The sequence below is a fragment of the Acanthaster planci genome, linkage group LG10 (genome assembly GCF_054643075.1).
Source record: "Acanthaster planci isolate LZ-2023a linkage group LG10, COTS_SCS, whole genome shotgun sequence".
In the NCBI taxonomy this organism is placed as follows: domain Eukaryota; kingdom Metazoa; phylum Echinodermata; class Asteroidea; order Valvatida; family Acanthasteridae; genus Acanthaster; species Acanthaster planci.
In genome coordinates, this window is record NC_141786.1 from 5,895,175 (window position 1) to 5,967,263 (window position 72,089).

Consider the following 72,089-nt stretch of genomic DNA (forward strand, 5'->3'; position numbering starts at 1 on the left):
TAATGGCGACATAAAGAAAGATATCGAACAGCGTAGATAAGGACTTAGTTAGCTAGTGATAAGGGATAAGCGATCGATCACGCCAGAGTACAGCACTAATGAATTCACTCAGAATTAGTGTCCCAGCTAGGCTTTGCATATGCACATAGGGGGCAGAGAGCCCTTTGGTAAAGGACTTGCAACTTGAACGAGTACAACTATAAATAAACAAATTCCATCATCAAAACTCGTGGAAGTACAGCAATACATGTTTCAAGAGACTTGGTCATTTAAATGACCCAGTAGTGCGCCAATCGGTATATAAAGAAATCCATTAAAAAAGACCAACCCGATTTCATAAAATAAAATATAATAAATTCCAATTTGCTTTGAATGAAACATGTTTTATTTGTTAAGAATTATAAATACATTTGCGGTTTGACGTTTGCTCAATAAGACTGTTTTAATTTCAATGTATTTTGTCGAGGGTTTCAATTCTTTTTTTTTTGTCTGCTTTTTCTTACTATAAATCACCGACTTTCTGTTCCATTTCAAGGTGGAAAATAAAAGTGTTGATAGATTAATACGGTTTCCTTGATTCAAGCATTGTATATAGGTGGTAACATATAACTTCGTTATACAGTTTTCATCCAATCGTCGAAAGCAGCACAGAATTTGAACGCCAATTTGGTGGTTTTTTAAGAGCATATTCGTTTCAAATTAATTAAAAACTAAATTGGAAATTTTATCTACACCCCCAAAATTCGGGTGTCAAAGAGTCAGAGAGATATACAATAACCGGCAGTTCTGTTAGGAAACGTGAAATCCAATTTTGATTAATTGAAACACAAATAAAAAATAAAAGATTATCTTCCGCTATGAGTTTCCATTCCGGGGATACAGCATATAGGCCTATAGGAAACTGTGACATCTTTTAATTAATTGGAGACTTTCAGTTCTTTGGGGGTTTGATTTGACTCTATTCTTCTCTATTTTTATTTGCATTTGAATACTGAAAAGTTGACAGTCTCTTGGTCTTTGATATGCTGTGATCTGATAATATTCGTAGAGGTGTAAGTTCATTTGGATACATTGCTCTGTCGATATTTAAGACTGAGGGACACAGCAATACGAGTTGATACCGTCCACGCAGACACGACCAAGCTTGCATGTTATCAGTGCGCAGTCGTCCGTATCTAAAAATTATTAATTGAAATAAAAATTCTTATTGACAGGATATAAGCACTGTTAACATTTCTATTTTCACTTGATGCGATTTTTCTGCCTTTTTGGCGTCGGTGTAATTTTTCTTATAGTTCCCAACGAAAGCCGCAAAAGAACAGAAAAGGGCTTGCACACGATTTTTTAATATATAAAATAGCCATTTGGCAACGGTCCAGTAATGAGGAAATTCCTGATGTGATCGGAAAGGCATGTGGCATCATGTATACTTACTGATCTCACAGTCTTTTCCTTCGTAGCCATTCATACAGTCACATCGGTAATCATTGACCAGGTCGACGCAAACCCCTCCGTTTAAGCATGGCTTCACGGCACAATCATCAATGTCTGACAAACAGAAATGTTAAAAACGTATATATTAGCTCGCTACTGCTGGGTTCTAAATATTAATATTTTGTAACGCTGTGGTTTTTGTATGTGGGATATTGTGCTTTGTGAGCGCAGTTTTTAATATCTCTTATCTGAATTGTGGGGCTAACACAAGGAAGCGCACTTTTTCATTAAGTTCCTCCCTCCATAGACGAGTCAATGGGCAACACTACGTGTGCTTATATCAAGATCTCCCTCCATAGACGAGTCAATGGGCAACACTGCGTGTGCTTATATCAAGATTTACTTGGGTTGAAATTGAAATTATGTTCAATTGCTAGACATGGGTTTTATAATTGTATCATTTGGAGAGGGGGTCCTAACACAATGTGTACAGGTGTGCATCAGGCAGCAGCTTCAGTGCTAGCATTGGTAGCAGGTAACAGGTAGCCATCTGAAAATAAACCTGAAAAGAGTGGATGCAGTTAATTCGGCCCCTTTTTGAATAAATGGAATATGAATTGAAATTAAGTTAAACGGTTATTTGTAAGACTGGCAACTTACTGGTCTCGCAGTCTTTTCCTTCGAAGCCGTCAGGACAGATACACTGGTAGTCATTGACCAAGTCAATGCAAGTAGCCCCATTCTGACACGTCTTTGTTTGACACACTTTGAGAGATATTTCGAAGAAAACCTTAAAATTCCAAGCAACTGCTATTTAATCGGTGCACGTGCACGTAAACATAATATAGAAATCTAATTTGTGTGAACAATGTTTTATGTGTTAAGCTATTTTACATGAAATTCTTGGATAATTTTACTATCTTTTAGATTCTCTAGTAGTATTTTTTTTAACAGAGCTGATGCTTCATGGTCGAATGTCCGCGAAAGGATAATTTTTGTCCTGTGTTGGGTGTATTTAACATTTATAGCTTGTTGCTGAGCTTGAAACGCAAGTTTATTAATCAAGGTAGACAATGTATCAGCTTTTTTACGACCTCTAATTTGAACTTCCGAGAGCGATGCTACCCACTAATTTCTTCCTACCCTCGTGGGGCCTGTCTGTCTAGTCTGTCCAACGAGGAGATGCGTTCTTACATGTTGCAGGCTTCTTGCACACGTAACCGTACTCCTTCCCGCAAGGAACTTCACACCATTTTGCACTAAAGAATACGGGTTCGATGCGGACGCAGTCCTCGTTCAAAGCTTTGACAGGCAGCCGGGGGCACCAGATGGAAAAATCTGCCTGCAAAACACGAATACTTCACTGGTCCTTGATGTTGCATCCTGCGTGCATAGTTTAGAGGGTCATTGCTCTTATGGAATACAAGGGTAAATGAAAACGGGGGTTTGATTGTAGCGAGATCGGCCTCATGCCTTTCCCCAAGCGTGTATTCATGTCAGGAAACAGTGTTTGTGACGCCCGATGTATTGCTGGATAGTTAAAAGGAGGACCCTTGAAAGCCAGCACAACTCTGTCTCACAATATCATGCAATGTATTGGAATTTGATATTATTTTTAATGAACATCTGAGAAAAAATCCCCTCTGCTCTGAATTATGAAAGAAGTTTGTTTGACATTAAAGACAAATGCCTTGCAACAAATTGACCTCTTCTGTCAGATAAATTACACAACGTCCGTTACAGCTTGTAAGCAAGTGATCAAAAACAAAAGCATTGCAACAAATGACTTCTTCCCGATAAATTACATGACTGAGGTTGGGGTATAGAGGAAATCCAACTAACTTTATCAGTTTACAGTGAAAATTTAAAAAAAAAAATCGATGAGGCATATGAGTGATATTGATGGAGATGGAATCTTCATAATTTGTTTTTTTACTCATCTTTTGTAAATGATTTTCAAAATTGTATGCACGAGTGTTTTTTGGGGTGGGTGGTGAAAAAATCATGATCTCAGACAGTTTCCCTATTCAACAACGTGCAACTTGACTGTGTGTTAACATTTGATAATGCCCGCTGAGAAGTGATAATGCCTGCTGCGTAAATCACGGGCTGGCACCTAGTACCTGGATATGAGACGGTTTAAACGATTCTGATTGGTCAAGATTTGTTGGTCAAGAGTCCGTGTGCACGCTCCCGCCAAGTCCATATAAAGAGATTCTTTTGGACGACACACACAAGGAAGATATCAAAAATTGAACGGGGATGTTAGGAAAGCCATCACTAGATAGACTTCTTTTGACTCTCCAACTAAAAGGTATTGATGAATGGGAATAAATTTCCCTGTCAGGAGACTGAGCGCTAATAATGCCCTTGCCTGCGGCTCGGGTGTTAGTGGCGTCCATTCTACTGAGCCGGTCTTAAACACACGTTTGATACCGGCCAATCACACACTTTTATTCCCTTGTTAATGCACAGTTCCCCGAAGTCGGCTGGGCGAGGGTTTCCAAAGCGAACCACATGACCTTTTAATTTTAGGTTTGGTTTCTGCATCGTATTATCATCTCTTAGCTTCCCAGCGTCATTCATGGGAAACACAATTTATAAAGAAAAAATGAGATGTGTTATTCACAAAAATAGCTAAACGTGGATTACCGAATACACAGGAATGACGTTATTACCATTTGGATTCCGTAGAACTGTTTCAAATTTGGTTTTTTAAAAAAAGTCACTTGATTTTTAGTGTCTGATTTCAGAATTGAGTTTCTTGAAATCGTCTTAGAAAGAGAATTCTACCAAAAAATAACTCTACGGTGTACTTCCATTTTGCAAAGTTCGAGCAAGATTTCAATCACAATATAGGAGATTCACCATACAGTGCGCCATCAAGAGGTTGTAATGGATAGACCTTTCGCAGTGCGTTATGGGACAAATAGTAGATAAAATCACATTCGCTCACTGCACTGTGCGCGGAAACCAATTTTTCCCGAATATTTATCTTGGTTGAAAATTCCAAATTGCTCATCTCGAAGGGGTGTTAGGTATTTAAGATGATGGTTTTACGTGGTACAAAGAAAGCAAGCAATCAAATATCCCCGAGATACATGCTAAGTAAGCTTAATTGCAGCGGCGTGCCGACCGTAAACTTGCAAAATGGCCTGTCTGTGGCAAACTCTTGGTGGCGCGCTGCATCGTGAATCGCCGATGTTGTGGAAAAAAGGTAAATCAAAAATACAACCTGGAAATCTGGAAAGAAAAATCAAGTTGACATGCTACAATGGAATAAATGCTGATTTCAAAATAGGGTCCTGTGAACGTTCTGATCAACGCTTGCTGTTTTTGACGTTTTGACGTCAGATATAGGTCTCTATTACCGTCAATGATAGCAATAATTTCGCACAGACGACAGCTTAAAGTCTGAAAAACCCCCTTCCTCTCAACTAATGGATTTGTTGGCTTTCCCTGCGTTCAGCACCAAATTCTTTTGTCCGTACTAAAACGAAAACTGGTTTAGCTCAACGGGGTTGTGACGTATGTATGAACGTGAAAAATATTGTTTTGTAAATTAGGACGCAAGTATCATTTCAGACCATCCTCTGTTTCAGCAAGGAGCGTTTACCCACTGGTGAGATTTTCCAGAATTTTCCTACCTTTGTCCCGTCGCTCCATTCGAATGTGCCTTCTGTTACTCTGTCCGTGAAACCAATCCAAACTCCACCACCACTGTAGCCTATATGATCTGTATAAAAATATATATATACTTTGTGGAATTGGCGGAAACAGTGGGAAAAACACTGTTCTCTTTCAACATTCAATTTCATTGCAGACCTTATTAGTATTTGTGTTCACAGTTGCAGCATCGATGCAGACTCGACTGAATGCATCTTAAGGCCGTGTAGGCCTATTTCGTGATAGGTAGAAAAAGGGATATATCAAATAATGATACTTTTTGCAACATACTAAGATGTCCGACACTTAATACTGCAAATTGGCAAGCTTGTCTTTCAGGTCATCAGATCAACTAACATCCCCAGCAATGAAATTGTTACTTTCATTTATGTTATGCCCAGTGATCAGACAAGAAAGAAGCACAAACCTTGTGGGTCGTCAAAAGCAAATTTGATTATTAGGTACAACAAAAATCACGCCAAAATGTCCTCTTTAAAAACCATTTGTGTAATTAATACCACCAGTTGACAGCTTTTTTAAGGGACATCATTCGCTTCCTTCCTTTTTGGCACACGCAGTTTATTTGTGAATTACCAAAGATGAAGTCGTTTTCCTCCTTGCTGTGGATGCTGACAAGATTTCCTCCGTAGGACTGACACTTAGCTTCAGCTCCGTCCCACTTTTGCCGATCGCTATAATATTTGAATTCAGGCCTGAAAAAATAGCAGAAGTCTCCCCAGTGATACCAATCTGACTCGCAGTATTTATCTGCAAAATAATAATAAAAGTAAATTAAACCTTCATATCACCCAGCTGTAATGGATACAAGCCCATGGATGTCCGGTATTTACAACTTTATCTGTAGTTTGGGCAGAATGGCATATTGCAATGTTTTATGATGAGTGATTCAATGTTGCAGTGAAGGGAACGTGTTTCTCTCTGTGTACTCACAGATACCATATTTGTAAGCACTGAGTTCTTGACAGATTCAAGATTTAACTTTGGAGGAAAAGTTATAATAATAATAACATACATCATTCTCCCGACTAGTTAGTGGTCGAAAAGCACCAACAGCTTGAGTGTGGCCTTTTGAAACTTTCCAATAAAACACCAAGGTTTTAACAACGTGAATATTGGAAGGGTTGCAGGGTTGATGTTGTAAGTTGTGTTGTATTCTTGACTGAATTTTAACATTCAAAAAGGACGCAATTTTATTTATTTACCATTCTGAACCTGTCCTTCTAAACATAATCACGGTATATGCATAGCAAATAGAAAATTACTTTATTAAAAATACCTCACACCCATTCGGGCTGAACATACCTAGCTGGCAATTCTTGCCCGAGTATCCAACTTTACATTTACACTGGTAGCCACCATTTGAGACGCTTTCACAAACTCCCCCATTTTGACAAGGTTTGTCATCACAGCTTGACGCTTTGGAAACCAAAAGAAACAGAAAGAAAAGTCTCCAAAGTAACACATCGATAAATAACAAAATAGAAAAAAATCGATCATTGTACACTAACTCATCAATTAAAAAAAAATATTTACAAGGTGCCCTGTACGTTTGAAGTCTTTCGAGAAAAAATGTAGTCGGTAACTCTAACTCTTCTAACGCAATCTAATCCCACACATAGATGCCTTATTCACCGTGCAAGATCACGATTATAGTCTGCTAATCACGAACTGCGCAAGGATTTTCTTAGACACCCAAAGAACACAATTATTGGAGATTTTAGAGCAAAATGAGTGTTAGACAATGGTGCCTTCATCACAGAGTTAGGCCAACCACGTGTGTTTCCACTTCCGTTGGCTCAAAGATAACTTGCTTATTCAGCTTTGACTCCACTTTGATTCTCTGTCCTTCATTGTTTCAAGATATTTTTACAGAGACACTAATTTTCGTCTTCCTGAAAAGCCAGTTTATCCTACAGGCAAATGTGAAGAGCTAACTGAATTTGACGTCCAGAAAATTTCCTCAGCAAACCTTCGTTCGAGTTGAAGTAAGTTGAACTTTTGCGAATTCGAAGAGCGCGAATATTTGATCTGACGTCACATATTCGCGTCTGTGTTCGCTTTCGTGCAGCGTATGACCGGTCTTACGAGCGGTTTGGGGATAATGAACTGCTGATCCTTTGCAACCAGTGAACACTGTCGTTGGAGTTACCACATAGGATGAAAGGTCTAGAACAACGGTCTCTGTCATCCACTGCCTTAGGATCTCTGGATCGTAACCAAACCCCCCAAACATGCCCCCAACTACGATCCCAACGTATACATGTACACAGAAATGCCCCGTTTGTGTTCCCTTTATCATTTTTAAGGACACGTAAAGTGCAGACATGATTTCTTCCCCAGGTTTCATGTACGTCGGATGTCCTTTCATGCGTGCAAGTAGTCTTTGCAGCGGTAATTTTATTGACAATAATAAAGCGCCGGCTCTTTCCTGTTGCCATTCTGTCGACGTTTAAACAATTTTATATTGATACTTGCAAACTGTAATTAATAGACAAAGCACACCCTAGTTTCATCCCGCGCCTTCAACTATGCGCTAAATGCCGGCCTGTCCTTAAATCGCATATAATACCGATACATTTGCAATGTACCAAGCCAACCCCTGTCAAACTCCTTCACCAATGACAACCAAACAGGCTAAATTGCCACCGAAGGGGGCGCACGTATGTGCTGCCGGATAACCGAGGACGTTGCGCCAACGTGCAGAGTTATCCGGTGCATTCTGCTGGACATCTGAGCTCAGCGGATGTCTGAGTCCTTATATTTGGAACAGAGTAGTGCCTCCCATAAATACATGTAATAATGCGTCCACGTTTAATTAAAGTGTCAATGCGAATGAAATACCCTCCCAAGCGCACCTTTTCTTGAATCTTTGCTTCAATGGCAGTGCTTGAAATCCTCATCGATTTCACAAAGAGAAAAATTGTCTCTAAATCATGAGGTTTCATTTTTCTGTTTGGTTTGTTTGAAAGTCAACTAGGATATGTGATGCATGCAAAGTTTCATTTTTTTAAAATTAGCCAAATTGCAAGGATTTTCTTGCCGCAAAGTTCAATTAAACTACATTGCTTGTTTCCTGCAGAAGCAAAGTTGTCTTCTGTAGGTGTGGTATAAAAAATAAAAGGCAAGACCAGGGGAAAAACTCGTTCTGTCGTTTTCACGAAGAGCCAAATATAGCAGTTTTGCACCCAGCAAGCTTAGTGCAATGGCAAAAACGCGCATGTTATCGACAATATGTAAGCCGTTTTCCAGAAGAGTTAAAAGGCAGAGAAAATATTATTTTGTAGTTTTGCGTTAACATCCCTTCTTTCGTGAAGTAGCATTGGTTAAGCTAGCGAACACTTAGAACTGGGGAAAAACGCTTTCAAGAGACCAGGTTCAATTTTGAATTTTTCGCAACCTGGTTTTACACCATGGCGAGACGTTTGACTTTTTGTGAAATGGGAACATTATAACCCCGATTTCAAGCTTTAGGTAATTGGTGCAACCTCTTCTGAAGAGGCCACATTTTGCTAATTGGTTAACTAAAAAAAAAACCTACGTCCGAATGGAATCACAACCCATTATATCCTACCTCTGTTCATGCAAATAAAAACTGGTTTAGTCGCTTCAAAGACGAGTTCCCCCGGCCTGCCGGCCGCGCGTGGTAAGGCTGTTGTGCCCCCCCCCCAAAAAATCCAGACAGCCTGGGAAACAGGGCCCCTGGCGGTACTGTGATATACTTTCTGCTGGTTTTACTAGCTGTAGAGGCTAGAGGATACCCTATACCAGGCAAGATATCGGACGGAGGGGTACCCCCCTTACCTGTCCAATCTCTATACACACTGTAGACTATTGTTACCTAACACATCCCCCCAAGTCTGTAAAGAATTCCTGAGATTCTGATCAAACAATGACCAACACAAAGGCAGGGGGGTTCTCTCCGTCCCATATCTTGCTTCAAATTGGATACCCATTGAAGTATTTAAATGCTAATTTAATCTGGGCCCTGAAACGGCAAGAAATGATGCAGCCTCGGCTGCCGAGCAGTCCGTGAGACCTAAGTTACGTAACATTAAAGCGCATGCCAACATGCGTACGAGCAATTCTTTTTTTGCAGATGAAATGGCTATGCCCATAGCACCAGCCGTCATTCCAGTTTCCTCTGGGTCCGTAGAAACCTGGGTCCATGTAGACGCAATCATCACCGCCATTGTCATGTGGCTCACCAGGAGACCAGTTGGTGTAATTACTCTATCAAACAATGGGAAAAAAATGGGTAAGCAAATTGGCGGATCTAGAAATGTTTAAATGTTTAAATGTTTAAATGTGGCATTAGCTCGTCGGACCTTTTCGTCCAATTGTTTGGAGAAGGTAATGCAATGCATTGATATTGAGGTAAGAGAAAATGATATACACTTACAGTACATCTATTTTTCATCTATATTTCCGTAATTGCTATTTCTTTCATTTATTCCTTTATTTTTTGGCGGTGCCAACTTACCCACTTGACCAATAAGCCCTTTTGTGCACAGCATATAGAGTTTGCAATCAATATTGGACAGAGGACTGTGATTGGCTAAGGCCTGATGTTTCAATCCCAGCAGAATCTTCTCAAAGGCAAAATTACAAGTAGAGAGGACAATTAAGTAAACAGGGAATCGACCAAGCATGGACGAATGCAGGAGGACAAAAGGAAAGGTCAAGAAAACTGCAGGCTGGATAAAGGGGCAAGAGGTAAGGGGACTGCATGAAAGGCATGGTTGAGTGACAAAAGGATGTCAGGCGGGAACAGAACAAAGAAACAATTGCAATGGAACAAACTGGACCCCAAGTTGGAGGTGGGGGTTATAATCTGCAAACAAAGAGAGGGAAAGAAAAGAGTTACTTAGAAGTTTCCCACTTGGATGTTCAGGCCATGGGGTTCTATTATCAAGATGTATTTTTTGCGTTGGGGAGATGTTAATTATATATAACGGGTTTGCCCTTACCCAACGTACGTTGGGTAAGGGCAAACCCGTTATATATAATTAACATCTCCCCAACGCAAAAATACATCTTGATAATAGTTCGCGGTACCCGCTGCTTCATTTGACTCGGACCGGCCAGCCGACCCCGGCAAGCTCGGTGGTCGAGTGGTTAAGACATCTGCACTAGTAAGCAGGAGGTCGTGGGTTCGAGTCCCACCCGAGTAAGCTTGTGAGGTTTTTTTCGCAAGCTCTCGGACAAGCACTGAGCATACAGTGCTTATAAATATACGTTGGGTAAGGGCAAACCCGTTATATATAATTACCATGGGGTTCTATGGTGGGGAGGCTTTTGATCCAAAGCTTCTCCCTGTTGAAGCGAAAGGCATCTTTACGGTGCCATGCCTAGTGATTATAATTATGCCCTTTAAGGTCATTTCATACATATAATGGTTAGGAAGATTGGTGCTGACCGTAGATCTGTGGCCATAGTAACGCTTCTTGAGCGTGTTCGTGGTCTCTCCGACATACTGGACACTGCACACTCAGCAAGAGATAAGATATACTGGGTGTCCCTGAAAAAAAGCAATCTCTGAGGAAAGGGGTTAATGTGCCCAAACCATGAGATATGATTGTAAGGGGGAATCAGTAGCAGGAGAAATGGGCTTGGACTGTCCCATTTTTCGTTTAACTGCATAACGCAGCTAGACCTGCAGTTCCATCCAAACCGAAAGCACATCCACCACCAACCTGTGCGTGGAGACCTCAGGAGGAGACGGGAGTTTGCTCAATGGCTCCTGGAACGCATCCAAAGTGTTACAACTGAGTTCGGATGCCCCATTTTCAAGACAATGTGTTCAGTCATGCATGGCAGGAAGGATACCATCAAGGTATCATTGGAAAAAAACTGCTTCTACTTTTCGGAGATCCTTATACATTACAATCATGTCTCATGGTTCGGGCATATTAACCCCTTTCCTCAGGGTTTGGTTTTTTTCTGGGACAACGTGTATTACAGTACAAGAACTGCAAGTGATAATGCCTTTGATTTTTGTGGGTGGTATCAGAGGAGTGTTTTCCTTTCCACGGAAACGTATAAAGATGCAGTACAGTTGTTGCATGCATGAAAAATCATTTAGAATCAGGCTGATCAAGTTGTTAGGTGGGCATGGTGGGGTCGCAGGCCGACAAGCGCCGAAACCCGGTAATACTAAACAGCCCACGCCCTCGATTTTAGCCAATATACGTGATCACCAATCATTAAATCTTAAGTGCTAAAATTTAAAAAAAAGAAAAAATACCTCTGTGCCGTCAGTCCAGGAGAAATGACCTTCACTGGCTAAATCGGTGTATCCCACCCAGTACTGACGATCCAGATGGAGGTTATCTACGATATAAGCAAGGGCAGGAATTTATCATGAATGAAAACCTTGTGGACATACCTTCTAGCTCATCTTTATGAGGTCTACATGTATATTCAGAGGCATTGTTTCTGTTTTGGATACAAATCGTTTTCACATAATTTTTTTGGACGGAGTTTGTTTGTTTACAATATGTCTTTTCCGGATTAATATTTATACCATTCCTGGTGTCAGGTTTGAGTTTTTATCTCACAAAAAGAAAGCATGACTCATAAAACCAAGCTCGGAAAAATCTCCTTGAAACGAATTTTGAAAAAAAGGTTGGTAAAAATCAAGGTGTTTCCTAAAATAGAAGCAATCTTTCTATAGGGCCTATTTAGATCTCAGAAGAACGAATTTGAAAGTTCTCTTTTTCCAGTAAACAAACTTTGGAAAAATATCTCTCTTAAAAACAAGCAAGCTAACAATGAATGACTTTCGAAAAATACACTTCATGAAACGAACTTGGAAAATATATACTTAACTCTTTGAAAGCATATCCTTGATGGCACAACAGGGATTTCTTGGAAATGCTCATTTCCTTGCGTTTTTTTTGTATCTCCTGGAGCAATGGTTACTGTATGGGGAGCCTGTTCACTAAAAGACTATGGTTAAGCTTATTGGCTCTACAAGAATGACAGATAACGAGAAAACAGGCTTAGCCTTGGCTGCTCTGTCACAAGACTGTGACTAAAATTGGGACAATTGGGGATGTTATAAACAACATAACAGTCCAGTCTAAAAGAGAAAATGAAAAACTTGTCTTCTTCGAGCAAACAAAGTTGGGCGAGGGTTAATATGCTGTTCACGTTTAGGTTTACCCTTCAAGATAAAAACAACATAATTTGGCCTCTGCAAAGCGTTTGAAAATTAATTTGCACAATATTTTAATTTTTTCTCAATACTGCTAATACCCTTTTATTGTTAATTCGCGCAAGACGACTGTTAATTTCGGAATAGCATGGGACAATCGAACTGGCTCTACACTTGTAATCGCATCTTGGAATGCTATATAGCATGTATGTTATAGTTTTTTTTTTCAGCGACTGCAGTGGCATATCCAGTGGTGGAGCCAGGAGGGCAACATACCCACCATCGTATTTGTTTTCTTTTAGATTACTTCACAGGTGAGTAGGAAAGGAAGTAATCGGGACATTTGTTTACCAAATATTAACCCTAAAACCCTAAGAAAACAACACTAGTAAATAAAGGCGACGAAGTTAGGACCGTGAGTAAGGCTTTTGACTTTCAATCATGCCTCCCGAACATACTGATGAATGAGCCCCAAGCCGCAATCGTTTTTGAATTACCTCTCCCCCCACACACACCAAAAGCTGGATGAGCCGCTGTTTGCAATCATTAGTTTACAGAACTCTGTCCAAAATCAATACTTACCATATAAGAACATTTGTTCCTCTTGACTATGGATGCTTACCAAGTCAGCGTCTTTTTCCTTACAATAACCTCTAGCGTCCACAAAACATGCCACGTCCGTAGGGGAAAGGTAGCAGTAGTCACCGAAGCGAAGCCAGCCTTGGTCACAGACTGTTTTGTGTAGTAACAACCCACAATCAGTATTAAGAATTGTATGAAAAGTGCGATGAGAACTGCATTTGTTATTTATTGCTACTTTGTTTAATATATCAAAACCTGGCTCCTGCTGTTGAGTGTGCCTTGTATATGAAAACTGTTTTAAAAATCTAATACACCGACAAAAAATTAAGTTCTTAAAATACAGGATCAAACGCTTGTGCGCAAATCTCGAGGCACAGTTTCGTGAACAGACTGCAAAAGATGTCGCATTAATTCACTATACTCATATACCACTATTTTTTTGTATCAACGTCCTTTTTTGTTCATGCACGAATTACCCAAGAAAAGTATCGTGCTGTGTAACACGGTATATCCACGCGCAGTTATGTCTCATCAGTCATCACGAGACAAGCTTGCAACTAGTGGAAATTGGGGTTTCCTTTTTCCACGTGCATGTCCCCTCGATAAAGGGAAAGCTTAACATCGTTAACACACGTACAGTGTACACCCATTAACGGTATTGGTGATTTGCTCTACGAAAACACGTATACCTTTCGCCTCTAAGCTACAGAAACGTATGTTTCACTTCAATGGGAGACTTCGAGACGCATGGTGGCGGCAGACACAAAGGTCCTTTTGGTTGAAGTGGGCATGCGCGTGCAGTTTTAGGCATGCGTGTTAGTTGTGAGTACGCGCACAACTGCGGAAAAGGACCGGTTTCTCTGCCGCCTCCATACGTCTCTAAGCCTCCCATTGGACATGCTGTGTTGAAAAATCTAACAAAAAACTGTCAACAAATGTTAAATCTTCACCCCTTTCTACTTCAAAGCTGAATTCTGAAAATATCCAGAGAACTTTAAATTCTGTTTTTTAGGGAGGGGGGGGGCATTATAAATCGTATCAAAAGTATACATACTGCTAGTCACAAAACTAAATTTGGACAAAAGATCTCAAATCCCTAAAGTAGAACTGGCCGAGTCCTCCATGAAAATATCGTTTTTGGATTGTGATTTTTTTATTGAAAAAAATCATAAAACAACTGCTTGCACGGCATGAATTCTCTTAAGCCCTCACTACGTAGGCAAAATAACCTCAAACTTGAAAACACCCAGTTCATAATTTCCCACTGAAACACGTGCAGAGCGCGCACTTGAGAGTGTCTTCGAGCCTAGACGCAGTAACATTGTACACATAAGGGTATTTCAAGCAGGCACGTTTTAAGGCAACTCTATGCTTATGGCACAAAGGGTAAACAGCCATGCTTCCAGCCAGCGAGACTTTAGATATTTCAATCAAAACTGAAAAAAAGAGTTAGAAATAAATTCGTACAAATGTTAACTATCAGTAGGCCTAGACTAAAGACAGATACGTGTTTCTGTCAGTTGAGCACTGTTGACCATGCCCTTTCCGTTGGTTGTTTAATGAGAAACAGAAAGCAAAATAGCCTTACCACCAGACAAAATGCTTCCGTGTGCCGTACCAAGGATGAATATTAAGACGATTCCTAGGAAAAGGGAAGTTAAGACATCAACAAGGCACTGGTAGGGCTATTCATGTCCTACACGAGTGGTGAAACTACAACTCCTTTCTAGCAGGAATGGAAACATAACAAACCGACATGTTTGTCATGCATTAATTTCCAAACACTAAATTAGGCTTTTTTTTTCGGTCAGGGGTCATTGGTCCCCTTTAAGCCCCCTTCCCTAATCTGTACTTGGGCTCTGATCGTCGTCGCCACATTGGCACCTCTTAATTTGCTGGTCTGATAACAGACTGTATTTAAGCAGTCTTGTTGACCACGGGGTCCGGGATTGTGTGGGAGAAGCAACTGTGCACCAGTAAATCGAAGAATCAATTACAAGAAAAAATAATCGATTTTCGTAGGAGTCTACCTGTGAAATGACTCAAGCGCCCTTAACACTTTTTTGTAACACCATTGTGCCAATGACTTTCTGTTGTACACAGTGGCAACGTCAAACACTGTCAAAAGCACTGAAAGCAGAGGGTATCCGTAGCCTGTCAGCAGGCAGAGGACTGTTACTTGTCAGCATGTACACAGTGTTATACAGACATCACCACATAATAGGCAGATGCCAAAAGCTGAAAACCAGCTGTGCGTTGACGTATACGTGAAACGCGTGCGGATGAACCATGACACAGAGCAGCTCGACAAAAGAAAAGAGCTTAAAACAATTTCAATGAAACTATATTAAATGTCAACCATAAAAAAGACTATTAAGATGACCATCACTGTCAATCATACTATGCCATCAAATTAATAATTCTTTCAATTGGGGAAAGCGTAGACGAGGTCACATGCCTGCAACAATTTCGCGTCGCATATGTAGCTTTGTGAAAGAATCCAACAATGTTGCCAAAATTGCTGGAGCAACCTCACTTTCACACATGCCATGTCAAAAATTACGTGGAATTTGCCGACTGAACTGAATCAAAGAAGCTCTAAGGTAGTTTAATTAATACAGAAGGGAGTTACATGGCATTCTTTTACAAGTATATCGGCCTTCCGTTAATTGTCTTTAAACGTTAATTTTTTTTCCAGCACTGATCGCCACTTTCGGTATGGTGATCGTGGAACTTTGATACAATTAAACCTATAACCACCACTTCTGTGTTACAAGTCTGTCACGGAGTCGTGCTCGTACTCTGTGACTAAATTGTGCTGAACTTACCAAGCAACAGAACCCTGGGGAGCCTGTTGAGAGCGAAGCTAGAGCCTTGCATGATGAAACTTGGGAACGGTCTGGTCTGTTGCAATCCTCCCGGCCATCCTGTTATTTATTAGATCTTTCAGCCATTTATCACACAGGAATCTAGACACACTGCAAAAGTGAAAAATTAAGAGCATTTATTTGACGTCTTGGGAAAAATATTGTCGAGATTTTTGACGGAGTCTGGTTATTTGACAGTTTATGATGAGTTAAAATGCTTGCGTTTTTAAGAGGCCGTGTGCCATAGCCGGCATGAAGCAGGTGGTTGATATAGATTTGTGTCCGATAGAACCTTGATAACGGTCGTCTCAAATGGTGTGTCTAGGTTTTGACTTCGGGAGGCGGTTGTCAAAAGATTTTCGACGAGTGTATGGTACTGTCATCTGTTAAAGTTCAAGTTTTCCCAATATATTCAAAAGTGAGTTTGATAATCAGTGGTTGAATTTCAGAGCACGCTAATGCCTTAAAATTTGTGTAACCGGAAAGCCACATTCACCGAGAAAGGAGTTCATGATCTTGATGAGGTTTCTTGTTTTCCATTCTTTTCCATTCAGCAAGACCTAGTTTCTTTCTTTTCTAGCGAAGTCTTTCCCATTGCATATTCTGGATAATTGATAAGCTTGATAGGAAACAAGCAACACTTAATTTTAGCTAATCCTAACGTCAAAATCTTCAAATATAATTCACTTTTGTACCTGTATAATTTGATAAAAAATATCTGCCCTTGTCTTTCAAACTGTTTGCTTACTAATAAGTCAGCTGTCACGCAAAGGCAGCGTACCTATCAGTAAGTCTTGCCTCATTTTCTGACAGCAAATTGCAGAATGGGTACTCAACAATTACTAAAATGTCAATCACACAGTTGAAATTGACAGCAAAGCATCAAAAGAGGTTATCAATGGAGACTGTAATGAGGGCTTGGTTTGTTGCCTATTGCTTTTTTGTAGTTGTCATGTTTTGTCCCAAAGAGCCATGGAAGTAGTTTTAAGTTGAACGCAAGAATCGCCTATTTTCCATTTACTTTTATTTTGGACATGTATGTTACCCGTTTTAAAGCCTCATTTGGATATCTGGGCTCAGTTGCAAATTTCCAGGAACAAAAATAAGTAATAAGTATAAGTACCTTTAACACACCATAAACACTTCTAAAACACGTTCAAAATTAAATAAATAAAGAAGAAATTATTAAGGATTTGGTATTTGACTGCAAAGTATTTATCAAAAGGACACTTTGGCAAAACCGTTAGAGGTTTGACTCTTACAAATTGCCCTTTAGTAGTTCAGTAAAATTGCCTCCTCCTCAGTCCGAACCTAAGAGCTACCAAAATCAGTATCCATGTTTCCTTGTTGGCAGCTTGGGACCATACCTTTATGTAAAGGGTTGGCGACATCATAAACCAACAGGCCTGGGTCGAGAATTTACCGCTTTCACCCAAAATTTCTTTTGATTTTTTTGCTTATCCCCATGATCATTTTATCCATGGCTTTAACATTTAATATTTGAAATATGTTCAAAGCTTTATTTCTGGAGCTTATATCTCTGTGATAACTGTATTTCTATTTCTTGCACACCCATACCTAAAGGGCACAGTCCAAGCTAGATTAGAAAGCAAACTGATGGGCAATAGCCAAGCTGCTGAGAGATTTGTGTGGGTGTGGGTGAGTCTGCGTTTGTTTCTGCATTCAATTTGGGACCTTGAACAATAGAGGACAATAAGGTCCCCGATTGACAGAGGGTCCTCGATTGACAACTGTGTACAAAACATATGGGTGGTCTTCTAAAAAAGTACAAACGAAAGAGGAACAATGGGGGTCCCCAGTTGCAGGCAAATACACACCTGTGTGTTTCTGCATTCAACAATAGGGGGTCCCCAGTTGCAGGCAAATATATACATACTTGTGGAAGGTGCAGACGGAGCTCTTCTATGTATAAACAGAGCCACGAATCAAGGTAGGATTTTAAATCAAGGACGTCCACAGTTCGCAATAAGGTGAAATTTCAGAAGTTATGATGGTTAATGAAATTTCAAGGCGTTTGGAAGCCGTCCTTGGTGTACGTATTTAACACGCCGGGTGTTTAAAACACCCGCTCTACAGTTTCGGCGCATCAGTGGATGGAATAGCGCCCTATCTATCTCTCTTGCTACGCTGGCAAAGGTGTCCAGCCGGCCACCAGGCCGGTCTGGATCGCTGAGCACAATAAACTTTGCCAAGTGCTGGGGACCCATAACCCCAACAGATATAAAAGCCCCCAAACTGTCCAGAAGCACCATAGCGTCACTTTGCCATCACACCTGTGGACTTCTGTAGCCAGCCGTTCTGAGATGTAGTTTTCTTCAAGTGGAAAATATGGTGAGTAAAAACGATTTCATTTGAAGTAGAATGTTGAGCATGACCAGACCCTCGGTACGGTTTACCACATCATTACACACATGGCCCTAGGCTAGTACTACTACTACTAGATAACGCGTGGTTAAAGTATGGCTACTACCACCCCTCCCAGTTGTCGATAGGCTAGCATAGATCTTATACCGCTGCTAGAGTGAATGTGCCAGTGGAATACGTACACGTATGCAGTCCAAAAGCTCAATCACATGACCCAGCTTCACAGATTTTTGCAGCACATTTTTCCAGCCTGAAGTGAAGACTTTTCTTTTGTCAGTATCTGGTGGTTCTAATTGCGTTTAAAATGTTTTTTTTTCCGCCGGATGTGGCTCTTTGGAGCCAGATGCCTGTTCCCCCTACCCGTCCACACCAAATTAAAAGAAGACAGGCAGTGTAATGAAATCTATTGATCAGACAAAAAGGGAAGGGTTGCATAGCACCGCGATCAGAATATTGACAAGAATATAATATAAAATCAGTGCTCTGAAACATGTAATTGCCGAGCTTTCGGTAACTGAGTACGTTCTGCAGGGCAAGCAGATTCAATTTCAATATAATGTAATGAAATTATTGTTTGAATCGATTTCTTGCCAGCTGACCCATCCACCGTAAGCAGGGAAATTTGAACAGTATGGCTGAGCCGTCCACCGGTTCCAGCAGTAGGCCTACTAGATCTGTTGCTCCAAGTGATGACACGTCTGACGTCCAGGAGAACTGTGATGTGACCTTAATGCAAACCCGTAATGAGGTTGGCTGCAGCAAATGGGACAAGAAACACTTCCACTTTTACTGCGATGTTACCCCAGGCCAAGCTCCCCCGTCATCTCCAGTCATGTCACAAGGAAGAAAGAGAAGTCATCGAGATCGCCTGTGAGCCCAACGCTAGTGTGCGTAAGAAACTTCTACTGAAAATTCGCAATGTGGGTAATCACAGGCACAATTGCCAGGTTCTGCGTGGAGGTCGTGGTGTGCTCGTGTTCGGGTACAGGCCAAATCGCAAGGTATCTCCCCAGGCACATGGACCGTACATTATTACGGCTATTGTGCGTACCGATTTGTGGCAACACGTGTGCCCTTAAAAGCCAGCACCCCCTCTGCAGACTGACAGCACCGGTAAGGGGGCTCGAGTGGGTGGACGAACAGCTCACAGGAGTGATTTGTTGAAACCTCCTCCTGTTGGCGTGTCGTTCCAGTTGCACCAGGTTCTTAGTCCAATGAAGAAAGATGATGACGTGTGCCTTTGGTAGTCAAGAATGACACGTTGATTGTTAAATTAGCCAAGCGTGAATACATGAAACTCGGGCATGATGTAGATCAGCATGGCTACAAGGTACATGAATTGGGTCGACTCGTCATATCACTCCTAGAGAACACCCAGCAACCAAATGCATCACTTGAATCATTTGTCCATCTGCACCATCTTTCTGATATTGTCAGGGCCGTGTACGATATTTCCGGCTTCAGGGAAGACAAACAGTTGTACGATGTTCCGTCACTAGCGCTGAAGATTGGTTATTCCGTCAAGAAGTGTGCACTCGTCTTGAAAGGAAGCGCCTTAGAGTCCGGCCAAAAACACAAAGCGGAACGTGCGGAAGAGTTTCTGCAGTTGTGTGAGTTGACTGGCGAGACCTTGTGTCCACACACGCACACAGAACGCTGTACCAAGGAAAACGCAACCAAGTCACCATTCTCCTGACAAATGCTGATGTAGTCCAAAAGTCGTCGTTCCTTCATGAAGCTGGCAACCGGGAGCTTCAACTCCTCCAGGGTGGATCGGGGCAGAAAAATCACACCAGCCTGGCAGAAATTGAATGAGGTCAGTCTGTGCCACCTTATCATGTTCAACCGAGGAAGGCAGGGGGAGATTTCAAAGATGAAACTTGAAGATTTCCACAAGCACAGCATAGCCAAACTGGAGGGGGAATGCCTGTTGAGTGATTTAGAATGCCAGCTGAGCAAGATGTTCCGTGTTGTCGAAATAGTCGGCAAGAGAGGCAGAACTGTTCCCGTGCTTCTAAGCAATGAGGCAGTAGCATGGTTGAATGCCCTTGTCCCCAAGAGACATGAAGCTGGAGTAGCCCAAGAAAACACCTTTTTGTTTGCACGGTGTTGTTATGGCAGGAGAGCCACATTTGAGGGAGTGACTGTTTAAGGGCATATGCAGATAAGGCTGCCCTTGACAATGCATCCAGCATCCGGTCCACCAAACTCCCTCATGTAAACATGTAACAACTGCATCTCAAATTCTTGCATTAAAGGAACATCAACTTGAAACACTAACCAACTTCATGGGCCATGATCTGCGGGTACAGCGCCAATACTGCCAGTTGCCAGATACTGTACAGCGGGTCACCAAACTGTCCAGACTTTTCCTGAGTTTGGAGAGGGGCAACCTGCCTTCCCAGCAGGGCAAATCCTTTGACGACATGCATGAAACTGGAGGTAAAGGCAGCCTATACTCAAACCATGTTTCCTGTGTTCCATCTACCCAACGCTTGACTTCAAACCAAGTCAACCAAACCCAGACTCACATTTTGTAGGGCATCATACCCTGCCAGAAACATTATCTTTCTTCCTAATCACCCCCCCCCCAGGAAGAGCAGACTAGTAAAAACAAAGACGGGGCAAAACATCACCCTAATAAATGTGTCTTACCCAACGAACTCCAAAAATAATGTTCCATTTTGCCGTCACCACCCCCCTCATTCCCCACCCCAACGCCAAGCAGAAACTGGCAGATCCCACTACGTGTGTGTGTAGTTTAACTGATTGATAGTTTTCGTTTACTCGCAGAAGGCTTCACCAGTGAAGAGGACAGCAGTGACAGCGGGGACAGCAGTAACAGCAGTGAAAACGGCAAGATTTGGCAAGTCTGTCTGTCTGTCGGGCGGGCGGGCTGTCTGTCTGTCTCTGTCTGTCACACGGGCGGGCTGTCTGCTGAGCTGTCACCTACATTTCTAATGCCCTTTTCTTGCCTCTGTATTAATAGGACAACTTCCTGGTGTTGCTGCATCACGAACAAGGGAGCTCTCTCCGCCATCGAGACGACTGAATCGCCATCCCTGGACTACAGCGGAGAAGACAGACGTCCAAGAAGGCCTGCGTAGATTCTTTCAGTTGAGGAAAGTTCCTGGCAAGCAGGACATCGAAGCAGCTTGCACCGAGGCACTGCAGACCCCAACTTGGAGGAACATCAAAGACTTTTGTCGTAACACCATGAAGCTGTTTTCAAGTTAAGCAATAATATATGCCGCACCAGCCATTCTCTTGAGACTTTATACCATATTGATGATGAACCCTATATCAATACTGCAACCTAATTTTACCGGCCCAAACAACCAAGAACTGGTGTGTGATGTCCTCGCGTGTTTTAGGCTGCACTCACATGGACAGAGCGTCCTCGGTCTGATAGTTTGGGAAGTATGCCCTCCATCCGCAGTGTCTACATGGATGGCTGTGTGTGTGTGAAAAAAAATCCATTTTCGAACTTGAAATATAACTTCAAACCACTGGAAAATCGCCGTTTGCACAAAAATTACAGTTTTATGTCTCGGTAATTGTTTTAAAATGGATGTGTTGACGTAACTGTCGAGAGTTGACTATGAAAAGTTAGACCCATAAAAAGTGTATTGTTGTTATAGAGATACTTCTGGTAGCATTAGGCTGATTAAACATAATATTGTTTGCAAAGTTTGGTGTTCATTTCTCTGTGTTCATTGGTGTTTGTTGCTTTGATGAATAATTTTCCTTCAGAACGTTTACCAACACAGCACTACGGTATATCTAAACATTTCAACAGGTAAAGGTTTGGAGTGTGCATTTAGAGTGACAGGCATCAAAGGAAGAAAAAAACAAGACGAAAAAAATTATTTTCTAACTGTTTTGTTTTCTTTATGTTGTGACTTATAAGGCCGGGGTAATTATCAACCAAATGTGTTATCAAGCAAATTCTGTGACTCAGCACTTTTGAGTCATGCACATGTTGTTTTTCACACATCTTTCAAACCTGCCATTGAAAACACAAGAAGGTCCTATTTTCCATACAATGGGATATAATTTCCAATGGCAATCGATAACGACATATACAGGATTTGCATGTGTTTTGCGTTATAAAGGAGTACAACTGACGTGTTTTAAGTGTTTGGCTTGGATTATCCAGCAACGCTCTTTACCTATGTCATTTTCTGTATTTTCCCGGTAGTTTGCTTAAAGTTCACTGCAGGCCACTACATTACCCGTTCACAAAAAGTACTGGCTACGAAAAATGAACACAGCTGTGGATGAATATGTTACAGGGTGTAAAGCCAGAAGAAATTAGGGAAAATACAGGACATTTTTCAGATATTAAAAACGAATCATGCAGACGACAGTAAATGACGTGCTTTTTTGCTGAACATGAAGATTATTAGCGATCCAGCTGTCAAAAAACAACATGACGCTGTTGGGCCAACTGTCTAAATAATTACCAACGAGTTCAGCGTATTGTTTTTATGATTTTTTTTGTTGTTTAAGTGCATAGGCCTATTCAACCTTCTTTTAACAATCTATTTCCCATTGGAAAACATTTACAATCGTGGGAAGCAATTTTTTTCTATTAAACTGCAGAAGAACAAATAGATTACAGCTACGCTAACGGGAAGCCCTGGCAGTCTACCATGCCAGCAGACTGTTGTGTGCTTGGGTGTTCATGCAGACAAAGCCAACATCTTTCTCTTGGTTTTTACCGCATTCCAGCAAATTCATTACGGCGACATTTATGACTTCAAAAACTGGAAGAGACGGATGGAACCCCAAATTTCGCAGTGCCAGAATCTGCGGTGCATACTTAATTTCGGAAATGTAAACTTTATGTATGTCGTACTGCCCTCCTTAAGATGTTTCTAATCAAAACGTGCCAGCCAGCCAAACTCCAATCACCGACGAAATGGGAGTCAGGAAATAGCTCTGCATTGACGAATCAGGTGGGTTATATGTCAACTCAGAAGAACACGCACGTGGCGTTGTCCTCTCTTTTCAACGTGTCAAACCACTGAACAGGAAGATAAACCGGTACACTCTTTCACTCTGGTTTCGGCGCCGACTTGAAATCAAGTCGTTAGTCGGTCGTGTTTGTCGTCCATATGAGCTAGCATGCTCCATCGTTTTAAAATTAGTGCTGAGCCTGTTATTCACCGTTGCCCGCGATCCATCAAAAGTGCCACGCTGATTCGGCCAAAAAGGTAGAGGACGCGTGGTCATGGGCTGTTCAATACCGGGTTGCGGCTCACCTCGGCCAGCGACTGTGCCCGCCTAATCGGAGAGATATTCATGTCGCAACAATGTGCTGCATATTCATATTTTCCACGGATAGCGCCGATAGATCACGCTACTCGACAGACTCATCCATTTTATCTATAGGGATGCACACTTATTTTATTAGTGCCAGTTTCTTTCACATCTTGCTTTAATTTTCTTTTTAAAACGATGCTCAAATTATGTACAAATATTCAACAAAAAAATCTAATTTTGTTAAAAGAAACGGTGCTTTTGTGGTAAATCAACTTTTTTAGAATAATGTAAAAACCCTCTTCAATGAACGAGACTGTGGCTGTTCTGATAGACGTTCAACTGACCAATCGAATTTCCCCTGAAATAAATATTCATATAATCAGGATTCTTAGACAATGAGAGTGCTCCGTCCAATTTCGGTAGCAATCCCCATATGTTGTGCAGAAAAGGCTTGCAGATTGTTCAAGTCGGTAATTGGGCACCGCTGATCACGCATATTGGGGAAGGAGGTTGCAGTGACCGTTCCCACGTATCAGTGAACCACGCCGAACCGCATCGCGATTGCGAGGAAGATGGACTACCCCCGACCAATTACCGACTTTTGGGGGGTAAGTCGTGTTCAAATTAGCCATGAGGTGACATTGTAAGACACGTAGGAAATGTTAGTTGGTGTCACTGTTGTATAATTGATCAGTGTTAATAGTTTTTGGCGTGCACAAAAGCTTTTCAAAGTTAAATGAACGTGTTGTGTACACAAGCGGTAGACATATACAGTACGTGCGCCGTGTCTTTTGTACTGTACGAGGGCATGTTATTGTACATGTGTTAACAAAGGAAACAATACTTATAGCGTTTTCGAAACGAGTGGATTCGTTGAGACTTTTGTTTCGCTGGTTCCCGCAGTCAGAGCTTGAACATGTAGTTTCGAACGCTACTTCAAAATGGCTGGAACCAGCGAAACCGAAGTCTAAGCCGAATCCACTCGTTTTGAAAACGCTCTTCTTCATGCGCACAATACAACTTTACTTTGTGCTGCATAAGTGGACGCGCTGTGTTGACTGTTGGGCAGTATTTTGTATCAGTTGTCAGAGTATTCTTTTCATATTCATTCTGTAGTCCATAGCTGACTTACATGCCCCGACAGCTATTTGGAAAAAGACAATTAGCTAGAGTTACAACCAGGGTAAGATAGGCTTTTCTCTATTTTCGTCACGGCTGGTAGTGACACGAGCAGTGTATTGGGCTTGATATTTATTTAATCAAATTAATCTATGTACAAGTTAAAAAATTATTTTGAATGGAATGTATTGCGTTGACAGGGTTATTTTGATATTTTGGACTGGGCCATCCTTCTTCACCAAAGACTGAAAAAAATCAGCTGAGTGAGTGTTATCAAATGTCACTTCTCTTAATGAGTGTTGACTATCGGCGAAGGCATCAGCACACAAGCAATAAATAAACATGTGTATTGTGATATTATATTGCCCTTCTAGATTGGGTTTGTTTGTTGTTTATTTTTTGAACAAAAAGAGTTTCCTCTTGAAAATGACCTGTTTTTTAAAAAAAAAGTAAGACTACCATTTTGCTGTCATCTTCCATATTTTATTTGTTAAAAACCGTGAATACCCATTTAATGTGCCATTTGATTAATTACAAATTCCAATTATAATGTTCAACAGCGCGGTTAAGCAGATTGATTGGACTCAAAAGAGTGAATTAATTTGCTTCAACCCATTATTCTTGTCTACTAACAACAATTACTTTAATTTACAGTTCAAGGTGAAAGTCAGCGTTTTCATAATAATGTAAATCAAGACATTCTTGTGAGTTGTTGAAAGCAGATGACTCTATGAAACAGTTTCCAGTACATCATTACAAGTAGCAAATGTTTTGAAGGCTGAATTGGTATTTTGTTTCACCTAAATTCCCAGGAAAAGAATATAGCCGTTTCAAAATCTGACCATCTCCTCTCAAGCTGGACTCCATGTCTGGTTCAGAAAAGTATGGTCTAACATTAGTTAATTGATAGACCCCAAAACCATTTCAAGGGCTGCTTTCCTGTGATATGTCATTTTCTACCTTCAGGATACACATGTATTAGACACTGAAAAGAAATGTCCTTTCATTTAACTGGAGGCTTTAAGACAATTTACTTCGGATTCGTTTCACCTGACTTCATTTATTTCTAATTGTTTTTTTTTTTCATTTGGGAAATTGGCTTTTTTGGATTAAACGATTTAACCCTTCATTCTCCTTTAAGCTGTGATCCGTTAGAGGTGCTAAAGTGTCGGGTTAGTTTGGACACATTGATGGCTCCCTCTTTAAGGCTGAGGGACACAACAGTACGAATTGATACCGTCAACGCAGACAAGACTTCCTATGCAAGTGGTCAATGCGCACTCGTCAATGTCTGAAATAATTAAATGAAATGACAAATTATAAGTAATTTAAACGTACAAATTTGTCGATGTTTCTTGTTTGTTAATTAAGAGCCGTTTTTCATCTGTTTTAAGTTGTTTTTTTACAACTCTCAAAGAATGGTACCCGTGTTCACACGCAGACGGTCCTGCATGAGAGTAAGTTTTTGGAAACAGTGCAAGACGGAGGAGCCTAACGATAGTGCTCAGAGAAATGATTTGGCATCGGGTATACTTACTGATCTCACAGTCTTTTCCTTTGTAACCATCCACACAGTCACATCGGTAATCATTAACCAGATCGACGCAAACCCCTCCATTTAAGCAGGGCTTCACGGCACACTCATCGATGTCTGGAAAGAGATGTTAAAACATATACATGGAATCAGGTCAACAGTCAACTTGGTTTTTGACTCCTTGGACCAGTTTAACTCCGGTGCCCCCACAAAGTCTAAGCAACAATATATATACTGGGTATTAGCTATTTACTCCCTGCTCCAAAGCAAGGATTCATACTTGATTATCTTTGATGAGACTGATTGTATGGTATGCAATACATTAATCTGACTTTTAAAACCCAAATCCTTTTGGAACACTTCATTCAAAAATCAGCCTAAAAGTAATTTTAAATATTGTTATGTACAAAGCGTCTGGGCTTTATTTCAAAACCAAAAATATGTGGGAACCAATCGAAATAAGATAACTAATCACCGATTGGAAAAACAAAAGAAGACTGCGAAATTTCTAAACGTTCTACCAGTTTTGCACGCCTACGACTTCGATCTTTGGTAGGTCCTAAGGCCGTAACATTAAATATTCCTCGTTTGGAAAAAAGCCACCCTAGCCTTTCTCGTAGTTCAAAATAAAGGTTAGTGGAAACACTGCCTCGAAATGCGTTTACATGCAGGATTTGTTTTTTTAGAGAAAGGCTCAATCTTTCATTTGATTCCCGTAACACGTCGGAGACTTTAACATATTATGTTGCCAACACATTTGTTCATGGAAATATTATCACAGTTCCAATCAAAAAATTGCTAAAACAACATCTCGGTAGATACTTGCATTGGATTCTCAACTACCCCAAAAAAAGCTTTAGTTGCTTTCGTTCGGTGTTGTTTAGAGTAAAAAAAAAATAAAGCAAATATTGGTTGTTGTCAGCGAGCTGTACATAGTGGCTCTTTTATTTGGACAAAAAATTTGAGCAGCAATGTGTGACAGGTAATAATTTGTGTCTTCATTTGATGGCTTGTAGTTTATTTGCCGCCAGCACAATCAACAGGATTCATATATTTGGTTTTTCGTTTTACAAATATTTATAGCATAAACATTAGGAAATGCTGCTTACAGCGAAATCACCTTCTATAGAGATGTAAAGATAATGAAACGAGGAAATTCCCATAAGATATGAGAAAGAGGGATCTGTTTCAGCAGTTACTCATTGATTTCACAGCTCTTTCCTTTGAAGCCAACTACGCATTTGCATTTGTAGTCGTTAACCAGATCTGAGCAACTACCTCCATTTTGGCATGGCTGAGATGCACAGTCATCAATATCTGCATAAAACATGTTACTGGCATGAGTTTCAGATCTTAAACTTTACTATGGATTTCCCATACAAATTTGATGGTAGAAATATATGATAGGGATCTGCCAATCTACTACGTCATGATTTGCTCTTCTAAAATTCCAAAGTATTGATTCTGTATCAAAATGGGGCAAACAGAAAAGTATAAATTTTTGGAAAAAGAAAAAAGAAATTCAGATATACAATCTAAGAAAGACGTACGAAATTTTCAGGTGCTGTAGGGAATTAATAAACAAGAAAATTGTCGTTACTTACTGTTACCACAGTCTTTTCCGTCGAAGCCAACTACGCATTTGCATTTGTAGTCGTTAACCAGATCTGAGCAACTACCTCCATTTTGGCATGGCTGAGATGCACAGTCGTCGATATCTGCATAAAACATGTTACAGGCATGAGTTTCAGATCTTAAACTTTATTATAGATTTCCCATACAAATTTGATGGTAGAAATATGAGATAGGGATCTGCCAACAGACTACGTCATGATTTGCTCTTCTAAAATTCCAAAGTATTGATTCCGTATCAAAATGGGGCAAACAGAAAAGTATAATTTTTTTGGAAAGGAAAATAAGAATTCAGATATAAAAGCTAGGAAAGACTTAAAAAACTTTTCAGGTGCTGTAGGGAATTAAGAAATAGGAAAATTGTCGTTACTTACTGTTACCACAGTCTTTTCCGTCGAAGCCAACTACGCATTTGCATTTGTAGTCGTTGACCAGATCTGAGCAACTACCTCCATTTTTGCATGGCTGAGATGCACAGTCGTCAATATCTGCATAAAACAAGTTAGGCATGACGTTGGGATCTTAAACTTTACTATAGATTTCCCATACAAATTTGATGGTAGAAATACGAGATAGGGATCTGCTAATAGACTACGTTATGATTTGCTCTTCTACATTTCTAAAGTCTTGATTCCTTATCATAATGGGGCAAACAGAAAAGTATCAATATCTTGGAAAGGAAAATAAGAATTCAGATTTAAAATCTAAGAAAGACTAACGAATCCTTTTAGGTGCTGTAGGGAATTAAAAAATAGGAAAATTGTCGTTACTTACTGTTACCACAGTCTTTTCCGTCGAAGCCGACTACGCATTTACATTTGTAGTCGTTAACCAGATCTGAGCAACTACCTCCATTTTGGCATGGCTGAGATGCACAGTCGTCAATATCTGCATAAAACATGTTACAGGCATGCGTTTCGGATCTTAAATTTTACTATAGATTTCCCATACAAATTTGATGGTAGAAATACGAGATAGGGATCTGCTAATAGACTACGTTATAATTTGCTCTTCTACATTTCTAAAGTCTTGATTCCTTATCATAATGGGGCAAACAGAAAAGTATCAATATCTTGGAAAGGAAAATAAGAATTCAGATTTAAAATCTAAGAAAGACTAACGAATCCTTTTAGGTGCTGTAGGGAATTAAAAAATAGGAAAATTGTCGTTACTTACTGTTGCCACAGTCTTTTCCGTCGAAGCCAACCACGCATTTGCATTTGTAGTCGTTAACCAGATCTGAGCAACTACCTCCATTTTGGCATGGCTGAGATGCACAGTCGTCAATATCTGCATAAAACAAGTTAGGCATGACGTTCCGATCTTAAACTTTGCTATAGATTTCCCATACAAATTTGATGGTAGAAATACGAATTGGGGATCTGCCAATAGACTACGTTATGATTTGCTCTTCTACATTTCTAAAGTCTTGATTCCTTATCATAATGGGGCAAACAGAAAAGTATCAATATTTTGGAAAGGAAAATAAGAATTCAGATTTAAAATCTAAAAAAGAATAACGAATCTTTTTAGGTGCTGCAGGTAATTCAGAAATTAGAAAATTGCCGATACTTACTGTTACCACAGTCTTTTCCGTCGAAGCCGACTACGCATTTACATTTGTAGTCGTTAACCAGATCTGAGCAACTACCTCCATTTTGGCATGGCTGAGATGCACAGTCGTCAATATCTGCATAAAACATGTTACAGGCATGCGTTTCGGATCTTAAATTTTACTATAGATTTCCCATACAAATTTGATGGTAGAAATACGAGATAGGGATCTGCTAATAGACTACGTTATGATTTGCTCTTCTACATTTCTAAAGTCTTGATTCCTTATCATAATGGGGCAAACAGAAAAGTATCAATATATTGGAAAGGAAAATAAGAATTCAGATTTAAAATCTAAGAAAGACTAACGAATCTTTTTAGGTGCTGCAGGTAATTCAGAAATTAGAAAATTGCCGATACTTACTGTTACCACAGTCTTTTCCGTCGAAGCCGACTACGCATTTACATTTGTAGTCGTTAACCAGATCTGAGCAACTACCTCCATTTTGGCATGGCTGAGATGCACAGTCGTCAATATCTGCATAAAACATGTTACAGGCATGCGTTTTGGATCTTAAATTTTACTAAAGATTTCCCCTACAAATTTGATGGTAGAAATATGAGATAGGGATCTGCCAATAGACTACGTCATGATTTGCTCTTCTAAAATTCCAAAGTATTGATTCCATATCATAATGGGGCAAACAGAAAAGTATCAATATATTGGAAAGGAAAATATGAATTCAGATTTAAAATCTAAGAAAGACTAACGAATCCTTTTAGGTGCTGTAGGGAATTAAAAAATAGGAAAATTGTCGTTACTTACTGTTGCCACAGTCTTTTCCGTCGAAGCCAACCACGCATTTGCATTTGTAGTCGTTAACCAGATCTGAGCAACTACCTCCATTTTTGCATGGCTGAGATGCACAGTCGTCAATATCTGCATAAAACAAGTTAGGCATGACGTTCCGATCTTAAACTTTACTATAGATTTCCCATACAAATTTGATGGTAGAAATACGAATTGGGGATCTGCCAATAGACTACGTTATGATTTGCTCTTCTACATTTCTAAAGTCTTGATTCCTTATCATAATGGGGCAAACAGAAAAATATCAATATTTTGGAAAGGAAAATAAGAATTCAGATTTAAAATCTAAGAAAGAATAACGAATCTTTTCAGGTGCTGCAGGTAATTCAGAAATTAGAAAATTGCCGATACTTACTGTTACCACAGTCTTTTCCGTCGAAGCCGACTACGCATTTACATTTGTAGTCGTTAACCAGATCTGAGCAACTACCTCCATTTTGGCATGGCTGAGATGTACAGTCGTCAATATCTGCATAAAACATGTTACAGGCATGCGTTTCGGATCTTAAATTTTACAATAGATTTCCCATACAAATTTGATGGTAGAAATACGAGATAGGGATCTGCTAATAGACTACGTTATGATTTGCTCTTCTACATTTCTAAAGTCTTGATTCCTTATCATAATGGGGCAAACAGAAAAGTATCAATATATTGGAAAGGAAAATAAGAATTCAGATTTAAAATCTAAGAAAGACTAACGAATCTTTTTAGGTGCTGCAGGTAATTCAGAAATTAGAAAATTGCCGATACTTACTGTTACCACAGTCTTTTCCGTCGAAACCGACTACGCATTTACATTTGTAGTCGTTAACCAGATCTGAGCAACTACCTCCATTTTGGCATGGCTGAGATGCACAGTCGTCAATATCTGCATAAAACATGTTACAGGCATGCGTTTTGGATCTTAAATTTTACTAAAGATTTCCCCTACAAATTTGATGGTAGAAATATGAGATAGGGATCTGCCAATAGACTACGTCATGATTTGCTCTTCTAAAATTCCAAAGTATTGATTCCATATCAAAATGGGGCAAACAGAAAAGTATACTTTTTTGGAAAGGAAAATAAGAATTCAGATATAAAAGCTAGGAAAGACTTAAAAAACTTTTCAGGTGCTGTAGTCAATTAAGAAATTAGAAAATTGTCGTTACTTACTGTTATCACAGTCTTTTCCGTCGAAGCCAACTACGCATTTGCATTTGTAGTCGTTAACCAGATCTGAGCAACTACCTCCATTTTGGCATGGCTGAGATGCACAGTCGTCAATATCTGCATAAAAGGTATAAGTAATTAAGTCTTGAAACTCTAGTCTCGATTTTGTTTTTGTAAATGCAGCAAACGGGATAGCATTTCGGGTTTTTTTCATGTATTAGAATATGAAAATTAAAAAGTCCTCAAAAAACAAACCAACAAAGACCGAAACGCCTGGTGGGAAGAAAAATATAAGTTTTTAATATTTAGAAATTGCTAGCATTGCAGGCAGGCGTTCTCATCAACAAGAATACGAAAATTAAAAAGTGCTACGAAAAAAAAGAAAATGTGAGAAGATGTTATTTTATTACATATTGAATTATCAAAATAAGAAAATTCCACGACACCAATTGAAAGACAAAAAGGATATGAAAAATTAGAAATTCTTGTAAGAAATGAGCTATCTCTTGGATACAGATAATTCGCAGGGATCTGTTGACATAAATTACTCACTGATTTCACAGTTTTTTCCGTCGAAGCCTTGTACACATTTACATTTGTAGTCATTAACCAAATCAGAACATTCTCCTCCATTCTTGCAGGGCTGAGAAGCACAGTCGTCAATATCTGCATGAAGCATGTTTTTGATAAGATTTATCCATTTTTAAAGTCTTTTCCCATTTCCCTGTAAAAAGGCAGTGAATGGAATAATGCGGAAATTGTTTCATAAATTGGAATACAAAAATTGGAAACGCTACCGAGAACCAAATCATCTAACGGTAGAAATAAAACTTAGGATCTGCTAACATATATTACTCACTGATTTCACAATTCTTTCCGTCGAAGCCTACTACGCAGTTACACTGGTAGTCGTTAACCAAATCCAAACACAAACCTCCATTCTTGCACGGAGAAGATTCGCATTCGTCGATATCTGCATAAAACATACATTATTTTCACTTCCTAAAGTCTATGGTCTTTATTCTGTCTTAAACTGGATTGAACATTAATTGTTTGATATTTGGATGGATAAACAATTTAGATACGAAAATTGCTGCCTTAGGGAATTAATCAATGGGGAATCGCAAGATATTTTACTCACTGGTGTCACAATCTTTTCCGTCAAAGCCGACTACGCATTTACACTGGTAGTCGTTCACCAAATCAGAACATTCACCTCCATTTTTGCACGGCGAAGACGCGCAGTCATCGATATCTGCGTAAAACATGTCATAAACATGAATTTCAGTTGTTAAACTTCAGATTTACCATATAAACGCAATGGTAAAAGTAACAAGAACCTCTGCGAATATCAATTACTCACTGATTTCACAGTCTTTTCCTTCGAAGCCTTCTACGCATTTACACTGGTAGTCGTTAACCAGATCTGAGCAACTACCTCCATTTTGGCATGGCTGAGATGCACAGTCATCAATATCTGCATGAAACATGTTACTGGCATGAGTTTCAGATCTTAAACTTTACTATGGATTTCCCATACAAATTTGATGGTAGAAATACGTGATAGGGATCTGCTAATAGACTACGTTATGATTTGCTCTTCTACATTTCTAAAGTCTTGATTCCTTATCATAATGGGGCAAACAGAAAAGTATCAATATTTTGGAAAGGAAAAAGAGAATTCAGATATAGAATCTAAGAAAGACTAACGAAACTTTTCAGGTACTGTAGGGAATTAAGAAATTAGAAAATTGCCGTTACTTACTGTTACCACAGTCTTTCCCGTCGAAGCCAACTACGCATTTGCAGTTGTAGTCGTTAACCAGATCTGAGCAACTACCTCCATTTTGGCATGGCTGAGATGCACAGTCGTCAATATCTGCATAAAACATGTTACAGGCATGAGTTTCAGATCTTAAACTTTATTATAGGTTTTCCATACAAATTTGATAGTAGAAATATGAGATAGGGATCTGCCAAAAGACTACGTTATGATTTGCTATTCTAAAATTCTTAAGTCTTGATTCTGTATCAAAATGGGGCAAACCTAAAAGTATAATTTTTGGAAAGGAAAAAGAGAATTCAGATATAGAATCTAAGAAAGACTAACGAAACTTTTCAGGTACTGTAGGGAATTAAGAAATTAGAAAATTGCCGTTACTTACTGTTACCACAGTTTTTTCCGTCGAAGCCAACTACGCATTTGCAGTTGTAGTCGTTAACCAGATCTGAGCAACTACCTCCATTTTGGCATGGCTGAGATGCACAGTCGTCAATATCTGCATAAAACATGTTACAGGCATGAGTTTCAGATCTTAAACTTTATTATAGGTTTTCCATACAAATTTGATAGTAGAAATATGAGATAGGGATCTGCCAAAAGACTACGTTATGATTTGCTATTCTAAAATTCTTAAGTCTTGATTCCGTATCAAAATGGGGCAAACCTAAAAGTATAATTTTTTTGGAAAGGAAAAAGAGAATTCAGATATAGAATCTCAGAAAGACTAACGAAACTTTTCAGGTACTGTAGGGAATTAAGAAATTAGAAAATTGCCGTTACTTACTGTTACCACAGTCTTTTCCGTCGAAGCCAACTACGCATTTGCATTTGTAGTCGTTAACCAGATCTGAGCAACTACCTCCATTTTGGCATGGCTGAGATGCGCAGTCGTCAATATCTGCATAAAACATGTTACAGGCATGAGTTTCAGATCTTAAACTTTACTATAGATTTCCCATACAAATTTGATGGTAGAAATATATGATAGGGATCTGCCAATCTACTACGTCATGATTTGCTCTTCTAAAATTCCAAAGTATTGATTCCTTATCAAAATGGAGCAAACAGAAAAGTATAATTTTTGGAATGGAAAATAAGAATTCAGATATAAAAGCTAGTGAAGACTTTAAAAACTTTTCAGGCGCTGTAGGGAATTAAGAAATAGGAAAAGTGTCGTTACTTACTGTTACCACAGTCTTTCCCGTCGAAGCCAACTACGCATTTGCATTTGTAGTCGTTAACCAGATCTGAGCAAATACCTCCATTTTGGCATGGCTGAGATGCACAGTCGTCAATATCTGCATAAAAAGGCATGATGTTCAGATCTTAAACTTGACTATAGATTGCCCATACAAATTTGATGGTAGAAATACGTGATAGGGATCTGCTAATAGACTACGTTATGATTTGCTCTTCTAAAATTCTAAAGTCTTGATTCCGTATCAAAATGGGGCAAACAGAAAAGTATAATTTTTTTTGGAAAGGAAAAAGAGAATTCAGATATAGAATCTAAGAAAGACTAACGAAACTTTTCAGGTGCTGTAAGGAATTAAGAAATTAGAAAATTGCGTTACTTACTGTTACCACAGTCTTTCCCGTCGAAGCCAACTACGCATTTGCATTTGTAGTCGTTAACCAGATCTGAGCAACTACCTCCATTTTGGCATGGCTGAGATGCACAGTCGTCAATATCTGCATAAAAGGTACTAGTAATTAAGTCTTAAAACTCTAGTCTCGATTTACTCTGAAAATGTAGCAAGCAAAATAAAATTTTCGAATTTATTCATGTATTATAATGTCCAAATTAGAAACTACTACTAAAAACGAAACGCCCGTTCGAAAGAAATTACTTTTTTGGAAAAGAAATGTTTCCATGAAACAGTCTCTTAGCAAAAATGAACAATGGTGATTTACTTAGATAAATCACTCACTTATTTCACAATTCTTTCCGTCGAAGCCTTGTACACATTTACATTTGTAGTCGTTAACTAAATCAGAACATTGACCTCCATTTTTGCACGGCGAAGATGCACAGTCGTCGATATCTGTAAATAAAAAAAAAAACATTAACTACGTCATGATTTTCTCTTCTTAAATTCTGTTGTCTTAATTGACTCCTTATCAAAACGGGGCAAATAGGAAAATGTTCATTCTTTTGGTGAGAACTTAAGATTCAGAAGGCTTCCAAGAAACTAGTGACATGTTATAAGGAATAAAGAAAAGAGAAAATTGTAAATTTTACTTACTGATACCACAGTCTTTTCCAGAGAATCCGGCTTTGCATGTGCATTTGTAGTCGTTTACCAAATCGGAACATTTACCTCCATTTTTGCAGGGGCGAGATGCACAGTCGTTGATATCTATATAAAACGTTTTAATAATTTAGTTCTTTTAACTTAAATATACATTTTCTGGGAAAAACGGTTATACAGAATACATTATTTAGGAATTTTATGAACTAGAATATAAACATCAGGAAATCAAACCAATTGTTGCTAGAGACGTAATACCTGAAAATTCGGAATTTTTTTACGAAATACGATTGGGGGTAAAAAAAATCCAATTATAACCTGTTGTATTAGAAAATTGAGGAAGAAGGAAATTGTTAATGACATTACTTACTGATACCACAGTCTTTTCCAGAGAATCCGGCTCTGCATGTGCATTTGTAGTCGTTTACCAAATCGGAACATATACCTCCATTTTTGCAAGGGCGAGATGCACAGTCGTTGATATCTACATAAAACGTTTTAATAATTTAGTTCTTTTAACTCTAGTGTACATTTTCTGGAAAAAACGGTTGTACGGAATACAGTATTTAGGAATTTTATGAACTAGAATATAAACATCAGGAAATCAAACCAATTGTTGGTAGAGACGTAAACCCTAAAATTCGGAATTTTTTTACGAAATACGATTGGGGGTAAAAAAAATCCAATTATCACCTTTTGTATTAGGAAATTGAGAAAGAAGGAAATTGCTAATGACATTACTTACTGATACCACAGTCTTTTCCAGAGAATCCGGCTCTGCATGTGCATTTGTAGTCGTTTACCAAATCGGAACATTTACCTCCATTTTTGCAAGGGCGAGATGCACAGTCGTTGATATCTGAATAAAACGTTTAAATAATTTAGTTTTTAAAAACTTTAGTGTACATTTTCTGTGAAATTCGGTTATACGAAATACAGTATTCAGGAATTTTATGATCTGGAATATAAAAACCTAGTAAATCAAACCGGTTGTTGGTAGAGACGTAATACCTGAAAATTGGGAATTTCTTTTACGAAATAGGAGTGAAGGGTAAAATAAAAAATCCAATTATAACCTGATGTATTAGGAAATTAAGAAATAAGGACACTGCTAATGATATTACTTACTGATACCACAGTCTTTTCCAGAGAATCCGGCTCTGCATGTGCATTTGTAGTCGTTTACCAAATCGGAACATTTACCTCCATTTTTGCAAGGGCGAGATGCACATTCGTTGATATCTGCATAAAACGTTTAACTAATTTAGTTTTTTAACTTCAGTGTATATTTTCTGGTAAAATCGGTTATACGAAATACCGTATTTTAGTATTTTATGAACTAGAATATAAACATCAGGAAATCAAACCAATTTTTGGTAGAGACGTAATACCTGAAAATCTAGAATTTCTTGTATGAAATAAAAGTGAGGGGTTAGAAAAAATTTTTAAATATAACCGGTTGTATTAGGGAATTACGAAAAAGGAAATTGCTAATGATATTACTTACTGATACCACAGTCTTTTCCAGAGAACCCGGCTCTGCATTTGCATTTGTAGTCGTTTACCAAATCAGAACATTTACCTCCATTTTTGCAAGGGCGAGATGCACAGTCGTTGATATCTGAATAAAACGTTTAAATAATTTAGTTTTTTAAAAACTTTAGTGTACATTTTCTGAGAAAAGTGGTCATACAGAATACAATATTCAGGAATTTTATGAACAAGAATATAAACATTAGGAAATACCTATGAAAACAAACCAATTGTTTGTAGAGACATAATACCTAAGAATGCGGAATTTTTTGTACGAAATAAGAGTAGGGGTATAAAACATTTAATTATAACCTGTTGTATTAGGACATTAAGAAAGAAGAGAATTGCTAATGATATTACTTACTGATACCACAGTCTTTTCCAGAGAATCCGGCTCTGCATGTGCATTTGTAGTCGTTTACCAAATCTGTACATTTACCTCCATTTTTGCAGGGGCGAGATGCACAGTCGTTGATATCTGCATAAAACGTTTAATAATTTAGTCTTTTAACTCAAAGTGTACATTATCTGTGAAAATCAGTTATACGAAATACAGTTTTAGGGAATTTTAAGAACTAGAATATAAACATAAGAAAATGCAAAATTAGATCTAACCAACTGTTGGTAGAGAAATAAGATATGAAAATTTAGAACCTTTTGTTTAAAATAAAAGGAAAATTTGGAACATTTTGTTTAAAATAAAAGGAAGGTGTTTTCCATTATCAGCAACTCTGTGATTTAACAATCTTTTTCGTCGCAGTTTTCTATTCATTTGCACAGATAGTCATTACCCAAGTCAGAACAGTCACTCCCACTCTTGCATGGCTGAAATGAACAGTTGTTGATGTGTGCATAAAACATTCAACCAAAAATGATGTTCCAGCTCTGAAACTGTAGATCGATTGTCCATGAAAATTGAGTAAACGAGATAACAGCAGGGATCATATGGATTTGAAAATATATCAATAAGGAGCCAGCTAATGGAAAAGGAGCAAGATATGCAAATTAGGAAATGATTGTAAGAAACGAACCATATTGTGGATAGTAATTAGATGTAGGGATCTTCTTAAATCAGTTATTCACTGATTTCACATTTTTTCTCCTTGAAGCCGTTTACCCGCATCAGAACCCTCACCTTCATTTTGTCTGAGACGCATGCGCAGTCATTAAAATCGACAGAAAAGGTATTACTGTTATGTTTTCCAGTTTTAAATTATGCAAATTTTTTTTCGCTGGAGTAGAATAAACAGGAAAGTTTCGGATATGAGAAGGCTGAAAATTGAGTAGTAGCAATACCCACCTGCACATTGGGAGAATAACAATTTTACGCTATTTTCTTCCAAGGAAAATTATCCCAGGAATGCCAAAAGGTATAACGTAACCGCTGAAAGTAAACGCTTTCATCACTAGAATACAAACTTTAATGCATAGGTACAATGTCACTGCAGCATTGTTTCTACCAAGGTGATAAGGTCTAACAAAGATTGCAGGGCAAGGACGCCTTTATCACTAATTGCCTTTCTTCTAAAAGAGTCAATGGTCACAAACATATGATTATATTCAGCGACGGTGGGCCCGAAATAGCAGCATCATCCACACCGCAAAAACTGTGATTAGCAATTAAACGCTTTTATCAAGAAGGACTGTTTTGCTTTCACTTCTTAGAACATGCTTACATAGTTATAGTAAACATATTTAGAATATAATGGATATGTTAAGGTTTGATAATCGATACTGTAAAACTACAGCTGGACACCCAATGTTTAGATTCTAAGCATGTCACAAACTGAGAGCATAATTGCGTTTTAGAGAGTAGTTTTAGAGAGCTGGGCCTTGATGTGACGAGCTGAAGTGTGCATGATGCAGCTGCTTGAATGACATTAGTGTTAAGAGGGAACTCTCTAAATTGGAAAGAGTGAAATTAGGGACAAGACGTTTAAGAGTGAAAATCACTCTGAATTTAGACTGAAAAAGGCTGAAAATAGCCCCTTCAAGTGGAAGCTCGAGTGAAATTCAGGCTGACTTTTGGAATGAAAAATATTCATTCCAATTTGTCTGGTCCTTAATTTCTATTTGAGGGATTGAATTTTCACTCAAATGGAGTGAATTTGCACTCTTTGGAATTTAAAGAGAATATGTTTCAAAACAGCTATTCACTGGGAAAAAATCGAAAGCTAGTGCAATAAAATAGTTTATTATTTTGAAATAAACCGAAAGAAATGAAATTTGGGGCAATTTCGCGTACATGCTTTGAAATGCACAATGCTGATTCAATCAAGGTACTTACTCGTTTGGCAGTTTTTTCCTGTGAAGCCCGTCCGACATCTACATTGGTACCCATTGTACAGATCAATACACGAACCCCCGTTTTGGCACGGCTGTTTAGCGCACACTGTTAGAAATATTTAGAACAAACATTGAATATTTACAAATAAGTCATTTGGGAGACATTTTGTGGCAAATTTCTCAGCATTAGGGAGAAATTGGCTTTTAGGGAGACATTTCAGTGTCTCCTTATTTACAAACTACCAGAAGGAGGCCAAATTTTACCGTCCATATTTTGAGAGATGATAGTTTAGGGCCTAAAATGAAAACATACAAAGTTTGGCTCAGATCAGATTAGTGAATATTGAATTATGGGACAGTAAAGTTTGTGGACGTTCTTTATGGGAATGTCTCCCAAGTGACCCTTTTCGGTAAATATAAAATTTTAAGCAACTAGTTGGGCACATAAGCAACTGTTGCTCAAACATTTAAACCAAAGTTGCCGAAGGTCTTAATGCGTAGTAGTTCAAAATTTCAAACAGCACTTTTATCAAGCAGTTAGCAACAGTTTTTAAAAAGTGGCAGGACTGTTGAAACAATTGCAGACGTTACTCGGTATCGGCTGAAAGGTTGTGTATGTGTCACTCATGCAAGTTCTTAAAATTTTGCGGATAGAATGATAGTGGTCAGATGATGCATTACCGTAAATATGAATCTCAAGTTATTTGAATATATTTCTCAAACAATTTTAAAGAGCAAAGTTTTAAGATTGTTTCAAGTATACATCAGCATTTGTGGTCGGACGTCGTAATAGCTACTTCAAACTAGTTAGTATAGAGAATGAAAACCAGCTGAAGAACACTATAGGTTTCATTTTCAGCATCACTGTTCAACATTGTGAACAGTCTGACTGTGAATAGCTCAACTTTGTTAGCGTTCTCTTTGTACAACCAGTCACTTTTACTTGGATTTGTCGCATAATGCTCATTCTATCCGATTTGCTGCCATTACCTTAGTTAATATGAACTGATTTCATACAGAAAGTGCTGTTACTAGGTGTGTGCGAAGGGGCGCACTATTAAGTCGAGTAAGTGTGACTTTAAGTCTGGTAGCGTATGGCTGTGGATTAATATCAGATATTCAGCATAGGATTACAGCTGCGTTTGCAATTACCAACAGCACTTTCCTGGAACTTTAGTATCACCTAATTTTTGTTCCAACTCTCATTAGCATTAGTTTTGTCTGTCTAGCGATAGACGCATTCTTACTTTTTATAGACTTCTTGCACACATAGCCATAACGGTAAATTCTGCAATTATTGTCGGTCCATTTCGAGCCATAGTATCTGGGGTGGATTTGCGCGCAGTCCTCGTTTCCAGTGTTGTCGGGCGAGCCTGGTAACCAGTTTTGAAAGACTGTCTGGAAAAAAAAGGAAAGTTTACTGACCATGGGAAATGCAGTACGTGTGCAAGTACCTTTTTATGACTATTGGAATACAACACAATACAACAGTCGGGACAATTCCGCCACAGCAGTGGCATACTCAGTGGGAAGGGGGGCAGAGGGAAACTCCCCCCCCCCGATTTTTTTTTTACAAACAAAACCTCAAAGGTATATAGGAAAGAAAGCAATCGGTTTATTTATTTTAGAATATAAGCACCAAAACCATAAGAAAACACCAGCAAATGAAAGCAAAGATGTCGGGACCGTAAGGCTTTTATTTTTGAATGAGCTTGAACCTACGTTTGCTTTTGAATCCCCCCACACCAAAAGCTGGATACGCCACTGCACCACAGCACACGATTTGTTATGTCAGTAAAATCTTGGGAACGCTACACTGTGTTGTGGACGGTTATCATGAGGACCAAAGCCTTGGATGGGGGCGTATATCTGTCCAGGTTGAAGTTGAAATAAAAAGTTCCATGCGACGAAATATCCCAAAACATTTCTTGGTTTCATTCGTTAAACTTTATGTTGACATCACACCCAGCATTTGGTCCTTTATTTCTACAGAAAACGAGAGAGTTTCTTTCTGAAAATGCAGGGATACAAAAAAGCAGGGGGAAGATTTTGCTCTTCTTTAAAGGAAGCGGTGACCCCCAAACCTTAAGATGTTTCTTTTGTCGTTTTATATCTGCAAATCGTTTAGATTTCGAAATATGTTCACCTCTGAGACGAAATTTAAGCGTGGCATGATATTAGAGTCCGTATCCTTTGGACAGTTTCTATAAGCTGCACTGACCAGAGAATGTCCCAAAAACAACTTAAATGACCAAGTTGCTTTCCATAAAGTTAAGCTGCAATCATCACTGGAAATTAATTGATTGTATAACGAGTATGAGAAATAAAATCTAACCTGCAATTTCTATAAGGTGACAGAAATACACCAGGATATCCAATTCCTTCCCTAACAGTTGTGTATTACTGTAGTTCATCTGAGCTAGAACTGGCAAATCCTGTTCCTCCCAAATAACTGACTTTTTTACCTTCTTCTACTTACAAAACTAATGTTGACGCTTTGGTACAAAACCTTAAATCTTATTAGCTTTTAAGATAAAAGCTTTGATAAACGTACATGTACTTGAATTTTCATAGCTTATTACTTAATACTGACTAAGTTCAACCCCTGTTCGGCTGAAAATGTTTACCAGAAACGTATCAATGGTCAGAGGAAGGGATATTTTCCAAAAGCTAACTTCAACAGGTCGCAGGGGGCAACTCCTCCTTTTCTCCTACCTGCTGGATATACCACTCATGTTTGTCAGCGGTGTATAAGAACTTTCTTACCTTTGTCCCGTCAATCCATTTGAAGGTGCCTTCTCTCACTTTGTCCGTAAAACCAATCCAAAAGGGACCATAGCCATAGCGTATGTGGCCTGCATATCGTACAAAAACGATTGAAACGATTTTTCCCACTGAAATCGGCAGAAACAAGAGTAGAAAATCCCGTGGACCTTCCATAGTTATTTATATTCTTAACAGATTTTCTGTATGGTTTTTTTATGTTCTAATACTTTGAAAAAGTTAATTTTGGGACAGGTGAAAAGAATCGTTGACACATTGTGAAATACTTGCGGTTTGTGGATGGAGCGAAGTAGCCAGCCACTAGTTTGGATTTTTGTTGACAAAGTAGCCATGAGTATCAAATTGGCGAATGCCTCTGGGAGGGGATCAGTACCGTTGAAACACATGCACAGTGGTCCCAAAAATAGTGCAAGCAAATGGCCTATTGAACGCTATAAAATATTGACTCTGTCACTTTTCAGGAAGAAAAGGTTACAACTCAGCATTTTCCAGCATCTTCTTTGAAATCAAATTATGATGGTGAAACAGGCTGCTTCAGTCGGGTGTAGTGATCAGACTAAAAAGTTTAACATGAGCATAATTTTTGATCGTTTAGGGTTTAGTGGTGCATATCTCTACATCGTCATCAAGCTAGCATCATCACGCCCAGGGTGTTTGTTGAGCCCATGAGAGTATATATTACCGGCATTGAAATATTATTCTTAAATTGGAAAGAATTTGCTTAAATCATATTTGGAACACGCTCCATATTTATAAATTACCATAGATGAAATTGCTTTCTGCAAGGCTGTGAATACTGACAAGGTTTCCTCCGTATGACTGACACTTCTTTTGAGCTCCGTCCCAATTGAGTACATCGTCGTTAAACGGGTATTCGTCTCTAAAATAATAGCAGTAGTCTCCGAAGTTGTACCATCCATAATCGCAGAAACTGGCTGCAAAACAATATCATCAGGACATTCGATTTCATTGTAGCCGTAATGGATAAATTGCGCAAAATGGTAAGTGTATCACTTTTGACTCATAAGGACTCTCTTACAATGAATTTCAGTGATGCAATGCTCCAATCAAGGAAACTGTTTTTCACAATACTCAAGGATGCAATAATTTTAAGCAGCTGAGTTTCATATTAATTCAAGACATTCTTTATAAAGTCATTTCCTTCATCCATCTTTTGGAGGTAAATTATTTAAATCTCTCCTCACCCAATACAAGGATTGTTCATGGATATCAAATGATAATATATTACTTCCTCGGTAATTGCATGGGTAATCGTAGATGCTGTCAATTGAGATATACCTGCCACCTCGTCTTTTAGAATTTCCCAGTCAAAATGAGTTTGGACAACATTAAGTGGGCATTACTTGTAAGGAGCAGGTGGAGTTTTGTCTCGCCTCATGGTCTCCATGGCTTTGAAAAATAATTAAATTTAGGTAGACTAAACCTAAATTCTTACCAGATGGGCTTAGTCATGCAGAATACGGAACCGTGCATTTCTAATTTCAATGTAAGCTGAAAAGGTATTGGAATCTCTACTGCAATCACTGTTTGCAGATGAAAACACATTTCTCTAATCCTTCTTTTTATGTTAGGTTTTCTTTTAGCATTTTAAAATCCTTTTAGACATACCCTCCATGTTCAGAAAAATGAAACAGTTTATAATACTGATTGCTCTGAGGATACAAAATTAGGATACTGCTCCATTCAATTGAAGTCAGTTACGCCCACGAGGAGTCAATTTACCTTGTAGGCAATTCTTGCCCGAGTATCCAGCTTTGCATTTACACTGGTAGCCACCGCTTGAGACACTTACACAAGCTCCCCCATTTTGACAAGGTGTGTCCGCACAGCTAGTAGCTTTGAAAACTACAAAAAAGCAATACCAAAAAGTTACACAGTCAATGATAAAATATTTTACTAAATGACACAACATCATCAGTAAAGAAAAGTTTAAATTGTTTAGAATTTTAGTATTCTTACAAATGATTTCTTTTAACCAAATCTATCTCCAGTAAAAGATGCTTGGATTGTTGTCATCGCCTTAAAATTACGTTGCATAGGCCTATATAACACGGCCCAGGGAAGGTTCAGAAGATAGGTTCACTGTCCTCATTATCCACCTTAGACACAAGCACCCCCTCATCATTTAAGACAAGCCATGTGGGTCGGGAGTGCAAAGTTTTTGGGTAGCGATGCGATGGCAGCGCTTGCGTTTCATAGTCGTTCATGAACCAGCGATGCGCAGGTGGGAAGTTTGCCCTCGATGAACGACCCCCCCCCACGAAGAGAAGTACTTTCCTCTACGGACAAAATCTCAGCTAGGCCATTGTTTGAAAAAATCTTTTCAGAAATGTTGGTTTTGGCTCCCCTAACTGTGGTTTATTGATAACACGCACCTGAATCTTTCAAATTATTTAATGGGCGTGCCTTTTTTCTATTGAATTTGTGGATAAATCATACATACTTATAAATTAGCCAACCTGCATTGTCATGAAGTGAGCGGGCGATATCGATTTCTAGTTTAAAGAGCAACCCAAAGGAACCCATGTTTTCTATAATTCTATCTGTTCAAATAAATATGAAAGCGTCCAAATCAAACGCAGTGTCATTTGTCTGCAGAGCTCAATTATAACAAGCTAAAAAGGGCTTTTTTCTGTTCATCATATCAAGAAGCAAATTCTGAACATGGGGAATGTAGATTGCGTCATTCTGAGAAAACTGAAAAAAAACAAGCCTCATGGGAGCCCTCGCCCTGTGTTCATAGTGGATAGAACCTCGTGCCTGTCAAACATTACATGTAGGCATTGTTTGTAGCCATTGATTGGCATGCACGATGGTTTATCCACTACGAACGCTGGGCAAGGGTTCCCCGCGTCTTCACTGTTTTCTCAGAATGACGTAATCTTCATTCAGCATGTTCAGAATTCGCATCTTGGCATGAACAGAAAAGAAACCTCTTTAGCTTGTTATAGTTGAGCGAGCTCTGAAGACAAATGACACTGCGTTCGATTTAGATGCTTCCATATTTATTTGAACAGATAAAATCAGAAAAAAACTCCTTTGAGTTGCGCTTTAAAGACGTCACAGAACTTTGACGCAGAGTTGTTGCATGTCAGTAGAAAACCTATTTGTTCTCATCCTTTGTGCAACAGTATCATCGTTAAAGTATGCAAAGATGATAAAGTCAAAATATAAGAACTTGACTGAGATTGTGAACAATCCCACTTTTCACACTTTACTTTTGCTGTATACTAAAAAAAATTGGATGGGAAGGTCAGACGATTTCAAGGTTTGTTGCCGAACTCAAGATCTGACAGATCCCAGAATAGGAACTCCAATCAAAATAACAATGCTTGCCATTGCTGTTATGTTTGGTTAATCAACATTGAATTACTACTGCTTTGTCAGCACCGAAAGCAAACAAGAACTATTTTCCAACTAATCCAAGACCCTGAAATTAATGAGTTGCTGGCTACCTGGCGATGGTGGAGGGGTGGGCATGGTTTATTTGGGAAAGCATGGGGCAAGAGATAGCAGTGGCTGTTGGATATTGTTGGAGAGTCAACATTTAAATATTAACCTTACATAATTATGTGTGCCCAGGGGACCTTCATTTAACCATTGCAAGCCAGCCAAAGTTATGTTCGCATAATACAACTGCCGTTCAAAACAGTCCCTGGCGAGACCGTGCAATTTTTTTAAATTTACTTAATTATTATTTTGTTTACATACTTGATCCCATGGATAACTGTACGTAAAATATATGAATGAATTTGTGACAAATGCTCATTACATGCTGTCATACTCACCGTCGATTTGTTTCTTGCAGATAAATTGGTATCGATTTGAGCACCAAACGTCATTCCAGTTGCCTCCAGCTCCATAGAATTCTGGGTCCATGTAGACACAGTCCTCACCACCAGAGTCATATGGCAGTCCCGGACCCCAATTGGTGTAGTCGGTCTAACAAACAGAAGGATTAAAACGGGTAGTCAAGTGGCCGGAGAGATCCAAAATTGGTCACTGCATAAAGGCCTTGATTTCCAGATTTACCCCAGGTCAGTATTGTAGGACTCTGGGGAATTCTTGGAAATTCAAGGTGAGCTTCGACAACTGGGACAGTGCAAGCAACTATGTAGAAACTCGTTGCACATACTTTTTACACTGTCCAAGACGCAGGTCATTTCAGACACGGTTAAAATGTTCAGACACACGGTAGAATGCTTGGTGTTTGTAGGAGTTTGTATCAATGGGGTTGGGTCTTACTGCATCGGTACGGACCATTTCGTCCTCGAAATTTGAATTTCCTATTTTTATTATCAGTTTGACCACAGTCAACCCAAACTCCTGCAAACCGTAGTGACCGTTGTACAAATATACTAAACGAACTCTAATTGCCACTCTTTTTGTCCATTTCAGAGGATGTCAACCTCTTGCCTGTGTGATGTCTTTGTACTGATAAAAAAGAATGTCAGGATCGCAACAAGTCGGATGGCACTTCCACACCTCCGTATTAACCCTTAAAGAGCTGGGTTATTTTGGTCTCACAGCCGGTTGGGTGGCGGATCCTCTCCGTCGGCCATGCCACATTCGATTTTGAAACTTGGCATGCATGTAAAGACATTCATGATCAGAACTATGACGTTAGACTCCATCCAAAATAAGGTTTTGTTGTTCCGGTTATTGGAATTTCAAGACTATACTGGCGTGCCAGCTCGTGCGTGTGCGTTGAGCACCGCATTTTTGACTGACCCGTCTCAAAAAAACACACGTTTTGCAAGAACGGTATCTTCGATTTTCACAAAATCGGTGACAAAATGAACACACAGAATTAACTCTAAATTCAAAAAGGCTCAGCTCCTGAAAAAAAAAGAACTGTAGCGATATTGGAAAAAATATCGAGAGCAGAGGGCGGAGTCCGCCCCAGGCTCTTATAGGGTTAAATTACGCTGCAAAATGCCTTGACCAATTTCAGTCGAAGTTGGCCATATTGACATCCGATGAATGCAAAACTTAGTTCCTAGACCAAGACCTAGATTAAGACAGTTTACATATTTAGACCCCAAAGGTTATATACCTAGTGGTCATTTGGTGAAAATAATGAAGCTGCTCTTCTTCCGCGTTCTTTGGCCTATTTTACCTGTATTCGATCAAATGCTTTCATACAGGGGCAAAGTCCTTTTATGTCAAAGGTCACTCATAAGTAACTAGTGGTCATCGCTGGAAATTGCCAAAATGGCTTTATTTCAATGCTATGACGATTTCATCCCTACAGTGGTGGCTCGTCCTCATGAGTGGTCTCTGTTTATAACTTCTCAGGTTACAAGTTGTATCTGCGGTAAGATCCCTGGGTGGTGTTTCAGATTTTATGGCTACTGACAAGCGCCCCAGAACAAAGACATCGATAAATGGGAAGAGCCACCGAGCTCAGTTGGTAGAGCACCAGTCCAGCGTTCCAGAGGTCGCAAGGTTCAAATCTCGCTCAAATCAACTTCTTTTGTTCATCTTTATAATTAATATGCTAGCATCTAGTCAGATTCCCCATATGGTTTATTCAATAATCTAATGATTTCAGCCAAACTTTGTCAGTTACAGTCCTCCTTAGACAATGCAGATTCGTAGCTTAGGTCCAAGTGGTAAGAATAGAGGGATCCCAATCTGCGCACTTCTGCGTTTGAAAACGAGGCTGTATGTGTCAGCTTCAATTCTTAGTACGATCAGACGATTGAAAGTAAGGAGTTAAGACACAAAATACGTAAAGGTGGGCCTATGTTAAATTCAGACATTTCAGGCTGCAAATTTTCGTGGAAGAGTTTTTCAGGATGACTCGACACATAAAATCAAAAGAAAAAATAACGACAATTGACCGCAAACAATTAAACGTACCTGCAATGGTCGTGTATCTTGTGCAGTGGGCGTGGTTTAAACTGAAGTGGTGTCACATTTACGAACCAGATACTCCATGTACTGTGCGGGCGCGCGCGACGAAGTTTAACACAGAGAGCCTCGGTTTTGATGCAGATATGCGCAAACGGCGCTAATGCAAAATCTCTCTATAGTTTTGTGGAAAATGGACTAAAATAGTTTTAATAGCTAACTCTTTCCTACGATTTTATCCAAACAATGTCAGGTATGGGCCTGTTGCGTGCGTCATATGAATGCTTGCGGACTACGGGCAAAGCTCACCTTGTGATCAGTGTGGCCATTTTCTTACAAAATGTATGAGATGCTTTTTTTTAAGCAAATTAATCTACACGTAGTCAGTTGCAGCGCTCCTTAGAACCTGTTATGGGTGTGTGTAAAGGAAAGGCTAAAGTGAGTCAGTATTCGGCAGCAGCCATTTCTCCACAAACATCCCAATCGAAGCATTTCTCAAATGTAGTAAACTAGCTGAGGGACCATTCGTTCACTTACGTGAGTTTGGATTGTCGAATATATACTACTTGTGTGCAAAGGTCATTGTAAGCCAATGTTATATGTCTTTTAATTGACCTGGACTTGACTTGTAGGACTGAACAAATTGTGATTACGGTTCAGCAGTGAGAGCAGGAAGGGGGGGGGCGAGCTACCAGAGAGAGAAACCGAGAGGGGGCGCCCTAGTGTAAATATGTGGGCTTACCCCTCTCTTTATGCATGCATGCGGTTTACTAATGAATGTCACACTGAAACGAATGACGTTGAAATAAATATACATGTATATTGATAACGAGATCACCAAAGAAAGGCTTTTCAACCTTCAAATCAATTTTTAGGATAAACATAACGAGAAATCACCTCTGTTTCGTCGGTCCAGACGAAATTACCTTCAGAAGCGCGGTCATTGTATCCCAACCAGTATTTATGACCAGGATGTCGATTTGCTACGGAAAAAAACGAGATGAGAAATCCTTCAACAACTCTATGGCGTATTGACACTTCGTATGTGCTGCCTCATTTGTATTGACACGTACACCTGGTGTACCTGTACCTAAGCATTACCGTGAACCGCGCAGGCGTATTGCTCGCTCAAATGGCGCCCATGGTAATTACACCTTTTGGGCAGAGTTATCCATCTTGCGCCTTTGGCGCTTTACGATCTTTGATAACTGCCCCCAGCCTTATACAAAAAACGCATGCGCAACGGCTCAGTTACGCCTGTGTTATTATAATTACCCTTACCCTCCCAGGGAAAAAAATCACGCTGCCTGGTTGTACGGAGCTGACCTTCTACGAACAATCATGTCCTTTTGGTCATGCGTGGTAAGGTAACAAACTTTCAGTTTATAGGCCACCATTTAAAAGCCATCCGCTCTACTTACTATACAAGAACACTTGCTCCTGGTAACTGTGGACGCTGACCAAGTCGGCTTCTTTGTCCTTGCATGACGCTCTTGCGTCCACGAAAGTGTTCATGTCCGTTGAGAAAAGGTAGCAGTGGTCTTTAAAGTGAAGCCATCCCTTCTTGCAGGCTATTTTGTGAAATGACAACAACGAAACACTTCTTGATCGTTCGTAAACAACGTTTGCATAAACTTTCATGTGCACACACAAGCTGTCGGTTTTTTATTACATTCTGTCCATATACCAGTTACTATGCCAACTACTGATTTAAAAAAATCTAACAAATAGGCCTACTTTATCCATCAACGACAAATTTCATGTTCTTTAAATGTAATCATAAGGCAAAGGTTTATCTACAGTTCGGTGATCAGAGAAGTCCTAGTAATTACTTATTTGTTAATGTAGTGCGGTTGTAGTTGAATGCTCCTCTCTGTCCATGCACAAATTCAGTGGTATTTCAATCTTGGGATGGCTTAATCTACGAAAGGTTGGCTCTTAATGAAAGGTTTCGTGTAGTATAAGCCTTGAATGGCGTCACGACTTGTCGCTCAATTAGCTCATGCCAACAGTGGTGCCTGGAATGAAGCTTTCCATTTCCCGTATGCAGTGTCCGTGAGCAACCCCCCCCGCCCTAAGCAGCGTCACCAACGTTTACGCCTCCTTTCGAGTTAGCTAAGACTTCTTTTAAGGTAACGTTTACAAAATAATTGTTACTTTTGTCGGGCCAATAAGTATGGATGAGTGCACATTCGAACCCAGACGCAAGAACTTTACAACTCTATCCATAGCGAGGCTAAAGCTAGCTATAAATTTGTTCATGCGGTGCGTAAGAAAACTCTCCACAATAAGTGTCGTAAGGTGACACATATTTCATTTATATAGAACTGCTGACTAGTCTCCTTTATTTGTGTAATATTATTTTCGAACAATAATCGAAATGGTCTCACCATCGGACGAAACGCCTCCGTGTACCGTGCCAAGGATGACCGTGAGCAGAATACCTAGAGGAAAGGACAATATAGGACGTCAGCAAGGCATTACGTTCATTTCTTGTCGCAACCAAAGCCCGGTTGATTGACGCGCGTAAGGTGAGCTACATGGCTTTGATCGTCGTCGTTACATTTACGCCCCATGTATATTACTAGGGTAAAAGGTGAACTTAATTCAATACACAAAAATGGTTTGGAAGCATTCGAAAAATCACACATCCAAGTTTAAGGGCATTTAGACGGAAAGTACATGTTAAATATTTTCGAGTATTGGCCGATCATTGTTGGATAAAAATGGGAAGAAACAAGGTCTCCTGCCGAATACCATGTTGCATCGCGTAATTGCTCGGTAGGTTATATCCCCAAAGTGGGCCAAAAGTTACTATCTTGACCTTACTTCGTATAAACTATGTCAAAAGCTTACATAAAAGGAGACAAGCAGGAACCAGCACACTGTTTGAAAATCAAGTTTGTAACGCAGAGACTTGGAGAAATTTCAATTAATACCAAGGTGCTTTTAAAAACGTAGCCTGGCAGACATGTTGCCATGCCAAAGACTTTTATTAGTGTCATTCAGACATTTATTTTTCTTTGCCAATGCTCATTCATAGGTAAAAAAGTAATTAATGTACTTTCGATATTAATTTTTCTGTCACCGATTGTCACTTTTGTAATTGTAATTTTGGGACTTACAACTACTGCTACTCTGTTTGAAGTCCCCAATATACTCGTCGAAGTTCGTAATTGAATTATGCTTAACTTACCGAGGAGCAGAGCCCTGAAGGGCAGGCGAAGAGCCTGGATGCTAGAGCCTTCCATGATGAAACTTGCCAACAATGGAGTGTAACGTCTTGCTCCTGAGCCATCCTGCTATTTAATAGATTTCTGAGCCATTTATCGCCATCGCAATCAGACACAATGTGTGATTAATATCGTAATTTCAGAGGATTTGCATTGAAGTGTGATAAGCATTGCCAAAAAGTTAACGAAAGGTCTCGTTATCTGACAGAATATGACATGATAACAATCTCTGTTTTGAAGAGGCCGAGTGCCACTGCCGGCACAGAGCAGGTGAATAAATAAAAAGTTTTTATTTCAAAAGAACTGTGAAACGTGGCCTCCAGTGGCATGTCAAGGCTTTGGCTCGGGTTGGAGATTTTGAAATAGGTATTTTTATCGAGGAAAAGAAATGTCATTGTTATTTTGAACATACGAGGTTGGATTTCAGAGCTAGTTTACGGTGTGAAGTTTATGTAGCTTGACTGAGAGCAGGTGCGGATTCGGGGGGGGGGCGTGGGGGCGCACGTCCCCCTTTTGACCCTCCCCAAAAAAATAAAATAAACACGAAAAAGAGACAGGGGACAGGGAAAAAAGGGTTGTTTTGCCTGAAATTGTACCACAGAGCGCCTAGAATCCTGGATCATGCCCTCCCCCCCCCTTTTTGAAAAATCCTGGATCTGCCCCTGGATAGCTACATTTAAATAGGGGCTTGCACTCGCTATAGGTTGCGCTTGCAACTATAGGGCATGGCTGGCAAGATTGGTTGCCTCAAAGGGCCTTCTGAATATTTCCGGCCTCTAAACTTATTAGACAGCTTGCAATCAGTTTGCTTGCTGACACGTCAGCTCGCCCACACAGTACAGAGCTCACTTATCGGTTAACCTCCCTTCATGAACTCACAGGTTAAGTATATAACTCGAGTGCTCAACGCTTTTTAAAATGTCAATCATACCACTAGAGTCGATAGCAAGTTGTCAAAAACGCTTGATATGTTTGATATGTTTGATGTTGTATTTCTTATTTATTTCATTTCATTGACATATTATGTCCAAAGGAGTATTTAAAAATGAATTCTTGAAATATGTTACACGTTTCCCCCAATTTTTGGCCTTTCTGTCATCCTATCCGAAGGATAATTTCAAATCCAGGGTCATCAGCAAATCTTCATTAATAAAACATGCATCTTTTTCAAAAAGAAGCTTTGATTGAGCGTTGAGCTGCTCAAGTAAACAAAAGATGTTTTTTATACGTTCACTCCTCTGTTTTTGTGTCTTTTTTTAATTTTACCCAACAATTTTTCCTTGACCACCTGGATGTAACGGGATAATTCGACAGTGAAAACATCTAGAGTGAGCAATCCGCCTTTACTTGAAACAGCCCCCATCAGTTGAAAAGAGGCAAATTGGTGGGGACGGTTCATTTTGTTTGTAGTGACGCAACCTTAACTATTGTAGCGCCGGCGGGTTCGGCCGGTGGGGGCGCCAGCTCGGACCCGCATGGAGCTAGCTGGCTGCCCCCGCTGGTATGCGAACGGCCTGCGGCTTTCCCGCTTCGCGCCTGCGCAGTCCCCGTCTAGACACCTTGTGTCTGGAGCTTTGTGCGTCAGACAGCCCTTTCGCTGACCGACCGAGTAGTTCTTGTCAGCGTCAGAGCCCATAGACAGGACTCGCTCACTATTATATTTCATTGTCGTTTATAAGCCAACGGCGTTTTCACGAAGTGGCAAATTTGTCCATTTTGTTTTACCAATTTCAGTTTTTGTTTGATATTCTGACTGTATTTGATTTACTACTGAACATTCCTGCAAAAGTTTTAAAACTTAAGAACGTGTAATTTTGCTAATTTAGTTAATTAGAAATCGGCGAATTAGCCCCAATTTGCCTGAAAACGCAAAATCCAGAGGTCAACTTATTCGCCGGGCGCGCGTAGATTCGTCACTTTGTGAAAACGCAAAATACTTCGCCACGTGAACTTGCATAGACTGGCAGTTCAACTCCGCTCTGCCTTCCTTTCAAGGGCAGTGTCGACATTTTTGTGGGATTTGTTTGATTTGGACTGTCCTTTTTAGAAAAAAAGTTCTTGGAAATCAAATAATGGTACCTGGATAATTTATTGCCTTGTATTTTGGTCGGAGCAGGGGCATGCTTTGCAACATTTAATTATTCTAAGCTATTCTCCTCTTCGAGGTTTCTTTTTAGAAAATGTGGTATTGGTACTGGTTTATTGGTTATATTTTTTCACTTCAGACTAACTCCATGAAGATCCAAGGGGACAGTTTGGCCCTGTATATTCAATCCACGACTTTAAAGATCTCCCCCAAGCCATCATGTTAAAATTGACAATGGAGAAAACCGTAAAGCTAGGCCACATTAAAGTAGTCTATGTAGGTTGGATAGGAAAACAAATCAAACGGCAACAGCTTGTACAAGCATGATTCATTTTTAGGCCCGCCAAAAGTCTTGGGTTACTGGTCAGGAGCTGGCTTCAAAATTAGTGCGGCGACGCAGCTTCCCCCCATTGTTCTGGAAATGATGTACGTATAACGTGTGATGTCCATTGCGACAGCCTGCGCACTTAACGCCGACTGCTACCACACTAAAATAGACTAGCCCCCGCATTTTCTTTTTACTGTTTATAAGCATTTTCAGCTGTTACATGTACACAGGACATAAGACCACTTCGTGTGTCTGGTTCCCAAATGTAAATGTGTAATACAGAAATGACGTCATCTGTAAAAGAGTGCCCGACTAAATGTATAGGGAACTAGAGGGACTCCTTTACTGTACATATTACTCAACCGTACCCCATACCAACATGTTAAGATTACTCAGTAGCAGGATTCTGGTTTATTAAGCAAGTTTGGCAGCTTTTGGACATCCTTTTATACCAAATATTTTTTTGTTTTTTAATTTGCCGACGCGCAGGTCTACGGCGACGCGTACACTGACCAGAAACCGGAGACTTTTTTGCCTTAGGTATTCATTGCATATTTACACATGTATATCATAACTCCAATCATGTCATATTTCCAATTTCTTTTACAGTGGTACAAATTGTAATGTCAAAAGTCACTTTAAAATGTAACCAATTCGTTGAAGTGTCTCTTTAGTATTAAGTATTTTCCACTCTCTGCTCCTAGCCCTAGCTCTTCCTTGTTAACGTGCAAAGAAGGAACTGACACCACATCTGAGAGTCATTTCAGCTTTGTTCTTAGTTACCCTAGGCTAGGTTTGCCCTATTGAAGATGTAACTCTCTGTGACCCCTGGGAGCTTTGTGACCTTTGTGATAAAAACAAACCGCTAAATTACCACAGGTCAACGGTCTTTTCACCTCGCTGTGACCTAGAGTTGCGAAAAACGCAGCACTGTGCCTGCATTAATAGGTCTAAAATTGCTCTTAGCAACGGTAGACCTACTACATGAATCGTGCGAATGTCTGTCCAACTTGGAAAACCCATCCCTATAGTTCATGATATTTGAAAAGTGTACAGGTAAATTGCCGGATGCCATGAACCATGCACACAAGCTTGGTTCTCAGCGCTAGGTGCAAGCCCAGGCTAGAATTCCATGTAGGCCCTAGGCATTTATGGATGATATAGGTAATAGTTTTGTGACGGAGTGTGGATAGATATAGAGCCAGTCTAATTTTATTAATGAACCGTAGTAACCGTAGTGCATGTACCCGATTGGTTGGTTAGTGGCTTGGTGACGTGTACTGGCTGGGCGGAGCGTAGCGCGCTGTGCGTCAGAGCGCCGGGGCGCGTGGGAGAGTTGCATGCTGGACTTCTAGGAAAGAAGTTAGTAAGTTGGGCGCGGAGCAAAGAAATTGTCAGCGCTGTGTGCGTGGTACTTATGCATAGCAAGTACAGAACTATATAGACTATATGGGTGTGTTCGATTAGCTTACAAATGTAAATCAAACCACAAGAGAGCGTTCGTTTAGCCATCACGTGATCTTCGTGCCTGCCCTGGTGTCAGCCACCACTACCCAACTGTACTGACGTCACGGATGGACTGTTCCAGTATGTACATGATGGAACGTGGCGGGGACTTGACCTTTCTCCCAGAATGCCTTGGCGAATAAACTGCAGCGTTCGATAAGCCTCATTTCGAGGCTTCACTTGCGTGTAACACTGGTGTATTCAGGGACGCTAATCGAACGCACCCAATGTGGCTGACTGGCATGTGTAGTTGATGTGTTGCAAGCACAAAGCTCTATGGGCTGTACGTTGCTGACGCTGGCTTGCCTGTAGGGTGTAGCTCTTACGAAGTTGTACAAGTTGTTAATTGCTAACGCAGTGTGCATCGTTTACACATTGTATTATTTACGCAGTGTGACTTTTCTGATGCGCGTGATACATAGTAAATGCATTTGCGTGTTGCTACTGCGACCCTGGGTTAGTTTAGCGCTTACTCTAATTGAAGTAAAAGACAAAACAACATTGTACATTGCATTTGTTGATTATTGTTGAATAAATTGCATTTCCTGTACCGACAATTTTCTTGTCAAGGATTACTTTCTTTACAGGTTCAATGTATTATTTTGACCATGTTTTAGTAGAGACTAATTAACACTCATTCACGATTGGCGGTATATTTCCTGCAAACCGGACCCGCACCCTTAGCCTTGAGGTGTTCTCTGTGGTCTCTCGTCTAGGAAAACCGTAGGTTTTTGAAGATCGACTCTGCCACTAACAGTGCTAGATTTGATCCCATCAACTTAGGGTAAGCCCGGGGATGCCCACATCAGTATAAACAAAAAATCTCTCAATACCATTAATGAGACACAAAGGGCTCACATTATACTAGCTTGGATTCCCCAGCTCCGAGTTTCATGGCATGCCATTATTTTCGGTTGCAGTGCAGTTTGAATGGCATACATGATGCCTGTGTACGGATTACTCCGATAGTCGATATATGATCCGCAGGTCATCTGGCTGCAGTGGCAGCAAGTGAAGATCTAATTGGGGTTTAGTGCTGCAGTAAACTGCATTGTGAATCAGTAACGAACACGTACAAACAGACTTTATCACGCTCCAAAACCATTTGCATTCAATGATAAGCGCTTCCTGTTGTATTTAGTTCTGCATCCGTTACGATTCATTGAAGCTGTTGGCAAGGATCAGGTTAAATATAGACATACATGTCTGTTGTCATCTTCAACTCATGATTTTCCAATGTGCATAATTGATAAGAATCTTTCTTCTGATGTTGTAAGAGTCAAAATTAGATTTCTTTTTCCACACCGGAATTGAACTTGATCAAAGTCTGAATCAATTCAAACTGTAGTGCATGTATCAACTATTCAGAAACTGGTGAGGACACTAAGTTTCTAGGATAATTGAGTTGAATTAAACAAAGATGGAAATGGACCTTGGACTTGTTTTTAGATTTAAAAAAATGGTAAAAAAATAACAAATTAATGATTACCAGAATTAATAAAGGCTAGTCGACTTTATTGTTCAAACTAAATTATATTCTAAAAATCCACAGAATAATTGGAAACTTAAAGTGATCTGATCGCGGTCACGGTACACACACTACGTACACTGTGCATTTGCGGTACGTGTGCGTATGCTGGGTCATGCATGGGAGTTTCTTTCAGCAGTAGGTTCATGAATAATTCATGTATTTTTAACTCTCACACCTACGGAAAACAGTTGCTGTCTGAACAGCGCCACGTTGAAAGCAATATCGTTTTCGCTTTGTGTTCCACGTCAAGGTCATCCTATATCTGCACGGTCCGTCAAGGCCACTGTGATCAAAGTTATTCTCCGCTTAGTGAAAACGATAATGAGCGGGGGCGCGTTTTCACTAAGTGGCGAATCCACCGTGGAAGGGTGGCGAGTTCACCTCTGGATTTTGCCTTCTCACGAACGAGTGAATAACTTCCATGGACTGCAGTTCTTAAATTAAATAATAAAAGTTCAAAATATATGTCTAAACCTATCGTTTAACATTCCACCGTTTTGTAGCCTAATGTGAGAACTTTAGAGATTTCCTGCAGAAAAATGAGCAAAACGTCAAATTTAAAAAATGCCAAACTTCACATGTGATTTTCTCAAAACTGTATTTTCAGTCACTGTTGTGAGCGAATTGGCCACTTCGTGAACATGCTGAAGACTAACAGGCAAAGTGCAGTTCCCACCAAAGGTGCCTTCCTTGTGATGGAAATCGCGCCCTCTTGTGGGCCCGCTGGGGCTTCATAAGCGCCTTACGCAAGAAAGAAACGCGCTGTGTCCATGCAGTAGAGAAACGGATTCTTTGCACAATTTGTAAAAAAATTAGGCTGTGCTATGACTCCTGTAATTGAAGGATTATAATTGACAAGACTGAGGAAACTAATGTTCGTAAATTATTAACTGATATGGAGTTTGCGATTGTGTTATCGCATAAGTTCAATGACTCAAGATTTTGAGGTGGGCACCTGTTACTTTTCACACATAATTATCTCAAACCTGCCAATGCGAACACAGAAGGGTTCAAATTGCCATGCAACGGGACAGATACACGGTTTGCCATCGCAGACAGTACGTTGGGTACAAATGTATATGACCTTTTCAAAATTTTAGTTAAGACGTCTGCAATAGTGAGCAGGAGGTCGTAGGTTCGAAACCTACCCGAGTAAGTTTGTGAGTTTATTTATTTTTCCCCCAAGCTTTTGGACAAACACTAAGTATCCTTGTTACAATATAGATACGTTGGTGTAAGAGCAATACCCGTTATAAAACGTAGCCTGACCCGGGACTGGTCGTGTGTGCTGTGTCAAGCAAGCGAGACAGTGAGAAGGAGGTCACACCCGAATCTATCCGTGTAATCTAATCGAACGCAATCAGTGTGGAACACGAGAGGAATGTGCCACAAATTAAGGTCAAGTCAAAGAACTTAGGAAAAACGCATGAATCGACACCAAATTAATTTCAAAACAGAATAATGCGGAGGCAATTAAGCCGTTTTTCGCTGAAAATTTACAATCATTCATGATATTATTGTTAAGCAATGACGATATCGGGCTAACTGCCAAGATAATTATCAACGTGTGTAGTGTATTATCTCAATTTTCTTTCGTTTTTTGCAAAGTGTAGGCCTTTCTAACCTTGTTTGATCGTGCTATTATTAAATATTTTTCGTTTTAAACATAACAGAAAAAGATTAATTCGATTTTATGGGGTTTCGTGGAGTTTGCAGTTAATTCTTCTTATCTTATGACATTTTCTCGTTTGTTTTTATGATCTATAAGTGATATGTCAAACTTGGGTAGGCACACTAGTATTAATTTTATTCGTATGAAATTATAATGATGGAAGCCTGCAACAGGCCTTGTGGACTTACGGCCAGTCGTTAGTAATGAGAAAAGGCTATTATATGTTTTATTTAGTTTGGTTAGATTAAGTTAGGCTAGGCTGGGATTTATGGAAGGACATCAGAGAAAAAAAGACCACATGAAAAATAAAAACAAATTTATATTTAAAGCGTTAATAAATAGAATACAACAACGACTAATAAATAACGAAAAAAACAGGAAAATACAAATAAAGAATAGATAAATAAATGTGGAAAAAATAAAAAATTAATCAAAATAAAACTAAATGTAAGAGAAAAAATGAAAATATAAATAAGGAAAATAAATATATAAATTTAAAAAATGAAAGAAAAATCCTAATACATGTAAAAAAAGAAAGAAATCTATGACCAAAAAGGCAGTACAAACCACAATTATTGCTTTCAAAGAAGTAAAATCAATAAGTAATCTCACAAACCAAATTGTAACTCGCAAAACAAAATTGTTTCTAAAATAACTTACCAAGTTATTACTTACCAAGTACGAACGTTGGGGGCGTGCATAGTGCTTTGGCCCAGGTTGCGACACGACCACGTGACACATGCATCATGTAATAAACGTACAGAGTACAGATAGCACAGACAGAAGAGCGTTACTCACATGGTCGTGGTGCATAGTCCAACTTAAGACCGATGTGATTTTGCCTGGGTTGTTTTTAATGCCGAAAATAAATTACATTGGAAAAGGTCAGGTATTCAAAAACGAAACACGAAAAGGTTATGGTGACTCAATGTCTAGTTGTATCGGGAAGGGATAAGATTAGTTTGTCACAGATTTGAATAAACCAAAAACACTGCAACTCGCGAAATAAATCATGACCTAGCAAATTATATAAATGGAGCTGTACAGATGCGGCTAAAACGAGGGTGTTATTCACAACTAAGCCACAAGACAAGTCCCCTGCTTGAATGGAATACATTTTTGTATGAGTCTGAATGGAAAAAACTATACCCAAATTATGAGGAAAAGTGGGGTAACACTCATGGTCTTTTAAAACTTGTTTTAAACACAACTAATGAGCTTTAGGGATATTTCGCTTATTTTATTGCCTTTTACTGTCGTGGCCTAAGGCAAAAATGACAGTACTTGCATCAAAATCATAATTAAATTTAAATTAATTTACATCAACATTAAGCATGAAAATATAAATTTAGGAAAATATACACGAACAAGAAAAGTACAGCTAACAGGAAAACGGCAGTGAATTGTTTGAAGTAAACAAATAAATCCACGGGGTACAAGAATCATAATAATTTTCTGATAAAAACGTGCACGGAGATGGTCAGTAAATTTGTGTGTGTGTTTTAGGGGGTCTGTTCACAATTTTGCCTGAATTTTAAACCCCATTTGGGTTGATGAGGATGGCATCTCTCTTTTGTTTTTGGCATTATTTACATGTACATGTAACCTCATGATTTTGATCTTGCCTACATCAGAATTCAGGTTTTCCATTGTTAAAAGTACAAAGAAATAGTGGTTAAATTAAGAGCAGGGGTGGGAAGTTGACACCCCCCCCAAAAAAAAAAAACAAGCACGCGGTGGACTGTGTTACTTCTCAACACAAGTTTATGTTTGATAAATTCATAAGTAGCCTAGCCCTAAAATGACTATGAAGACAAAAATATGTAAGCGGTAAATTGAAATATATAAGCATGCTAATGTGGTATAGCAAGAAACCTAGTACCTTTAGCCATAATCCAAAGCTCTAAGTTGGTTTTGTGATGAACAAAATGAAGAATTTCAAACAAAATATTCTGCTGTTACCCCAAGTGAACGAGGTCTTTAAAAATAAAATGGTTCCCTTCCTAGCACGTAACATAAACAACTTTGTGATTTAAGGTACCATGCACAAATATAGGCAATGTTGATTGGCACACGCAAAAATGACCACCTTTATTGCACAATTACGGCTTCTTCGTCATAAAACAGCACTTGCAGCTTTGGTATAACCAGGGATAGATGTCCGAGGGGAACCCGGGGTGCGCACATGTTTTCAAGGGGGGGGCACCACAGGAAAATAAGCCAAAGATGCATTACAACTGAAATTATTCACTGATTTCAAATGCGGGGAGGGAGGTTCCGGGTGGCGTTGGGTATTCACTGGAGCCCTACCCCCCCCCCGAAGTTACTGACAGGCATGTTGTTTAAATGTGATTACAGCACTTCCCCAATGGGACGATATTGTCAACAGTTCAAAACACGACTTTTATTGAGGATATGACTTCAAAGTTAGAGAGTTAAATGTAAAGAAGTAACGCAGTCGAAGCTGAAATTTGGAAAACCCCATTTGCCCAAAACTCACTTCGCCTAAGAATAGTGCATGGTTCCCCAAATTGCACAGTTTTTAAAGATCAACCACACTGCTTAGACTTAAAAAGGTTATTTAACAGGAAACTGGTCATTGTTAACCTATGTTGTGACTAACGAGACAGTTTCTCTTTGCATTTAGGCCCTATAAGCAAATTGTCATTCGGGGAGTTCTGTTCCACCGCGAGAATGCTCAAAGTAAACAAGTTGCGCAAGCGATTACGGTAAACAAATCCAGAGATTTGATGACGTCATTATACAGCTCTCTATCCCCTTTCTTGGCCTTGCGGCCGTAATAGGGTTTTTATAGCTCAGAGCAGCGAAGAAACGGGTACAGTACGTTAAATGTCATTCTCTGCACGTGACCACGACCATATGCCTGAAATTCATCAAGACCTTACTCCGATTCAAATTGGGACGGTTCACTTTATTATATGATCCAATGTTGATCAGCAATTGTCGATAGAAAATCAATTTTATGTCGCTATCATCGGCGGACCTCTTTCAATGCACAGTAAAGTGCGAGCAAGCATGGCACTCGTGCAAACAGGCGCACGCCCCGAAATAATGAAACAGTCGTATAATTGCAGAGCAAAGTGTGACGTAATCAAAACAGGCTTCTGTTCATTTTATTTTGTTTGTATCAGTTTGCCTGATACGACGGAGGACTTTAACTCGGGCTTTTGATGTCTGTAGCAGTCTTTTCTCAGTTTTTACCCACTAGATTGTTTTTAATGTAACTAAATTCATAAAAATTGAAATTGTAAATTACCAATGTGATTGATCTTTAAGCTCTAGAAGACATTACGGTCAAGCTAAATTTCTTTTGCCCTCGAGCGCTTGGAAATGAATTTGTAGTCTTTGTTGTATACTCCAAGAATCCCGTACAGTTAAAGCTAACATTATTGCAGAGAGTTTTCCGATAAACAAGTGAAACATTGTGCCGAAATTGAGAAGAAATGACGTTGATAAATATACCTCTATACATTTCAATTGGCTGCTCTCGCTTTAAACTACTTGAATGGATAGGGACAGTCTTGTAGCTAGGTCTTGATCGCCTACATGGGAGTGTAAGGCGCATGCTCGAAGCAAGAAGAGGAAAAATGGTCACATTACCATTTTGCTTGAATGAAACATTCTTTATTTGTCACGAATAATACTTAATACAATCTTACGTTTGATGAGAAAAATTTACTGTTCAAAATGTTTAATTTTTATGTGTTTTGGATCAAAAGCTTGAATTTGTTTCCTCCTAGTTTTATTTCTTCAATTATCAACACTAACCTTATATTTTGTTTTGAAAGTGGAAATTTAGATTGTCTATAGATTTATGAGGTAGCCTACCCTTAATAAAGAAAAACAAAAAGTTCATGTCAGTCGATGGTAGACTCCATCTGATCATTGTGAGCAGCATAAAATTGGAAGATTGGATAAGCATTATTTTTCTCTTGAACTGGGAAACGAGCATGAACTTTAAAATCAGATCCAGAATATGACCATAACCCCAGTAAAGCCGGATTAAAGAGATAGTATTGTCCGGTAGTTTTGTTTAGAACAAAATATTATCCAACATTGGTTGATTAAAGACCCACAAAAAGTTTTAGGATAATCCATCTTCATGTGGTATATCGGTTTCCATCTTAAGGATACCATAAAAAACTGGTAAAAATATCTCATGGTTTTACAGGGTGTTTTTAATTGTTTTTATTTTTAATAGTAATTGTTTTATTTGACTTCATTTTTTTCTTGATTCTTTTTTTTTCACAGGCGAATGGTTTGTTTGAATAGAGAGGTGTACAAAACCTGTTTCCGTTCTTGATGCTTTTGTTTTTTCAAGAAACTATTATTTGATGAAATTGTTACAGGGTTGGGATCGTCCGGACACATTTCCAGTTCAATCTTTATGGCCAGTCAATGGGCGAGTCGCTGACACAGCAGCACGAGTTGATACCGTCCACCCCGATAAGACCTGGTGGGCATGTTGTCTGTGCACACTCGTCAGTGTCTGAAATTGAATTACATGAAACAAACAACTTAAAGTGCTTATGGACGGTGTAAACAGTTCGCAGCATTTTTTGTTTGTCATCCATTCTTCGTTGTTTTGTTCAAGCTTCATCCATGCGCTCCGAACAGAACAAAAGAGGGCGTGTTTTGGGGGGGAATACTCACTGCATGGACGTGCAATGAGGCGCTCAAGTATATGCGCATTTGACGCGGAGCACGCCGAGTACGCATAACCAATTTATTCCAGAATATATGGTCTTCGCGTACACTCAGAACGCGTGCAGGAGCCCACCTGTCTTTCGCCGCTTGGGGGCGCACTTCAGGTCGGGGCGGATTGTCGTTGGTGGTATTCGTCTTAAAACGCTCGTAACTCCAAACTCTTATCTGAAAATGGTGGGTCTAACACAAGGCTGTGTCACAGGACACGTTATCATTTATTGCACCACTCCATTGAGTAGTTAATGAGCACCAACGCACTGTTATATTCAGTTACGTCTGCACCTCGTTTACGCGGCAAGAACTGGTTTTCCTAATGGAACTACTTCTAAAAACTCTTTTGGCTTCAGTTTGGAAAAGTGTTTAAACAATACTTAACATCGAATTCAGCACGTAGTGCTTTGTTCTTTAGCGCGTTTCCTAACTGAAAGCAAGATAGTATTTATTTGCTGGGCATCTTTCTTGGGTGTATTTTAGGAGTGTGGGTCGCAATGAGTAATGGTGTCCAGGACGCAGCGGCTTGACTACAAAAATTGGTGGATGGTGATTATTCACTGCAAAAACTGATCTACAAGTACGAATGGATGCAAATTGCAGGTATTCCAATTAAAAAAAAATTAAGAAAAATGATGCAATTTTGTACAAAGGGTGTATACGCGTAATACAAACTTTCCACTTACTGGTCTCGCAGTTCTTTCCCTCGAAGCCGGGGAGACATTTACACCGGTAGTCTTGAACCATATCAACACAAGAAGCCCCATTCAGACACGGGTGTTTCTCACACACTGTTAGAAATAAATGGAACAAAGCATAAAAAAAATAGGGTACACGATCAACTGTTGTTCAAACTTTCGAAACAAAACTTGCTTTTGGTTGGAACACTTGGCTATTAACACAACAGGTTTGAAGGTACATGACTATTTAATTAGCTGCATTAACTTCAATGTGTTTATATAAAACAGCACATTTTTCATGTTGGGGATATTACACCAACGGTGATATATATTGCAAAGAAACCTTTACAAACTTGTTGTATGAGAAAATAGCGTAGAATATCGCTTTACTTAGGATTTAACCGTGCAGATAATGCACTGCATGTAAACCGAGAGCCTGTTAATGTTTGCAATTAAACAGCGTTTAAACAGTTTTTACACGTCGCTTTCTTAAAAAAAGATAATTGTGCCAAGTCAAGCAGAGTTGTAAAGTGTTTTAAACAACATGTCCGGAGTGTTGGTGTTGGTTAATCTCTTTCAACCTCATTGGGCACCGTTTGTCCGTCAGGAAATGAGATGGGTTCTTACTCTTTATAGTATCCTTGCACACATAGCCATAATATTTGGAGCAAGTGACATCAGACCATTGTGAGCCAAAGTACATGGGATCGACGTGCGCACAGTCTTCGTTCTCAGAATCCTTGGGTGTTCCTGGCCTCCAGTTCAAATAGTCTGTCTGGAAGACACAAAAAGTCACTAACCTTGATACTGCAGCCCGAGCTCATGATATCATCACTCTTACAGACAACGGTATATAAAAACGTACGTTAGATTTTGAGGGACGCCCTATGTGTTGCTGGGTAATTATGCCAAACGGACCAAAAATATGGGCACATTGGAGTCCTCACACGTCTGCCAAATTTGTCCAGTAATCATACATGTACATTCAATACGGTATACTGATCTTGAAAGTTGATCCCAGCTGGGTGCATTCCTGGAACTCTTGAATATCACGCAAAACTGTTCACCGTATCACGCAAATTCGTAATCATGTTCATTCATTAACATATACCTCTCCCACAAAGACGAAATCCCCTCAGAAAGAAGCCTTTGGAAGCCCTTCGCTGATTTGATGACCTTAAGGAGCAACAACTGACAGAAAAAAACTGACCTTTTCTTTCCGAAAAGCTGAAATATTCCACGACTAATGCAACTTGGTGTACTTTTACGTAAATGAAAATTTACAAAATAATGTATAGCTAGTCTTAGTCCTAACAGAGCGACGGTCGCTCCCCACACTCCACATTCTTCTGATATCTTTTTTTTTTCAAGAGTTTAGCCTTTAGAAGTTTCAAAGTAACGCTTGGCAGTCATTTTAATGCCAATTTGGCGAAATCTAACATACCATTGGGGCGCAGCGCCCCTTTTCCGAAACAGGCCAGCTGAAACTGTACATATTTCCAATTGCGGTGCTTAAAGCACAGGTGCTGGTAGGCATGAAGCCTTAGTTAGTGTTCATAACAACAAAACCGTACCTCCGAATGAGTTAAACGTCACATTGAAACTGAGAAAGAGTATCTTTACATGTATACTAAGTTTTAAAAAAATGGAGAGGGGCCAAAATCTGCCTGCGCCCGGCTCTGAGAGGGGCCAAAGTAACTCGTTCTTTTAGGGTTAAGGCAAAGCTAAAATCAAAACAGGTGATCGAAATACTGTTTGCAGTTTTCAATTAAAATAAATGCAAGGAATGTCGGCATTTATAAAAGTTTTAAAGTCTAATCTGACCTTAGGGTCAGGAATTGCGCTGAGACAAGCCCAACTAAACTTTAAAACCCAACGACTGCAGGTAGGTTAGCCTTTGCGATGCATTACATTTGCATTCTAAGATATGTGAAAACCAACGTGCACAAACAAAGAGACGTATAATAATAATGCCGAAGGTGAAATTACTATGCAATTTCATTCTTAACCGATCATTGCGAGATGGCAGGAAGACAAATTCCGATCTCAGTGCTTCTTGGGTGGCTTTAGTTAATTACCAGTCTTTAATAAAAAAAGGTGATAAGCCATTACCATGGAGAATCCCCGGGGATTCATCACATGACCTTGTACTTTCAGAGTCTATTCTGGAACTTTATTAAATTATTATTGTTTACATGATGGTAACGTTTCAGCTTTTCAGTGTCTTTCTGGTTACACCGACTTATAAAGAAAACTGGTGATTTTTCCTTATAATGGAGAAATGTGGATCGGTAAAGACCCTAGGGTAACTATCTTGTTCTGCTATGGCCTGGGGATGGTGGCGCCAAAAATCTACACAAAGATATTCTCATTAGCATTCTTAAGATTGTTAAGATTTCCTTAACAGTTGAGCCCTCCTTTGAAATGATTTTTTTTAAGTGGCCAGATTTTACCGTTCACTTCCTGAGGCAGTCTTCTTTAAAATCATCTTGGTTAGAGATTTTTTCAAAATACCTGCCTGGTCTAAAGTGACTTGTGTTGAATGGAACCTGAATAGCAATCGTAATGTGAGGACAAATAACCAATATACCAAGGATTTGTTCTTGATTTTCTGACTGATCTGTGTTACTCTCATTTATCCAAGCTAGAAGACAGCTTACACATTGGCAAACTTTTCTTCCATAATCAATTTGTTTGTGTTCCTCCATTTCAACCGCAAATATTTGCTTGTTTATCGGTACTTCATGAATTAATCCTTAAATATTCATTGTGTTCCACCTCTTTTTCAACAATTATACACACCGGTGAAGGGTTCCACAATTTTCTTACCTTTGTCCCGTCGCTCCATTTGAATGTGCCATCTTTTGCTTTGTCAGTGAATCCAATCCAAAAGCGACCCTCACTATAGCCCATGTGCTCTGCACAACAGACAGATGTTTAGAAGAAAGCACTTCACTACAGTCAGCAGAAATAATAATAGAAATATTGTAGCCTTAAATAACAAACTGTAGTCGTAATTACAGACGTTCAAATATCTTGATACTTGTGGTAGGTATTTAGGGGGAAAAGCAAAGCCTAAGCAAAACCCTTCGGCAGGTGCCTATTGTTTCCCAGTGGCAAAACCTGTAAACCATCCAATACCTGGGGGCCTGCATGTTTCGAGAGGATCCGGTTGCGATCAATGATCCATCCAACATTGGTTCGCTGACACCGGAAGATGCCTATTAGATAGAGCGAACCCGCTCAGAGATCATTGATCGAGATTAAAAATCTGTGTAAAACAGAAAGGCCAAGGGAAGCTCTCGCTCATGGGTTCTTATCTGGATACGCAATGATGCTCTTGTACCGCTGGTCTTGGTCCAAGACGTTCTCAGCGCCATTTTTGTGCTAGATGACCGACAGTAATGTACGGTGCAGCGTAAGTGTACACACATTATTAGTGTATCCCATGATGCATTGTGTGCATGTGTACACCCCTAAGCACGAACACCCACACATAATTTGAATCATTCGTGGCTGATGAAAGGCATTGCGATTCCAAACTTTTTACGTGACGTCTGTGCTCTAAACCAGCCGGCGACCATTTTCAAAGCAGGTCTAAGTGGTCGTGGTCCCAAAACATCAACCGATAGCTCCAGAGGCAGGGCAAGCAATAATGAAACACGATGTGACCCGAAAGCATATATAGGCCTAAAGGCTTGATACTTCATGAGTTCTTTAGTTGGCCATATCTCGGGATCGCCAAAAGATGAAATTAAGAGCATCACCAATCGCAGATGTCTTTGTTAACCATAAAACAGCCGCGGACGGAATCCACCACCACATTTGTTTTAACTGGTATCACCACAGTGTGTTTCTTTTGTTTCACAAGCAAAGAATTTATAAGTTTCTTAGTAACGCTTTGCAGGCTTTTGGATACCAACTTTGTGAAAATCGCACGTCCCGTTCTTGCGAGGTGCCCATTATGCTGAGGTAAGTCAAACTATCCCGAAGCCGGGCTCTATGCACGCGGACTGGCGCGCATGTGGCCTTCAACTTCAAATGACTGGAAACAGGTTAGAGTAATTGAAACTTCACATTAACACCGTTAAGGAGTACTTTACTTTAAGTTGTGGGGAAAAACAAATCAGGCATGGAATGGACAAGTTCTTGGGGTGGCTGATGAGAAACGGTCTGAAATTACTGGGCCTTTAAGCATAAGCCATTTAAGTTATAAATACCGCCAGTTGACAATTGCACAGTATTTGCTTCCACGATTTAGGGATATGCAGTGCATCATTCGTAAATTACCGAAGATGAAGTCGCTTTCCTCCTTGCTGTGGATGCTGACAAGGTTTCCTCCGTAGGACTCACACTTGCTTTGAGCTCCGTCCCAAGTATGTCGATCGCCGAAAAATTTGTATTCATCCCTGAAGAGATAGCAGAAATCTCCGAAGTGGTACCATTCAGTCTTGCAGAAGTCGTCTGTAAAGTAAAACATTCAGGAAATTACACCTTAGCGGGAATAATACCTGTCTACAAACGTACGTGTTTATGTTTGGTGTTGGCAAAATGGGAAAGGTATTACTTCAAACGATTAGAATTGTTTAAGTAATTTGACACAGAGAGCATGGTTTCCGTGAATTTTTAGTGATGCAGTGTTGCAACGAAGGCAAGTTGGTTTTTCGACGGCACTCAAAAATGTGAAATTAAGCACTGACGTTTTTTGATAGATTCAAGATATTGCAACTTCACTTTGAAGTCACTTTTGAAAAAAATCCTAATGTAGCTGAATTGTATTTCTCTGGTAGATTGGTAATCGTATAGATTTCCAACTATTTTTAAGCCAGTGTCGTTTGGAATTTTCCGATAAAAATAAAGCGTATCCACTTTTGGTATTTTGAGGGAAGGGGTCGTTGAGGTTGTATCTCGCATTACAGCCTCCATTTCAGTTTTAACGCACCTGATAGTCATGCAGTATACGTAATCGTGTCTTCTAAGTTACAAAGAAGACGGAAATGTATTTTGCCCGTCCTCTGTAGTCACAGTTGACCTATGAAATTATTCGCTTTTTCTGAAATTCGTGTACTAAATTTAAAAAATCTTATCGTTTTGACAGCCTTAGATAAAATGTTCATGAAAGGAAGTATAAGAAGATTATCATAGCTAAAACGCTTGCGTTAAAAACGACGATAGGAAAGGGGTTTCGACATACCTTGCTCGCAATCCTTTCCTGAGTAGCCAGTTTTACATTTACACTGGTAGCCACCATTTGAGACGCTTTCACAAACTCCCCCATTTTGACAAGGTTTGTCATTACAGCTCGACGCTTTGAAAAATCAAAAGAAACAGAATAAAACGCCTCGGAGGGTGGCACATCGATAAACAATAGCACTACAAGAAATTGGCCGTTGGACGTCAACTCCTCAATTAAAAAAAAAGTTCAGTTGTTTACAAGGTGCCGCATGGTTTATCGTATTAAATATTGAGAATTGGGGTTAACAAATCTACAGTCCCAATATCTCAGCCAACACAAGCGATTTCTTTTAACCCGTTCTATTCCTACGAAGGGATGTTATGGATTGATATCAGTGCCTCGGCATGTTTGCCAGATCGCAATGGAAATCCTATTAGTTACATATCTCCAAGACAAAGTTTTTTAAATCACGTGGGAAACATAGCAGAGGAGTGGTGTTACATGACAGGTTCACTGTCTTTTTGATAGGTATTGGTCAACCTAATGTGACTTGCACATTAGCACGAGGCCACGTCTGACACTAGGCATTTGTCTAATTGCTGGTAATTAAAAATATATCTATTACATGGTCATTTTAAACGTGAAAATTGAACTGCTAAACAATACCTATGAATACGCTAAACATGCCTAGTATTCAAACATATTCAAGAGTTGGTAGCAAGACTATGTTTAAAAGGCTGTTCAATGGGTAATACGCTGTTTGCAGTAGTGGTGCAAACCAAAGTGTTAGACGGGGATGCTACATAACAATGCTTCGACCCTCTTTCGCTCGGGCACCCTGGCTCCCTTAAGTGACAGTGCTTCATACACCAAAAGCTACGACATTCATACTTACCTACCTGTTATTCGCTTTTTGCATATGGGATAGTATCTCTGAAAGCACGAGACGTCATTCCAGTTCCCTTTGGATCCATAGAAATCTGGGTCACTGTAGGTGCAGTCCTCGCCACCAAAGTCATACGGCAATCCGGGAGCCCAGTTGTTATAATAACTCTGTATACAGAAAAAAAGGAATCAAGCCGGGTATTTCCTGCTTTACCCAAGTCAAGTATTGCAGGACCCTATCACAGGACTCGCAACGAAGACAGTCTCAAGTCGCCTATTGTGACTGGCGAGTCGCGTGCTTCATTGACAAAATAGCTTACCAAAATGCTTTAATAAGCCAGTTAAAAATTGACAGAATTATAATGGGCGGTTGCTTCCAGCAAGTAATTTTTGTATCATTCTTTTCACCTGTCAAGAAAGCCTGTAATCACCTCTAGAGGGGGCAATGAGAAATCTTTATGGGCTGAAAACACTTGGATCATCATTTTTTATTCGTTCCCACTCCCCCCCCCGACTCGAAATCAAGATCCACCCCTGCAGTAATGCCCAAACCACAATGCTATACTTATGCGTTGTCTTGTAGGTATGGGGTACTTGTGAGGCCACAAGCCGGGCTCGGCCTTCTTTTTCCTGAGGACAGAATGCGAGCCTCGGCCCAGGTAAAGCCCTGTTCGATAGTATTTCATACACCTTCAACCCTGACCTAGGGGTGGTGTTGTGTCCAACAAGCCTGACTCTGACGACAAGATGGAGCCCGACTCAACCCGTAGAATGCACCTACTTATGTATGAACTAACTAGGATCACGTTCTGTCTATGTGATATATAAAAGCCAATGTTGCCGATGGTTGGATTTTTTAATTTAGGGAGCCTCGTCGTGAAATTGTTGGAGTTCACCACTTCCAGTCCACTGCAATTACATGTATTCGCCTTCTTGAGGAATATCTACAGCTTTACAGTGTCTGAACAAAACCATTCGAGACTTGGACTCCGCTACTTCCACCCTGGGTCTAACCTACCATCTGAGACGCAGGTAAATTCAGGTATATTCTGACTCAGTGAAAAGGAATTCGATACATAGGTTTGAACTGTAACTAATTTGGCATGTTGCCCCCAGTATGTGTCGGTATGGATTTCCTTGTTGGTGTAATCAGTTTGACGATAGTAGATGGTTGTGACCATAACGAAATACCTTATACCTTAACTGCAATGTCTAAAGTGTCGCTTGGGTAACCAGGTTTTTCCAAGTATACCATAGCTCAGTGACAGGACGTTTGCTAGACTTCCTTCGTAGACGTTTGCTAGATTTCTTCAATACAGCAAAGAGCTCAGCTACAGCATGGAGACTCTTTGCAGGTAGCAGGTAACAACTATGGCACGGTAGCAACTGGCTTTGGGCTCCATGAACAGTTGCACTGCGCCCTTCGTACAAAACTGTGTTCATTTTTACCTCAGACAGTTTCCCTATTCAACAACCTGCAACTTGACCGTGGACTTGTATTGACATTTTTTATAACAGCTCTTCCTGCTTTTTATCCTGGTTGGCTGAAATACGGTCACGTGTGGTTCACTAATATAGGCTATTACGTGACTTTGGCGTCAGCATGACTCGACACGCGCCTGGACATTGCGCGCACATAAATTCCATGGACTAGTACTCGATAGGTGCCAGTCTTGAAAAATGTTGAATGGCTATTGCGCCCTCTGCAGGTTGTTTTGAATTGAAACAGTTAAAACCCTGGAAGATTTCTTTTCTTAGTTGCTTAGTGACTGAAAATTAGACTGCACGCATGATTTTTTATCACTTTCCGAATTAGTAGTGAGTGAAAAGTTGAACTTAAACAGAACCCTGGAAGACTTCTTTTCCTTGTTAAGTTTAGCGACCCAAAATTAGACTGTCTCAGGGGACACTAAAATGAAACTTCAATTTTTTAGCAATTGTTGAAACGCTATTGAAAGTTTGATTAAAACAGTTAAAATCCTGAACAAATATTTTTCTAGTTTGAAGAGTGTTACTTGGACTGGACAAAATTGGTCGCTAGTGCACACCCGTGTCCCCAGACTGTGAGTGACCAGAAGATCGAGGGTTCTTTTCCCCGAGGCCTCCACCGTCTTCTGGTCACTCACAGTCCCTCGGGGGCACAGACGTGCACTAGTGACCTCATTGCCAGTCCATATGTGTATGATAATGCCCGCTACAGAGTTCTAATGCCCGCTGCATAAATCGCGCGCTGGCACCTGGATACAAGACAGTTTAATCGATTCTAATTGGTCAAGAGTCTGTGTACTCGCAGCTTGCTATGCGCGCGCCAATTGGGCAATTTGCACAAGGAGTATTCAATAAGATGAAAGCAACATTCTAACAAACCAACAAAATCGCTGCAAATCCACCATATATTGACGTCTTTTGACTCTCGGACTAAAAAGGCTATGGCTTGGGCATCGGTCCTGACCATTTTCCTGTCATTTTGTTCCCCGATTGCCTTATCAGCTAGGCGATTACGATTGCGTTTCA

The 72,089-nt window shown here is 39.6% G+C and overlaps 3 protein-coding genes and 1 pseudogene across 3 annotated transcripts in view; 1 reads left to right on the plus strand and 3 right to left on the minus strand.

Moving 5' to 3' along the window:
- Window positions 1-362: 362 nt before the first annotated feature.
- On the minus strand, window positions 363-15,844 carry LOC110980581 (macrophage mannose receptor 1-like). Its single transcript, XM_022237411.2, has 12 exons — window positions 15,688-15,844; window positions 14,448-14,501; window positions 12,860-13,009; window positions 11,366-11,451; window positions 9,198-9,351; window positions 6,424-6,537; window positions 5,695-5,868; window positions 5,082-5,170; window positions 2,629-2,776; window positions 2,095-2,199; window positions 1,435-1,548; window positions 363-1,175 (listed from the first exon to the last, which is right to left on the minus strand). The coding sequence occupies exons 1-12, from the start codon at window positions 15,737-15,739 to the stop codon at window positions 1,087-1,089; spliced, it is 1,329 nt and encodes a 442-aa protein (XP_022093103.2). The 5' UTR covers window positions 15,740-15,844; the 3' UTR covers window positions 363-1,086.
- Window positions 15,845-18,619: 2,775 nt separating this feature from the next.
- LOC147797702 (uncharacterized) lies at window positions 18,620-21,801 on the plus strand (annotated as a pseudogene).
- A 3,158-nt stretch (window positions 21,802-24,959) lies between these two features.
- Window positions 24,960-51,063, minus strand: LOC110980504 (uncharacterized). Its single transcript, XM_087142137.1, has 38 exons — window positions 50,956-51,063; window positions 50,150-50,203; window positions 49,181-49,330; window positions 48,657-48,742; window positions 45,692-45,845; window positions 43,626-43,748; window positions 42,644-42,817; window positions 41,865-41,953; window positions 40,346-40,496; window positions 39,100-39,204; window positions 37,177-37,290; window positions 36,787-36,900; window positions 36,408-36,521; window positions 36,025-36,138; window positions 35,650-35,763; window positions 35,274-35,387; window positions 34,959-35,072; window positions 34,606-34,719; window positions 34,212-34,325; window positions 33,812-33,925; window positions 33,410-33,523; window positions 33,010-33,123; window positions 32,608-32,721; window positions 32,386-32,499; window positions 32,104-32,217; window positions 31,797-31,910; window positions 31,248-31,361; window positions 30,847-30,960; window positions 30,445-30,558; window positions 30,045-30,158; window positions 29,643-29,756; window positions 29,241-29,354; window positions 28,841-28,954; window positions 28,439-28,552; window positions 28,039-28,152; window positions 27,637-27,750; window positions 26,036-26,149; window positions 24,960-25,789 (listed from the first exon to the last, which is right to left on the minus strand). The coding sequence occupies exons 1-38, from the start codon at window positions 51,008-51,010 to the stop codon at window positions 25,701-25,703; spliced, it is 4,308 nt and encodes a 1,435-aa protein (XP_086998263.1). The 5' UTR covers window positions 51,011-51,063; the 3' UTR covers window positions 24,960-25,700.
- Window positions 51,064-61,738: 10,675 nt separating this feature from the next.
- Window positions 61,739-72,089, minus strand: part of LOC110980585 (macrophage mannose receptor 1-like) — a 16,355-nt gene continuing 6,004 nt past the window's right edge. Inside the window, exons 5-11 of the mRNA XM_022237414.2 lie at window positions 69,590-69,743; window positions 68,709-68,822; window positions 67,805-67,978; window positions 66,344-66,432; window positions 64,142-64,289; window positions 63,521-63,625; window positions 61,739-62,625 (exon numbers count right to left, since the gene is read on the minus strand). Of these exons, the coding sequence (XP_022093106.2) occupies window positions 62,522-62,625; window positions 63,521-63,625; window positions 64,142-64,289; window positions 66,344-66,432; window positions 67,805-67,978; window positions 68,709-68,822; window positions 69,590-69,743 (888 nt within the window). The 3' untranslated portion in view covers window positions 61,739-62,521. The remainder of the gene's footprint in view (window positions 62,626-63,520; window positions 63,626-64,141; window positions 64,290-66,343; window positions 66,433-67,804; window positions 67,979-68,708; window positions 68,823-69,589; window positions 69,744-72,089) is intronic.

Excerpts from the sequence above, each read along its gene's own strand:
- LOC110980581 (XM_022237411.2), bottom strand. The coding sequence starts at position 15,739 with ATGCAAGGCTCTAGCTTCGCTCTCAACAGGCTCCCCAGGGTTCTGTTG. Across the intron at positions 9,352-11,365 it reads CCTGGACTGACGGCACAGAG|AGTAATTACACCAACTGGTC; the intron begins GTATTTTTTCTT and ends ATTGTTTGATAG. Across the intron at positions 2,777-5,081 it reads AATGGAGCGACGGGACAAAG|GCAGATTTTTCCATCTGGTG; the intron begins GTAGGAAAATTC and ends CGTGTTTTGCAG.
- LOC110980504 (XM_087142137.1), bottom strand. The coding sequence starts at position 51,010 with ATGGAAGGCTCTAGCATCCAGGCTCTTCGCCTGCCCTTCAGGGCTCTG. Across the intron at positions 37,291-39,099 it reads AGGAAAAAACTGCCAAACGA|ATATCAACGACTGTGCATCT; the intron begins GTAAGTACCTTG and ends CGTTTTATGCAG. Across the intron at positions 30,559-30,846 it reads CGGAAAAGACTGTGGTAACA|ATATTGACGACTGTACATCT; the intron begins GTAAGTATCGGC and ends TGTTTTATGCAG.